The sequence below is a fragment of the Momordica charantia genome (genome assembly GCF_013281855.1).
Source record: "Momordica charantia cultivar OHB3-1 chromosome 7 unlocalized genomic scaffold, Mcharantia_2.0 BLBB01000007.1, whole genome shotgun sequence".
Taxonomy (NCBI): Eukaryota; Viridiplantae; Streptophyta; class Magnoliopsida; order Cucurbitales; family Cucurbitaceae; genus Momordica; species Momordica charantia.
The window spans coordinates 17,664,039-17,724,180 of record NW_028275165.1 but is presented as its reverse complement, the minus strand read 5'-3'; the positions used below and the strand labels follow the sequence as shown (position 1 = coordinate 17,724,180).

The 60,142-nt window shown below is 31.7% G+C and overlaps 5 protein-coding genes across 6 annotated transcripts; 4 read left to right on the top strand and 1 right to left on the bottom strand.

The window, feature by feature from the left end:
* The first annotated feature begins 25,123 nt into the window (after positions 1 to 25,123).
* LOC111009744 (cyclin-dependent kinase inhibitor 5) lies at positions 25,124 to 28,014 on the top strand. Of its 2 annotated transcripts, XM_022282937.2 has the most exons (3): positions 25,133 to 25,862; positions 27,135 to 27,341; positions 27,434 to 28,014. In XM_022282937.2, the coding sequence occupies exons 1-3, from the start codon at positions 25,363 to 25,365 to the stop codon at positions 27,501 to 27,503; spliced, it is 777 nt and encodes a 258-aa protein (XP_022138629.2). In that variant the 5' UTR covers positions 25,133 to 25,362; the 3' UTR covers positions 27,504 to 28,014. The 2 variants fall into 2 exon arrangements, with proteins under 2 accessions (XP_087982824.1, XP_022138629.2); XM_088126698.1 differs by lacking the exons at positions 27,135 to 27,341; positions 27,434 to 28,014 and adding an exon at positions 26,284 to 27,127 and having other exon boundaries at positions 25,124 to 25,862.
* A 3,749-nt stretch (positions 28,015 to 31,763) lies between these two features.
* On the bottom strand, positions 31,764 to 35,023 carry LOC111009917 (cytochrome b5). The gene is made up of 3 exons (XM_022283154.2): positions 34,728 to 35,023; positions 32,269 to 32,335; positions 31,764 to 32,177 (listed from the first exon to the last, which is right to left on the bottom strand). The coding sequence occupies exons 1-3, from the start codon at positions 34,959 to 34,961 to the stop codon at positions 31,927 to 31,929; spliced, it is 552 nt and encodes a 183-aa protein (XP_022138846.1). The 5' UTR covers positions 34,962 to 35,023; the 3' UTR covers positions 31,764 to 31,926.
* Positions 35,024 to 37,893: 2,870 nt separating this feature from the next.
* LOC111009612 (26S proteasome regulatory complex, non-ATPase subcomplex, Rpn2/Psmd1 subunit) lies at positions 37,894 to 44,858 on the top strand. Its single transcript, XM_088126552.1, has 13 exons — positions 37,894 to 38,249; positions 39,212 to 39,281; positions 39,544 to 39,649; positions 39,912 to 40,023; positions 40,100 to 40,268; positions 40,936 to 41,417; positions 41,520 to 41,655; positions 41,749 to 41,997; positions 42,312 to 42,532; positions 42,621 to 42,879; positions 42,983 to 43,215; positions 43,301 to 43,820; positions 44,060 to 44,858. Exons 1-13 carry the CDS (start codon positions 38,107 to 38,109, stop codon positions 44,381 to 44,383), a joined length of 3,024 nt encoding a protein of 1,007 aa, XP_087982678.1. The 5' UTR covers positions 37,894 to 38,106; the 3' UTR covers positions 44,384 to 44,858.
* A 793-nt stretch (positions 44,859 to 45,651) lies between these two features.
* On the top strand, positions 45,652 to 47,427 carry LOC111009887 (large ribosomal subunit protein uL13w). Its single transcript, XM_022283119.2, has 4 exons — positions 45,652 to 46,051; positions 46,149 to 46,265; positions 46,371 to 46,458; positions 47,120 to 47,427. The coding sequence occupies exons 1-4, from the start codon at positions 45,780 to 45,782 to the stop codon at positions 47,261 to 47,263; spliced, it is 621 nt and encodes a 206-aa protein (XP_022138811.1). The 5' UTR covers positions 45,652 to 45,779; the 3' UTR covers positions 47,264 to 47,427.
* A 6,940-nt stretch (positions 47,428 to 54,367) lies between these two features.
* LOC111009749 (Pectin lyase-like superfamily protein) lies at positions 54,368 to 59,093 on the top strand. Its single transcript, XM_022282941.1, has 5 exons — positions 54,368 to 54,603; positions 55,545 to 55,704; positions 56,412 to 56,621; positions 57,300 to 57,547; positions 58,934 to 59,093. The coding sequence occupies exons 1-5, from the start codon at positions 54,368 to 54,370 to the stop codon at positions 59,091 to 59,093; spliced, it is 1,014 nt and encodes a 337-aa protein (XP_022138633.1).
* Positions 59,094 to 60,142: the final 1,049 nt, after the last annotated feature.

Sequence of the window (60,142 nt, the reverse complement as noted above, 5' to 3'; positions counted from 1 at the left end):
AAGAAGAGGAAAAAAAGTCCATTTTTTTGGTGGAAAAAGTCAAGGTCTATAGGGAGAAAACTATATTAACAACCAAAAAAAGTTGATCATTATTGAAATATCATTATATTAACTGTTTATTTTCAGTCCAAATAGTCATCTATATAACTATATATATATTGAAAATTATTGTACTCTCTTAGCTTTATTTATATATAATGAAAATATAGTTTTTTTTTCCGGGTGGAGAGAGGATTCGAGAACTCCCAGCCTCTTGATTGAAAGTATATGTCAATTATTGTTGAGTTATGCTCTTTTGACGAAAATATAGTTTAGTTAAATCATATTTTGATTTTTGATACATTCATGTTTCTAAATTGTTAAGAGCTTGTTTGGTAAACAATTCGAATCCTATTTCTTGTTTTTAAAGTTGCTGAATCAAATGAATTGAGTAAATATCTATTTGTCAAGACTATTTTCGAAAACTATTCTGTCATTCAAATAGTGGAACTTCTGAAAAAAAAAATATATATATATATATATTTATTTATTAATTATGTTTAAGTGTTTTTAGATTTTAAATCTAAAACTTTAAAATTAAAAAGATAAAAATTTTGATAAATACATGTTATTAAAATTAAAATATGTAAAATATAATATATTATAAATTATATAATATTGTAAAATACTAGATTTATTTATAACATTTAGGTTAATTAATCAATTAATAATATTTTAGATTAAATTAAATATTTTACATGACTTACAAATATAATACAAAACATCTTAAATTTGTTTATTTTAAATTGAGATTCAATTTTCAAATATGCTACCAAACACATATTTGAAAACAAGGAATACAACCATATTTTCGTTGAATTCAGATTTCTGTTTTCAGATCATTAACCAAAAGCAACCTAAATGTTTTATTTTAAGTTCACAAATTTTACGTAGTTCATTTACTTTATATCTTTTATAGATTATTTAACAAAAACTTAAAATGATATCTATTTTGTTTATGTTTCTTCAAGGAAAAATAGAATTGCATGTCCCCACACCCATAAGATTATAAAATAACTTGTTTTTGTTGCTTTCAACCATAGAATGTTCCAAAAAAAAAATCAATAATCTAAATAGTTGTCAAATTCTTAGATTTCTTGATAAAATTAAAAACGAAAAACAATATAATCAAAATTCCCGTTATCAAATGGGCCCATAATGATTTATCATTTTAAGTAGGTGGCTACCGTAAGATTCAAACTTTGAAATCCAAAAATTTTATTATTAGACCCATCCATGATGGTTGAATCCTGAATGGTATGTATATTTTCACCTAATTAATTTTAAGATGTTGAATTAAATCCAATTGAATTAATTACCCACAAACAATGATGAAATTTTTAGTCAAAAGAAAAAGGGTCTTAATTCCTAAAGGTCTCTCTCTCTCTCTCTCTCTCTCTGACAGAAAATGCCATACCAAAGTAGCCAATAATTTTCCCATCTTCCCAATGCCAACAGAACACCATTAAAACAGTCTCACTATTCCTCAACAAACAGTCCCTTCTTCTTATAAACCACAACTTTTCCCTCACCAAAACTTCCCAAATTTTTTTCTTTATCTCCCTTCTTCAGCATCGGAACCGTTTCATGGATATTGATCTCTCCTGCAGATTCCGGGGGGGCGTTGCCGATATACCGATACCGTCACCGATCAATATCAACTATTTTCCGCTCCCCTTTCATGGCAACAATTTCTCCAACCAAATCTCTAGCTTCCTTTTTCCTCTTTTTCCTCCTCCTCCTTCCCTTCATCGTCGCCGTTCCTTATCGCTTCTCAAGTCCCCCGGGCTCGGCCATGGCAACTCCCGATCCTCGTCGTGCTTCGATTTCTTTGGCCATGGCAGAAAGAAGTCTCTATAATAGGAGGAGATCATTGCAGCAATTTGAAGCAGCTATGCATGAAGTTCCTAGTGGTCCAAATCCCACATCCAACAAGTAAGCTAGAGAGAAAGAGAAAGGAGAGAGAGTGTTATATTAATGGAAGAGGAATATGAAATATTTCTATATACAACTTTTTTTTCCCTTTTTTTTTTTGGTTTTGATTTGTTAAATTTTAGTTTTGTTGTTATGCATAATATTATCGTGTATGTATAGTAATTAAGCTATAGTTGTCCTTTTGAATTTCTTTTTTTTTTTTTTTCACTTGGACTTTGTTATCACATGTGCTATATCATTGACCTCACTTTCTTCTTCTTTCTTCATTTTTCTTGATATTTTTTCCCTCTTCTTGTTTAGAAGAAGAGAAAAAAAAAAACAAAACTTGCCCTATGTCTATGTTACACAGATTTAGCTGTTTTGAAAATTTCGTATATTTTTTTTGGTACAACATATATGGAATGGATGATCGAACCTCAAACTTCAAGAAAAACGAATAAAGTGCCTTAACCGCTAAACTATGTTCATATTGACATATTAATTCTTTTATATTGATTTTAGTTTGGTTAAATTTTTAAATTCATCGAAATTTTGGAGTTTGCGTTTTTTGAATTGACACATCATTGTAAGAAGTTATAAATATTTGTTGATCTTTATATATGTTTTCTTTAGAACATATTTTTATGTGTGTTCGATTTAATCTTGTCACACGCTGTATTACTTTTAGGATGTTGATTAATGAAGGATTGGAGTTGTGACATGCATCGAATTAGATTAATTATTTATTTATTTATTTAATTTCAACGATTATAAGAGTAGAAAACCAGATGAGTTTGTTTTTCCATCCAACTTTGTTTATTAATGATTTTTAATTAAAAACAAAACTTATCCTCACCGTCGAACTTTTCTTTGTTGGGGTTTTCCCTTTAAAAGATTGATCATAGTAAAATCTTAAAATCAAATAATTCATTCCTGTTTCCAAAATTTGACTAGAATTTCATAAAAAAAAAAAAAAAAGTTATGTTATTGATCGTATATTAAAAAACTAAGGTAAATCTTAATAAATAAGCAAGGATTTTAAAAATAGAAAACAAAAATGTACTATTGTGTTTGTTTTGGTTTTCTAATCTAAAGAGAATATTACCATTAAACAAAATGTATTTGTAATGGTAGATTATATAAAATAAATATATTTTTTTAATTCAACCATGGCAGGAATGAAGAATCAAACTATCGACCTTTGAAATGGTAACAAAAACTTTATGTACCGAGATATACTTGAAAAATTGACTGGTCAAGATTAATATTTATTCTCTTTGTATGTCTCAATAATGTATATATGATATATGTTTTTTCTAATATATATATATATATCCATTAAGATAGTTAAATGTTTTTTTAGTACAACATGTGATGGTGGAAATAGAACTCACGACTTTTTTGTATTGAAGATTAGTACGTGTTTTTAAGAGCTATGTTTAGGTTGACAAAATTAATTAAATGTTAATTGTTATAGTAAAATGTTGTATTATTTTATTTTTTTTAAAAAAAATACAATATTGTCATGGTAAAATATGTATATATATGTATGTACATGTGTAATCATGTTTTTTACTTATTTTAATAAAATATTAATTATGTCACACTAATATGAGAGTGAATTCAGATTTATGATGCTTCGGAGGAGAAGTAAAAATGTCTTCTAATCAAACTTAGGGCTTTTTTACACTATTTAAACTTTTATCGTCCCTATATGACTCCTATTAATTATTGAAAATTAACAATAATTTGGCCTGAATTATTTAATTACCTAATTGGAGCCATCATAATATTTGCTATTTTGTCAAGCAAAAACAAAGTTGGAAGTGATGGTAGATCCATTCCATTATTGATGTATTTGTCAAATCTTTTTGCTTCAAAAAATCGAAATAATATTTTAGTAAATCGAAATGGAAGCAACCTTTTTTGACTCTATTATTTATCATGGGAAAATGGACCATTAAACTCTTTAAATTAATGCTTGGAAAGGAACATGGGGAAAATAGTTTAAAGGAATTAAGAAAATTCTTAAATGGATCAAAATTGACAGCTCATTATTAAAAAAGAAAAAAAAAATCTCTACTTTTGTATATCTTCTTAATTGTCAAACATTTTTAATGATGGTAAGACAAGATTAGTTCTCACCGACCAGGAGCTAAGTATATTTTCCCAAAAAAGATATTATATATCATTCTTGAATAGTGTAAATAATATAATAGGTTTGTCAAATATGAGCATTGTTCAACTGGTCAAGACATCGATCTATTTTCGACCATAAAGGTCATGAGTTCAAATCATCAATCTCATATGTTGTTGTACTAAAAAAAAATTATATATATGTTTAAATAGTATTTTGATCTCTATACTTTCAAAACGTTCATTTTAATTTTCATCCCTATATTTTTTGATAAGTAACCAATTTTGTCCCTATTTTGTAAAAGTTTAACACATGTTTCGTACGCAATAGAAATCATTAAATACAAATTTATGGCTACATTTCAATAAATTTAATGAATGAAGTGTCATGTTATAAATTATAGATATAATTTTTTTTAGAAAATAAATTGTAGATATAAATTAATAAGATATTAGTAATTGATATAAGATATTGTATTCAATCAATAATTTAAATATACTCAATGTATATACAGCTTCTTACTTTTCGCAATAAACATAATTCTCTTCTTTTTCTTTTTTTCCTTTTCCCTTTCTTATATTTTTCTTTCATTCTCTTTGCCCAAAAAAAAGTTTACGGAAGCTAATTAAGGAAAATTAATAGATTAGTCCAAAAGAATAAAATTATTAGAAGCTAAATAATATATTGAAAAAGTTAACGAAATGTGAAAATAAATTAAAAGGAAATAAAACTCTTAAAATGATGTTTATTATGGAACAATTTGTTCTTTTGAAAAAAAAAATTATTAAAATTCAGCAAGAGACTGAGAGAATGAGTCAAGACTTTTGAAAAAGTTTATTAATATCTGATTGATTTTTATTAATTTTGTAATTATGGTAAATTTTGCCATGCAACAGCCTTCAATAGATTAAGCCCAAATCGGCCCAACTCGTGGCCCAATCTCAGGCCCTTTTATTGTGACATTTCCAGGTCCAGTACAGTCCAGCGCAGCGTTTATTTATGGATAATTTAAAAACAGTTTTTTTTTCGTGATTAAAAATAGTTTACTGTTATTCAAATTATCGATATCCAATGCCAATTAATTTAAAAGCATTCGTTATGTCAATCAAGTTTTGATATGACTATTTTTACAATTTTGTGATTAAGTGTGCTATTTCTGTAATTTTATACCTTTTTTTAACAAGTTGTAATTTTATACTTTAACAAGGCTATTTTTGCAATCAATTCTGAGTCGTATAAAAAAAAATATAATTTTAAAAAATTGACTAAAAATTAAAGTTATTACAAACATAGTCAATCGTATCCAGAATGAATAAATCAATTAATTAAAGTGCATCAAATATTTAATTAACTGATTATAAGACATTTCCTAACTAGTTTTTCTTTCTTTTATCAAGTTATTATTAATAGGTTAAAAATACTTTTAGTTCGTGTATTTTCAGTAAAGTAACAATTTAGTCCCTAAACTTTAGTTTATAATGATTTAGTCCTTGTATTTTCAAATTGGTAACAATTTAGTCATTGCACTTTAATATGTAACAATTTAGTCCTTGTATCTTAAAGTTAGTAACGATTTAGTCCTTATCTAAAATTTTTTTTTGGTTAAGTTTCTTGTATGTGTTGATGGATAAACTAAAGAGGGACCAAATATGTTTATGAATTAGAAAGATTAAATTGTTATATGATAAAATTTGACACTTAATTTTAATAATAGAAATTAAATTGTTACAAATTTTAAACTATTGAGGCTAAATCGTTACAAGTTAAAATTCAGGGACTAGATTTTTATTTAGAAAAAGTACAAGGACTAAATCTTTACAAACTGAAGTTTATGGACTAAATTGTTACTTTAGTGAAAGTACAGGGATGAAATGTGTTTTTTTAACCTTATTAATAATAGTAAATTAGTTTTAAATTGTATTTTAATTCTTTATTTTTAACTTTTGTCCTTAAAAAGTGATGGCTTGTCATCAAAAAAGGGATTGTTTGTCATTTGTTTTATTTTTTTTAATAAGTGAAAATACTGCACTCAATAAATATATTAAAATATACATTACTTATTGTTGAACTATGCTCGTTTGGCAAAATAAATATTTTAAAAGTATAAAACTAAAATAAATGGATGTTTGATGGACTTATAAAAGTGTCAAAATTAAATTATATTATCGCTGAAATATAATTTAAACTTAAATATTATATATCGTTTTAACACGTTGATTAATTTTCAGATCATCCTACAATCATTCTTCATAATCCATCTACGTGACTTACCGATAAGACTTGATTTAAGGCTAAAAAAGGGTAGGTTTGCATGCCTAAGTAACTTATATTTGGGATGAAAATGTATGTTCATGCATATAATTTAGGAAAAATGTGCATAATTTGTGATTATGGACTTTGGAATTCAGTTATAGGTAAATGAAGGCTAATTTGTGTAAATATGCTTATTTTGTAAGAAAAAATGAAGATTTATGATCACAATGCGTCAGGCACATTGCAAGGCCAGAATTTTTCCAGCTTGACAATGCTTCAGCCACATTCGATTCCTAGATTGTCAAAACGGAAATAACCACTTTTGACCAAGTAATTGTTCCAAGATTACAACAAGTGGGTGTCAACTTCTCTTGAATTTCTCAAATCTTTGTTACTTCCATGGACTATAAAAGGAGTTCTACACACCTCATTTCCATGCCTTTGCTTTCCCTTTCTAAATTCTTGTCAACTTTAGCTTTTAAGTTTTAATTTCAGCTTTAAGTTTTGTTCTTCCTTTATTGTTTTTACAATTTTTCCTTGCTTATTTTATTGCAACTCTAGTTATTCTAATTTAGGTTCTTCTTTCCATATTCAATGAAAATGAATTCTTTTGTTATCTTCTTTTGCTATTGCATTTATTTTAATTCCATGAGTAGCTAAATTAATTTTTCCAACCCTCTTACGAATGACTTAGTTTCCATCATTTTAATTACATCTATCAGATAGCACGGCGTTTACGCTCAAATTACTTATCTTGATTGAGTTAATTAATCTAGTTGATTTTACTTGTTGGCCACCTGTTTAAATCACAACAGTTGAGTTTAATTCTGAAAAGGTTAGAGTCAACGGAGTTCATCAAGATAAAATGAGAAGTTACTTAGACATAAGAACTTAAACAAGATTCTAGACATAGACTCTCTTACCCATTAAACGTAAGTTGGAGTTTTAATTACTTAGGATTCTTCTAGTATTTTACAGACATGTTTTAAATACTGGCCTAATCTTCTAACCAAACCAAAAAAATTTAGTGTGAGATTCTGATAGGTGTAATTCATTTCTCTTCAAATTAGTCAGTACTACGAGGGTTGGTTTCAAAATTCTATTTTATTAAATTATAAAACGTGCATTTCAACCAATCAATTATTTTTATTCCCAAACTCGATTGCTCATTCCAACAATTTGCAAAATCAATTTTAAAAGAAAACTAGTCCTTGTGGAGACGAACTTGGAATATTTCCAGATTATTATGTGTGACAGTATGCACTTGCACTCGTCCCTCTTGCTATTAAGCAGAGGCGCAACACTTACATATCAATTATCATTAAAATCTCTACCACTTTGTACAAACTTTAATTAATAAAAAACTCCCATCAAACAAAAAAAATTAATAAACCTTTAATTATACTTGCCAACTAAGTATTGGTAACCCTCTATGATAAAGTTAAACCTTTTATATTATTTTAAAAAGTATATTGAATAAATATACTTGAAACCTTTTCACCTTTTATATATATATATAAAAGATTATATTTTAAAGTTTGATTTATGAAATTTTGTTATATTTCATAGTTTCCTTTGAGAGTTTAATAGATTTCTCAAATTTTATGTTGCATCGTGATTCTTTGAACTTTAAAAAATATATTTTAATATCTAGTATGTTTAAAAAAAATTTCATATTTTTGTATGCACATTTAAAAATAACAAGAAATAGAAATTTATTAAACACATCATTGAATTTTTTCAAATAGGTGAGTAAGAAAAAGTATCAATACGTGAGATCAATACGACATAAAATTAAAAGTTATAGGACATACCACACACTTTTAAAAGTGCGAAAATTTTATAGTACCACTGAAGTAGACTTTTTCTATTCATAATTTGAGACATATTAAGTGGTATATTATTTTATTTTATAGATCTCATACTATTGTTAAACCAGCGACATGTGAAAGTCGTATGAAAATTTTTCATATACCATTAACCCATGGTTGTAAATATCCGTTGATACTTCAACATTTCCATCAATATTTCCATGTATCCATAGGTTCGACATTAACATTTCTATCATATTATAGAAAAATCAACAAATATAAAAAATATCAACAAAATGTCATTAATATATACATAATATTAATATTAATTATTTTCAACTTATTTAAAAATAATAAAATATTTATTTTTCTTAGATATTTCTATAAAATTGAGATCTCGATATTTCAATCCACGTTGTAAAACCTTGCATTAATCGCCAAATCGAGCATAGCTCAAATGGTTAAGGCACCTACCTATCTCTGACCAGAAGGTCATGAGTTCGAACCCCAACGTTATACTAAAAAAAACCTTACATTAATCATAGTAATAGAACTTTTTAATTCTAACGGAATCAAAATTAAATGATATTTGAACGTGGGTAGAGAAGGCGAGTTTGGTAAAATCATAGGGATCGGCGGAATATTAAAGAAGTGCACGTGGCTACTCACGTGCGGGTAATTGGTCTGCGCGGCGCCGATTTCACGCCACTTTTACCGACGCGGACGCCTCGGATTCCCTCTTTTTTCCTCTTTTATTCCCATACCCAAACCCCTACTTTCCTTTCTCGCGCGTGTTCCTCACGCTCTTCTACCACCATTTCAAAACAGTTATGGTTCCAAAATTTACCACGTACTTTTTTATTCAAAATATTAATGGATGTTCGTTTAAATGATATTTCTTCACTGTTTATGAAATTTTATTGTTAATGTGTAGTTATCATTTATATAACTTGGCAAAAGAAATATAAGAATTTTCATTAAAAAAGATACCAGGTGAATATATTTTCTAAACTTTTAGAGAAGATTAATATAGATTATATTTACAGGAGTCGAATTCGGTTGCTCATAGTCTTGCTAAGGAGAGTTTTCGTTTGGGGCGAGTACGTGTGTGGTTTTCTGTTTTTCTCTCTTTCCTCTGTTGAAACTGACTTAAAAAACCATGTAGCCTTAATGACAAGTTGATCTCTTTAATGCATTCTTATTTCAAAAAATAAAAATATATATTATATTTTTTAAGAAAAAATTAATTGTGGACTACTTTTAAGATTTATTAAAAGTGTATGAACTAAATTAGACATTTAAAAGTATAGAAACTAAAACCAAACGAGTCTCAAAGTAAGAGGACCAAAATGATATTTTAACTTATAATTTAAGTGGTTTGAAATGGAAGTCATGAAAAAATATCACACTGCCAAAAAAAAAAACTGTATACTGTCTCAAGTTTGAAAACATTTTCAAGAAAATAGGAACAAAAATAAAATTTTGAACGTTTACTTAAATTTAGTACATTAATTTTCACTATAACATTTTAATTTCATAAAATCTAAAATGTTTGAAAGTACTAATCTCACAATTTATTCATTTAGAATTTTTCCGGATGAAATTAAAACTTTAGCAGTACATTACTTCTCTTTAGTTTATGTGAATCAAAATTATAATGCCAACTATATGCTTTTAGTCCATAATATTTGATTGTTGTTTTATATTGAATATCTATATTATTAATTCAAATTTAGTCGTGTTTGAACATTTTTCCATAATTTTTTTTTCTTTTTTTTCTTAAGCACAACAAGTGGGTTGGAGAATTCGAACACATGATCTCTTGGTTAGAGACATGTACTAATTACCGTTGAGCTAAACCTATGTCGCATGACAAGTTTAGGTGTATGATGGTCAGTATGTCAGCCGTGAATTTGGAGGAGAAACTAAGTTATCTAAGATTAAAAAAAAATCTAGAATTTCTACCAACTTCTTAGAAATTTGAAGGAAAAATTGAAAATTTGTCTCTTTTAAGTAACCTCAATTCTCTTCTAAATTTATGTGAACTTAATGAATATCATACCACACAACTTTAGTCACATTTAACATCCATTAATCAAATGATATAATTGAAAACTTTCCCAAATTAAAGCAAGCAACTAAGTACTAAACGGAAACTTTTGAAATAATCTCAAAGAAAAAAAAACTCAAATCTTAAGAAATAAATATATGTTTAAATATTAAAAAAATGTTTAAATTACAAAACTAGTGTCTTTAAACTTGTAAAAATCGTGTCTTATAAATCTTCCAAGTTTGAAGTGTCTAATATATTCTTAAACTTTTAAATTATTCATACCTTTTATAAAATGACGAATATATTAGACATAAAATAATGTTAGAATTTTCAATTTTGTATTTAAAATATTTATGAAGGCAAAATGAAAAATGTTGAATAGATCATGAGTGTTAGATACAAATTTATGAAAACTTGTAATTTAACAAATATATATTTAGCCCACAGATAATTTTAAAGAATTCAAAGGAAAAAAAAAAAAACTTTTGGCGGTTCAACCCGAGGGCCACCGCAACGGTCAGCAATTTACGGTCAGAAGTCAAAGTTCACGGCTCGTCGTGTAATAAGTTACGTGACGTTCACGGAAATATTTGGAGCGCGTGGGTTCAGAACCGACAGCCCAGCATCTTTTCGGGGAATTGCGATATTCGATGAACCTGGCGGGAAAGCGCGTGAATAGGCCTTATGGAGACAAATGAATCGTTCAAAAAGAGCGGGAACGATTTTCATTGGTCCACGTCTGCATCAGATACCTTTGTTTTGTACGGTCTAAAATATTAGGCGAGAAAATCGAGGCGATTAAAATTGTTAAATAATCTAACCACGCCCTCGAAATTATGTGCCGAAATTACCCCCCTTTTGTTTTCTAAATAATTAAAAAGCAATGTCTTTTCTTGTCTTTTCATTTCTTTCCTTTTTTTTTTTCTCGCGATGAACTCGTAACTTTTTTACTAGAAATATACGTTAATTGTTCTCTGCTCATTTTGACTTCTCTCCCTCTCTATTTTCTTAAATGATAATTTTTTAAGGCGGGAAAATTAAACTAATGTGAAAAGTGCTATATTATTATTACTTTATTGGTTATGTTTTGAAATTAAAATATTGAATTTTACAAAATTCACGATTACTTACTCTTATAGTTAAATATAAAAAGAATTAAAAATTTTCTTTTAATATTATTTTTTTATTTTGAGTTTAACTCGAGGATGAAGATTCCAACTTCTAACCTTTTTTTTCTTTTTTATATACAATACTAAACTAAAACAAGTTAAAAGAGTTTGAAATCAATTTGGTTCCTAAAGTTTTATATTTATTTTATTTTGATCTTCAAAATTTGAAATGACCTACGTACTCCTATGAATATTTATATGAATCAATCCTGAGGTCACTGAGCTAAGAACAATTTTAGGGGCGTGTACTATTGTCGGAGATTTATGATAAGTTACTCAAAGAGGGTCGAGGGATGCTCAACTAAAAAATCTCCTAAATAAAAGAAAGTTGTACAAACTAATCATGCTATTTTACTGATTTGAAAAGTGTGCAAGAACTTTTGAGGACAACAAATAAGTAGTGATTGATGACTCCGTATTGCAGTCATTGTATTACACTACACTAAATCATTTGAAGTACACATAGATGTATCAGACTAAGTCATAGGAGAAGTGCTAGTGCAATAATGTAACCTAGTCGCATATGAGAGCCGAAAGCTCAATAAGACCAAAAGGCATAGTTGAAGATAAGAAGATGATAGCAATAATGCACCATTTGAAATCGTGATAATGTAGAACGTGTTGCGATTTATGTCAAATTCCATATTGTTTAATTTGTATTATAAATCTTAGATTATCTATTTTCAAAATTGATATCGTACCTTCCTTGAAAAGGCAAATAGAAAACGAAAGGTAAGTCATTTAATTATTTGGCCACAACTTCTAATTTTGCTTATTTTCTTAACGTGTTAGAAAATTTATAACTCATTTAGTAACGTTTTTTGTTTTTTTTTTAATTTCATATTTTTTAATAAATAGAAATAGTATTGAATGACCTCAACATATATAGATTTAAAAATTATAAAATAATATTTTTTTTATAAAAAATTAAAAATGAAACAAAAAATAAGAAATTTATTTTAATTTCTTAAATTTCTATATAATTTAAAAATGTTTCTAAAAAATAGAAACAATAAACATAAATTGTTGTCAAATACTAATTAATTTCTTAATAAGATTAAAAATAAAAAACAAGAAATAAAAACATTATCGAACCAACGATTTCCACCCAAATAAACCCAATTTAAGGCTCCGTTTCAAGGAATATTCCTTCTCTTAATCATCAATGTCCCAAACAAGCAACAATTACTCTTCCTTGAAAACGTTGCGGATCAATCATCTATTTGAAAGTCCCAATTTTCAGCCTACATGCTCTAAATTATAGACTCTTACTTTTACGAACTTCATTTAATTTCGATATTTTCAATTTTTATTCATTTTAGTCATTTTTCTTTTAAAATGTCGCTTTTAGTCCTCGTAATTTTTTTAAAACGGTCATTTTAGTCTCTATCTATTTAATTTTATATGCAATGGAAATTCTTTGATACAATTTTATGTTTATATTTCAATAAATTTAACAAGTGAAGTGTCATGTTAAAATTATGATCGAAATAAATGAGATAAAAATAAAACGAAAGGATAAATTTGTCATTTTTCAAGAACTAGAACTAAAATAGATATTTCGAGAGTACATTTACTAAAATGAACATAAATTAAAATTATGGACATCGAAATAAAACTTTAAAAGTACCCTAATAAAAATGAACAAAAATTGAAACTATAAGAAATAAAAAGTATTTAAAAGTTTTTTTTTTCTTAAAGGTAGATTTTAAATAAAAGTTGTCATACTTACAATTTTATTATAAGAATTCTAAAAAAATAAGAACAATTTTTTCTTTAAAAAATGTGATTATTATAAATAAAATTGTGTAAATAAAGGTGGGGACAAAGATGGAAAGAAAAGTATCAATAACGTCACAGTCACAATAATCAAATCAAAATAAAGAAAATTCCCACTTTTAATTGGGGCCCACCTTGACATCGAAGAATTACTTGCCTTTCACGGCGCGTGAAAACCAAACAAAACAACGCGCGTAATAATTATACAAAAAAGTAAAATTATGGAAAACTCTTTATTTGCATTTATACGTTATCTTCCAACTGATCTCGCTGACTCGCTCTTTTACCGCGCGTGACTTCTACGTTGTTTGTTTGTTTTATTTTTTTGGCGGGAATCGATTATCGCCTTTTTTTTTTCTTTTTTTTTTTAATATTATTTTTTATTATTTATTTGTTATTAGATTCATTTTCGTCCGTTTACTTTTAAAATGAACATTTTTGTTTTTAGATTTTCAATTTTTTGAGTTAATTTTAGTCTATGTACTTTCGAAATTTCAATTTTGATACTTGTACATTTAAAAATGGACCGTTTTGATGCATTCATCCCATTTTTACCTTATTTCGTTCCATCGTAATTATAGCATAAAATTTTATTCATTAAATTGCTTGCTATGAATTTTGTATCAAAGGATTTCTATTTTATAAATGTAAACTAAATTAGTCACTTTTTCTTTTTTAAGAACAATGAACAAAACGAACATTTCAATTTGAAACTACAATGACTAAAATAAATTAAAAGTTGAAAATATAGGGATCAAAGTCAACTTTTGAAAGTACAAAGACGAAAATGAACCAATTATAAATTACAGAGACCAAAATAGTTTTTAATCTTATTTTTATGTATATGTTAAATTACAAGTTGGGTTCTAGATTTTCAAGGTTGTATTTAATAGACTCTTCAATTTTAAGGAGTGATTAGTACATTATTTTTTTTTAAACATATTAATACATAATTGGAAGTTTAAATATATAGCTACTATTCATTTTTCAAGGTTCTGAGACCTATTAAACACGACAACAGAAGTTTAAAAATTTATTAGACATTTTTTAAAAGTTCAAAATCTTATTAGATACAACTCCAAAAGTTCAGAGACTAAATTTAAAATTAGATTTTTACGGATATCTAAAAAATTATAATTAAACTTTGTTTATTAAGTTAAATTACACTTTTGGCTCTAGGGTTAATAATTATGTTAGCATTGTCCATACACTTTTCAAAGTTTTATGAGGATCTCTCTCATTCTTTTTACTATAGCTTAAGAGATCTAATCATTAGTTGAGAAAACCTTTAACGTTATAAGATATTTTATAGATGTATTGATGAGCTTTATAATTAATATGATATTTCGTTTTAATGATTTTGAGGTTTGGCAAAAGTATGAAGAACAAGAATTTAAGTGAGTTTTATAGTTAAATGTTGATATAGTTAATTGGACCTTTGTTATTAGCCATAAATATAATAGTAATAATACTTAAAAAGATGCGGAATTAGCGACATATACAAGGACAAAGTTAAATGTACCGTTGAAACTTCTAGCGACCTTTATCGACCTTTTGCAATGTGTTTTTTGTGTTGCTAAAAATCTATTTTCTTGTAATGTGCCATAAAAAAATGCAACCTTCAAACTTATTGTCTTACGGGAATAGGAAAATAACCATTGTCCTCTAAATACATAGATAATTTGAACCTTTAATTTTAAGTCTGATAAATGGATCGAGTTAGTGAACTAGAATGAGGAGTCGTTAGATTTTGATTATCAATCTAGTGTCTTGCCAAAGAAAATATTCCTAATTAGTTTACTCAGGCAAGAGCATCACTTGATTGTAATAAATTTTAATTTTTTATTAAAGAAATGTCATAACCTGAGCATATTTCAATTGGTTTAGACACTTACATCGCACCAAAAAATCGTGAGTTCGAATCCCTACCCCTACATGTTGTACTAGAAAAACAAAAACTACCGTACGTAAATAGTGACTAAAGATTAAACTTGTCATTTACATCTAATCAAAATCTCTTTTGGATGTTTCTCCTCTATATAGGTTAGCGAACTAAGATTTCTCTTAAAGATAAAATCATTGTCGATATTAATATTATCGTAACGCAAACACTAATTCAACTAGCTTGAAACTAATAAAAACTAATTAAGAAGGTAACACACTAGAGTACTTGTTAGAACAATCTCTTATCTCTCTAAAACCCCTTTTTATTTCCATGTCTTCAACATTTTAGTTCATAATTAATGATTTGTTATGTGGTCTTTAATTATATGGTTTTTGGACCTATTTTTGTTCCAATACACAAACTCAAAATGACCGTTTGATGTTTGATGGGTTTAAAAAAATTGGGCCTTATCAACCTCATGGAGTGTGTCTGTTCAAATGGCCACATGAGGGGTTCATTTTTGGCCTTCCTCCAAAGTTATGTTGATTTTTAAATATAATGTCGTCCAAACGTGGTCGAATTGTGTTTAATTCGTTAATAAATTTTGGTCAATTTGAATATAGTTCAACTGGTTTATATATATAGCCAAAGCGAGCATAGTTTAACTGTAATTGACATATACGTCAAATCAAGAGGTTGTGAGTTCGAATCTCCTCCCCAAACATATTGTACTAAATAAAAAAAAAACTGGTTTATATATATATATATATATATATATTTAATCAAATTTTAGAAAAATGAAAAACATATTTTAGAAAAATGAAAAACAAGTTATAAAATGAAATGTTTTTCTGGGACAAGAAGAAAAAATATATAAACTTACATAAGCATGCTTATTAAAAGCAGATAATCAAACATCAAAACTCGTCATCAAATGAGATATCACATCCTCACAAAAAGAAAACGAAAAAAAAAAGAACATGAGAATGATTGATATTTAGATATGAACTTTAAACCAACTTAAATGGCACCCAATACACTGATAATGGTTTTCTCAAAAATAAATAAATAAATAATAATAATAATAATAATAAATAAATAAATAAATAAAGGTCAAAAGTTGCATAAAAACTTAAAAAAATAAATAATTTAACCAACTCCCCACACACCCTATACCAGGTAGTGTGTGCCGTATTTAGACGCCTATAAATATTGGAGGTAAATTCATCTTCAAGTACGCGTGAATCTCTATTAATATATATAATTGAGAGCGAAATAATTCACATTGGAACTAACTCGAGATTTGAACGTCAGAATGCTCATTTCTATTTATAGGTCTTCCGTGACAAACTTATGTTCAAACACCAAGGAAACTAAATAAAGGTGGTGTAACCGTGTAAGAATATATTATATAATAACATAAATTGTCAAAGTCTTGTTTTAATATTCTCCCAATTAATTCTTCAAAGTATATATTTTAATAGGAATGAGAATCAAACGTCTCTAATTTGCCCCTATTGGCTTCAAATTTTGAGTATACCATTCTTCCATTGATGAGTTTGTTCCAAGTGGAGAGCAACCCAAAAGCAAAGGGTAGCTTTGGGCTAATGGTATGCTTGATAGTTCTTACTTTTCCCATAAATTTTATTATATTTCACTTTTGTTGGTATATTTTTTTAAATTGTATTTCCAATCTTCTAGGCCACTTTTAGGATAAACAAAATTTTATTTTCTTAAACTAATTTGCTTTCTATATGTTTAATTTTTAAGCCATTTGTTGGTGTATTTAAAAAAAAAATTGTTGAATTTAAATCTAGTTGACTTTGTTTTGTAAATTGATGTTGAAATCATGTAAAATATGGATGAGGGAATAATATATAGAATGAGATTGATTTTATAAGCTTTTACCCGACGTATGGATAGATAGAGAATATAGATTGAATTTCAAATATCTATTAGAAAATAATTAATCATTCTTGAAAGTTCAAGTAATTTTTTTAATCGGTCACGTGAATAAATTAAAAATAAATATGGAAAAGAGTTCAAAATATATAGCACCAAAATTTGATTTACAAGCACTTAAAACATCGCCTTTAAAAATGCCAACACGAGCATAGTTCAGCAGAAATTGACATTTGTTTTTAACTTAGAGGTCATACGTTCAAATCTCTTACCCCACTTGTTGTACTAAAAGAACGTCGCCTTCAAAAATGAAAAACAATGTGAAGATTAGCATGAGTCATATTATATTTCCATCGGTTTCTTTTTAAAGAAATTAAAACTAGTAGTGTGTTTTGTATATGTGGAGGTATTATTCAACATTGACTAATCTAAAATAATTAAAGGTAAATGTGACTCAATCAAAGAATTTTGTTTAATATTAGAGATCTGATCATATTATATTTTTAGTGTTGACAATAAACTTAAATAAATATCAAGACACAACAAATATTAGAGATTAAAAATCAGGATCAATTTAAACCTAAACTACACAATCAAACATTTTATTATTGTATAGATTTTGACCTATATCATCTATATATATACAAAAGATGAGATGTCTACCATAATTTATATTTTACGTAGAAGTTGTTAATTTGATTTTTTTTTTCTTTAACTACAAACAAAAGAAATAGAAATTGCGTATCAAGTCGTTGTTGGAGGAATTTCGTACCTGAATCGTGGGGTGGAGTGTCCTTTTTATAGGCAGCAGGGGAGACAAAGTCGTTGGAGCCATTCCGGAAAACGATTATGGCTGTCGGATCCCCAGGTTGGTGGTCGGTTGATATGGAATGTTCATCTCAACTTGACCTTGGTTAGGTCGGCGGTATAGAGGATTCATTTTCTGCCTCCTGATGACTTCGAAACAAGTAGGTGTTTACACATGTCGATTCTGATTTTGACCACCAATAGTGAGTGTGGATCCTTTGGCTGCCTTCACTTCCATCTTTTCTTTATTTCATTGATTACCCGCTATTGTTTCATTTTCGAAAATCTCTTCTCTACCAATTGTATTTGATCGACACGTATAAAAACAAAAGTAAAAATATTTACTTACAAAATCAATTATTATTGTCCCCTAGAGATGATGTAGTAGCAAGTGCTCGAAGTCTTGGAGTACCACCTACTTTAAAGTCAACGTTATTCAGTCCAAGCAACAAGCTCCAATTACCAAGATGTATCGATTTCGAGAAATAAAAACAAAATTCAAACCCTAATTCCACCCCATGTCTTTTTCTTGGGGGGTAGGCCAGCAAAAGTTTCACAATTTTGGCTGCAATTTCCAATCTTCCATAATGAACTTGTTTTGGAATAAGGATAGCCAAATTAAGCTTTTACAAGAACAGAAAGTTGAATTAAATCAAATCCCAATTAAATCCAACACATTATATAGAAACTTTGCCAAAAACATAAGACAAAGTCAAGTTTGTGGGTTCGAAGAGGCTTTTAGAGATATAATGTTTCCCACCACAAATTTCAATTAATTAATGACTTCCCAATTTGAAAGACTGCCTAAAAGAACCAGTTCATGTCTCTAAATTCACAAAAATATATATAGCAAACCAATTTTGCACTTCAAAAGGAAATAATCACTTTGGTATTTAAGCTATGGGTTCATTCATTAAGGATATTGAGAATAATTTTGGTAATTTAGATGGATAACTTTAATTCAGCAATATTTTGAATAAATCTTGAAGTAGAAGAAATCAAAATTCGTGGTCAAGCCCTTCAATGGTTTAAATGGTAGTAATTCTCTTGATTCTCCTTTCTAAACTTTATAGAAAGCGGATATGAATAGAAAAGATTGTATATTTATTACTTTTATCCTTCTAATTATTTCTTGCATTAGTTGTTTATATGTGAATGCTATCATGGTGTAGCCGAGTGGTGAAGCTACTTTAATATTAGCTAGAAAATGATTAACAACTAATCTCAATTCAGTTGATTAAAAGATATCAAAACCGCTAGTTATATAAAAGTTAGGTGCGATCTATTTTATGATCTACATTTTGAGAAAAATTATAATAAGATAATCGTTTCATCACCAAAAAGACCCGTGATATATCCCATCTTTATCAATAAACTTACTTTTTCATACCTTTTAAAACTAATTAATTCGAAATAAATAACATCTACTCATTTAAAAAAAATTAATTGATTTAATGAAAATAGATAAATAAATGGGAACCGGAAATTTAGGGGACGTTGGCTTGGTAGCAGAAAATTAAATGACTTTCCCATTCGATCAACTGCCAAAAGAAGCAGTTTAAGTTTCAGAAACGATGACGTCTTGAAATAGTAGGCCGACACGTCGTACCGTAGAGGGAGGAAATCAGGCGCGTGGAGTGCAGTTTCGGGAGGTGAGAGTGGGGGATTCCGAAGCTGGAGGAAAATAATTAATTAATGGAAAATTGAAGGAGTAGAGAAATAAAATTGCACTTTCCACCTGGCCACTCCCAAAGGGAATCCAATGACTTGCCTCCATTTTTCAACTCTATCTCATCTCTTTAAAATCTCGTCTCTCACGATAACATACTCTTTTTCTCTCGCTCTTATCTTCTCGCATAGATTATTTTACTTTTTTTTTTTAGAAAATATTTTGGTTATGAAGTTGGGAAATTGGGATTTTTGACCCATTTCAATAACCACTTTGGATTTTTGACCCAGAAGTCCAAAGTGGTTATTAAAAGGGGTCAAAAATCTCAATTTCCCTATGAAGTGTGGCCAACCGTTCTGTTTAGGTTATTTCAAAATCGAAATATTCGATTTTTACCCTTTCACTGTGGGTCTTAGCATAAAACTAATGTGGTATATTTTAAGTTAAATTACAAAATCCGTATCTTTTCAAAAGTTTCAATCACCACGTTTACTTTCAAAACTATATTTTAAGCAAATATTTATTAATATTTTAAATGTAAAATTGACGTGGCATAACTTGGTATGCGTCTCGTAAAAGTCCTCTAATCTATTATCAAGACAGTTTGCTTCTTCGAATTTACCTAATTTTATCATAATCATCTTTTTAGAAAATGATTGCTTCTTCTATATTTTATCTCTTTTCGAACTTAATCTAAACAATTTTTCATGTTAATTGTCACCACAACACGTTTTTCTAGATTCCGATAAGTCAACTTTTCATTCAAAATATTAATGCTCAATGAGTAATTTTTAAACGTTTAAGAAATGTCAAAGTAGTATTTCAACTTTTGAAATGATAGGAGTATTTTTTAAATAAATGACGAAGTTCTATAGTTTTTCTTTTTGTAATTTAGCCTATATTTCGTAATATAAATGTGGTTAAAATACTAATTTTTTTAGTACAAGTAGCAAGGGTGGGAGATTCAAACTCATGATCTCTTGGTCAAAGATATGTGTCAGATGAGCTAAGTCCATATCGCGGTTAAAATACTAGTTTAGTCATACTTTGAGCTTTTTGGTTCATTTTGATCCATATACTTTTAAAATGTGACCATTTATTTTATTTTTAATTTAATTTTTTTATCACATTTCAACATGACTCAATATATTTCAATTTTTGTTAGGTGTAGAATTTGTGTTAAAATTTTGAAAATATATACCAAAATAATTAAAAGTACAGGGACTAAAATGAACAAAAATTGAAAGTACAATGACGAAAAATGAACATTTTAAAAGTACGTGAACCAAAACGAACCAAAGTTAAGGTACATTGACCAACATGATATTTTTAACATTTTCTTTTTAGTACAACAAACATAGAGACCCATCCTCCTTGATGGTCGATGCTTCAACCATATCAACAGAGCCACAATGGAGAATGAACTCTGAAGCTACAAGGAAAACACACCTTCAAATTCCGGGCCCACAAGGAAGACGAGCAGAAGAGACCTTAAAAAAGAAATGGGGATTGAACCTGAGGGTTATGCTGAGCTGTCAAACACTTGTGATTCAAGTCCTGCAGTGGTCACCATGTTGCTCAGTCCAAACAACAAAACTCGACCATAAAGATTAGGGTTCAATTTCGAAAAATAAAAAATAAAAAAGAGTTGCGCTGAACTAGATTCATGTCCGCCATATTTTAACTTACAAAAAGCTGACGTGGAGTTTAAAGAAAAAATGAAAAAAAAATGATGTGGCAGTTATTTCCTTTTAAAAAGAAAAAAATCCCTCTCCTTCGTCTCTCATTCCTCATCTTTCTGACGTCCCTCTCGATCTGAACCGTCGTATCTTTTTAAACGGTGGTGGATCGGAAAATTCGAGCTAACAAAAGAAGGTAAATCACATAAAATTATCGCACAATATCGTGTATTTATGATGATCTAATCCAAGTTTGTTTAACGGGGAAGAAATTCCTTGTAGATTTCTGCCAATAGCTAGTTCGAAATTTGAATGATTAATTTTCCTCGGTATGATATTATGAAGTGAAATGTAATAAGGAAACAAATGTGAAGAAGATTTAGTAAATCTAGTACACCCATGGCCATGGTTTTGCCCTCTTTCCCTCTTTCCTCTTCTCCCATGGCTGAGATTTCCGCCATTAAAGAACATCTTGAGTTCGTACCAGTCCGCGAAAACAACATTCAAGGATATTTCAAACGAATTCAAACGTTGAATCAAGAAATTGACCAACCCCACGAACGTGGATTCAAGTACAAATGACCTGGACAGTGAACTGAATGTGCTGAGTGGAAGACCTACAAAATCGAACAAACTCCGATGCCAAAGTCAATAATTGACGCTAAACTCGAGATAGAATTTATGTGTTTGCGTACCTTGAAATGAAGTAAATATGAGTTCTATTAATAGGCAACTTTCATGAGAAGACATCAACTGCTCTTTAAGTAATGGTGGTGTCATGTAATCTGTCGGAGATTGGGACTGAGTCGAAGTAAGTCAATCGGTACAACCAATAACTGAGAACAAGATTTCAAGTGAACTTGATTGGCTCGACCACCAAAGAGATTGACTCGATCTTGCCTCCAAAACCAAAGTAGTGAAACTTAAGGCCTGTCGTCACCTAACTCCACATATCATCCTTAATATCTAATGATAAGGTGCTACGTACTCCAACATCATATTCAGTTCAGATATGAAACGCAGATGATTTTGATGATTTTTCTTGGGGCGGTGGCGCGGGACCGGCGCAGAGGGGAGAGACTTTTTAAAGTTTTTTTTCCCTTAATGCCACATCAGCTTTTCTATTAAAAAATATATGGCCATCATTATTTTTTAATAATACTTCTACCATAAGACATATTAGTGCAAGGATATGAATGATTCGACAGAGCTTGAGACTACATAGGTATAGTTAAATTAAACTTTAAAGAATTAATAATTAATATCAATATAAAAAAGTTGCACCTGTATTTCTATGTGTGAAGTTGAATAGGGATGTTGCATGTTACCATCGAGAGGATTTAACGGGTCTCAACGTTATTTTTTGCAATCCCCTACGCAAATTGAATTTAACAAAAAAAATAAACCGTTCGCATTTCTATGGTAAATCGTTGGCAATTCTTTTTTGCAAAAAGCACCAATTACACCCATCTTGAAGTTGAATCTGTTTCTTTAATTGCAATTCAGTATCTCACCATGATACAAACAACTAAGAGGATGAGTGTAATTTGGTATTTGACATCCTTCGTCAATTTACTCACTTTTTCATTTCAATTCGCTTTATGTACGTCGGTAGAAATTCAAACAAAGTAACAAATCTTGTGACTTATCTCTATAATAGCACCTTTATTTTATGAAATGGTTCTACTCTTTATTCGCAGCAAACCATCGTAGAGGATGATAGACTTTCCATCGTAGCCCAAGTGGCAAGTTCAATTTAATGATATTCCCCTCTTTAACCTTAAAAAATTAAAAAACCAAAAAACAACTATGTTGTAAGTGAACCGTTAGAAATTTTTCCTACGAAAAGATGCAAATGGGGTGGGGACAAATCATGTTTAAAATATCAATGTTAATTTGTAGGAACAAGTATTGCGTCTAGGTTATAGGGAATGCAACCGAAATAATGATCGGGAAATATGAGGGTCATTAGATGTTGTCAAATCTTGATTTGAATTATGAACTTTACACATTGCAAATTTGAAATTTTGTTTAATCTAAAAAAATTGAAAATTTTAATAGTTAACCATCTAAGATTGCATATCCCATCTTACACAATACATTTAGAAGTTTTGATTTAAAGTATATTATATATCGTTCAATGAAAAAAAGCTTTCTGACAACTTAAAATGAGTGTTGTCTTGGCATTTCGGGACCACAGTATCGCACTAGTAAACGAGCCACAAAATTTTTGACATGTTAGCACCTTTATGTCACTTGTGACATAACATTGCCCCATATTTATGCAAATCTACTATCAAATATTTGTTTTGATTTCATATTTTATATAGAAACTTTTCGTCCATCGGAAGCGTTATATCAATATACTCGTCTATCGTTAAGCAACATATTTATACATTCTACCTATCTTAAATATGTTCATTAAATGGGGGTTTAAATGGGAAGGTCCCATTTTGGGGATAAAATCAGTGTAAGTCAACTATATCCAACCAAACTATCTTTTTTTTTTTAGTTTATAAAATTGATCTTTTTTGTATTACAATTTGAATATGGGAAGTGAGAATTTATTATTAATATATCAGTTAATTAAGATATTATTATCCATAAGTTGTGTGGGTAAAGTCCAACTATAAATTTCCATAAATTCTACTAAATAACACAAATTTAGTGACCCTAAAAAACATTATAGTTTGTGGTTTTTCTTAAATATAGCATAAATGTGTTCGAGTTTTATACTACATATGGATTTGAATTTGGTTATATCATTTTTGTAAATTTTTTATTTTTTTCCTATATTTGAAAATACATATTTGTATTATAGGAAAGAAAATTCAATTTTTATCCCTCAATCTTTCCCCTAATATTAAATTTCATGAATTGAGTTTTAGACTTAAAATAAATCATCATCTACTAATTCTAATAAAAATCAATGAAAAAATCGATCAAAATTCTTAAATTTAAATTTAGTCCGATCAACTATTCAATAACTCTCTCAAGACCAACAAATTTCAATAAAAAAAATCTAATGTTCTTTTTTAGTCCTATCAATTTCATAATAAAATATTTTTTAACTCGCATAATAAATAAAAGTTTATTTGAATACAAAATTTACAATTAAGATAAAAATTGCAACACGTATCTCAATTTTAAGGTATAATCCAACGAATTAAAAAGCTTAGATTAAAATTAATGCATCTCATCAAGGTTTTTTGGATACACCAAATTGACTTTTTGGCAGAGAAAATATACTTTAACCATTTTTTCTTAATTCAGGAGACATGTTGTAATGTGGAGTGGCAAGATAATAGATATGAAGTCGATGAATCTAAAGGCCAAAGAGTGATCTTTGAATACTGGGGATTAGGAGATTTGAACTCACGACCTTCTAATCATAAATATGTGTCTTAACCTGTGTTGGCAAGTTGCCTCTAACTTTACTACCCTATCCAACTTGTTGATAAAAGGTCGAATTCCGCAGGACAGAAGGCATGAAATGCCAATCAAATCCGTTAAAGTTCGCCTAATCAAAGCAAGCAAACAAGAAGATCTGGTTGAGTGATAATGGAAATTATTATCTAACTGGCACATCTGTCTTTTGGTCCTCTCTATATGTATGTGCTTGGTAGACCAGCCTCATCATGATAAATAGAGGACATCTTTGATCGTACACCTCTAATGTGACACGTTCCCTCTCAGTTATATGATCAACGGGATCAGTCGTGCCTCGAGCGGGACTCTTTTTCTTCTGGGGAGGTAAATTTGTCCCCTTTGCTGATCCAACCTTCTTTCTCTAATAAGTCGACTACTTTAATGAGTTAAAGCATGCTTAGGCTGACGGTATAACTCACCCTATATATATATAGTATTTTTGTTGATCAAAAGAAAATGAAAAAGCCGTAAAAATATCGCGATATTTGGAGTGAGATAAATGACAAAGGAGAAGACGATATGAGGAGAAATTGAAAGTACGGTGGACCTGGAATCCTCCAACCCTACATTTTTGCAGGCGCTATCTTTTTACATTACATATACCTATCTTCCTCCTCCTCTCAATCTCTTCTTTCTCTCTCTTCTCTCTCTTCCCACTCTCTCTCTAACCAACAATTTCTTCTTCTTTCTCTAAGCTCCCTCCTGGATTTTGATCGATTTGGGGATTTTGATTTTGATTCTGATTTGGGTTTTGATTTTGATTTTGTTTGGGGGGCATTTCCTGTTTCTTCTCTCTGTCTTCTCTTCATGAGAGCTTGCCGTTCAGAGGGAAATTAATGGGGAAGTACATGAGGAAAACCAAGACCGCCGGCGAAGTTGCTGTCATGGAGGTTTCGCAGTCCTCTCTTGGGGTTTTGACTCGGGCGAAAACCCTCGCCTTGCGTCGCCTCCAGCAATCTCCGCCGTCCTCGGCGTCTCCGCCCGGTTCCGGTTCCTACCTTCAGCTCCGGAGCCGGCGGCTCGAGAAGCCGCCGGTTGCGTTTTCCGGCCATGAGTCGAGGAGGCAGAAGCAGAATCACAAAGAGGGGTGCACGCGGAACCCTAGGACGAGCCCTAGCCCTAGCCCTAGGGTGAGTTCTAGTTTGAGGCCGGCCATGACTGAGAGGTCGGTCTCGCTTGGGCGTGTGAATGATGAGGGGGATCAGACGGCGGAGGAGAAATCGGCCGGGAAAATTGATGAAATTCATGCGAGTGGAAGCAAGAACGAGAATGTTGATTTGGTCGTCGAAGAGGCTTCGTTTGGAGAAAATGTTTTGGATTTCGAAAGTAGAGAGAGGTGGGGTTTCTTCCTTATTTTTATCAATTTTATTGTTTCGCTTAAACGCTGTCCAGGAATTATTTTTGCCCCCATCTGATTTTTCATTACGAAAAGATTTGGGGAATGGAGGAGACTGAAATTGTGCATTTCTAGTGACAATAGTGAAAACATGCATTAATGTTTTAGTCTGAAATTTTCATTTCGTTGATTTGGTTGCCTACAACTGTGTGGAAATTGGTAAAAATTTTGTTCTTTTGTTGGGTTCTCGGAATATTGCAGAAGGGGGAGAAATTATGCTTCAATTTGTTCTTCATCCTTCTGGTGTTGAATTTTCTGTTTGTAGCCCTCGTTTTTCTTTAGCCTTTTTTTTTCTTTTCATGCTGCACTTTATATTGGAACTAAACTTTTAATGAAGCATTCAAATTGTTGTGTTTTTTAGGATGTTCTACAGCAGAGAGACCCTAGACAATCTTTCCACCGTAACTTTTTTTAATTGGAAATTCCAAGGATGGTATTTGTCAAACTTTTGTGCGCACCTTGTTTATTTGTTCACGCCTTTATGCCCCTGTGAGACCACCTTTCCTATTGAGCTATTTCACTCTGCCATTGGTTTTTGGTTTTGGTTTATTTTTTAACTTTTCTTCAAAACATTGTCCTGGGATTCTCTTCCCCACTTATTTTTTTGCAGTTGAAAGGGTCATTCAAGATCATCATTTTCTTGTTTGTATATCATGTGTTTGTTTTTTTCGTTTACTCTGCTTTACCCCCCTTTTATTCCACTAGAAGAAAAAAAGCTTGTAGATGTATTGGCTCGATAAATTTTTTCTGTTTGTCTTGTTCTGGAAGAGAAGGTTTTTGAAAATACCTTTTTTCCCTGGGCTTGAACTTAATATTATTTGTCTCTTTGTACAGTCTCTTGTTTTACTTTTTAGATATTTCTGACATTTTCATGTGATGTCCTTACTGTGGATGGATTATTGATTTTGTTACTTTGATTATTGAAATCTATTGTGTGACGTGTGGTAATTTTTGTTATTGAAAGTGTTCAATGGAGGTAAAACGGCGTTTATCTGCTAAAATTTTACTTACGAAATGTTCACATGAAAGCAACTCTTGACTTGTACTAGTGTTTCTAAACATTTGTATTTCTGCTAATAGAACCATTCTATTGCTGAAGTTTTAGCACAATGCACGCTTGTTTCATTAATCAAATGTTGACGCTTTCTTTAGCATTTATCATTCTTTATCTACTTGCTAATGTTTAACGGATGATGCTTTTGATTGTACCAGGAGTACCCGGGAATCTACTCCCTCCAGTTTGATAAGGAATCCCGATATCATTAGAACACCCAGTTCTACTACCAAGCCAACGACCAGTGCCATCGAAACTAACCACAGAAATAATTACTCATCTAATCGACACATACCGACAGCTCGTGAAATGGATGAGTTTTTTGCTCTTGCTGAAGAAAAGCAACAGCGACACTTCATTGAGAAGTATGCTAACACGTTTTCATTTCTTTCATAGCTGTAAAAAAAACCCGGTATTGTTTGGACAAGTAACATTCTCAATGGTGTGATGTATGCAGGTACAACTTCGACCCCGTGAAAGATACGCCGCTTCCAGGCCGCTACGAGTGGGAGAAGTTGCAACCATAGAAGATTATAGCGCGTTGTTCCATCAGGACTCCTTTTCCTGCTTATTTTCGATTGGTTTTGGGCTTGGGTTTTCAAAAGTAGCAGCAGGAAGGAATTAGTCTAACCTTAAAGGGCGATGGTGTTATTTCCTTTTTCCATCATCCTTGTTAACTTGTAAAGGAGTAGTAAGACCTCTCAAAACCCAAAAAGAAAGAAAAAAAGAAGTGTAAACTAATGTTCTGTAACATAACAGAGGTTATGATTTACACACCAAATACCCATCAAAGTCCATTGTCTAGCCATGTTACTGAGAGGGGAAGGAAAGAGGGTCTGCAGTTTAGTGGTAGGGTTAGTAGTTAGTTCAGGCAACTAGGAAACTCTGTGGTACAGATAATTTACTTAGAATTTTTTTTCGTTTTCTCTTCCCCCCTTTGTAGTACTGTACTCCCCTCCGCTCCTCTTCTTTGTCTATACTTGTACTGATGGAACTACAAACCAACAACCTGTGGAATAAAAACTAACCCTTTGTGTCTCTCTTCATCTTCTACTCTCTTGTGTTATCTGTATATTGCTGAAAATTAACCACTGTGATGTTAATAAACCATTTTTTGGTGTCGACTGATGAGAGATGAAAGTATTATTTGGTTAAGAATAGGCGGTTGTGTGGTTTGTTGTTTTCGGTGGGTGGTAGTGGGAAAGCTTTATGATGATTATTGAAGGGAATCTTATGTCCACCATTAGTTTATTAGTAGTGTGTATGGTGGCACTTGTTAATTGTGATTTGCTGCTGTTTGTTGGTGGTGGTGACAGACAGGTTGAATTCAAAAGGATGAGGTGATGTAAAGATTAGGAGACAAGGATTAACACCTCAATCAATCAGGGCCAGCCCAGCTTGAGAAAATAAAATTATATCACCAAGAATATGCTTTCCACAAAGCAAAAGCCACAAAGACTTGACCACAAGATAATCTCTCTCTCTATCTCTCTCTGTTTCTCTCTCCTTATTTGGCTGTTTTTTATGTGGGTGGGTGGAACTGTTACTAAATTAGTATTGGGTGAAACACAGGAATCTTCAGTTTCCAATGGGGTGAGAGAGGGTCTTTCTTGGGTTTGAAGTCTTTAGCCAAAAGATTAGAGTGGCTGAATTCAAACAGAGCATTCATGGAGTTCTCATTAATTGGGAGACTAAGGAACTCTTTTCCCCCTAGCATGCGTCACACTCTTGAGTGAATTTCTGACCTTTTTTACAGTGAAGATGAGTCAAAGTAGAAAGTAATTGCCATCTTAACTAGGTTTGGAATTTACTCAACTGAACCAAAAGTTTTAAGATGCCTTAAATAGATTTCAATAGAGAGAGTATGTCTATATGTGGTCATCTTGTGCACTATCAACACCTAAACATAGCTCAAACATTTCAAGACATTAGTAATTTCTCTAAAGTCGTTTGAGAATAAGTCGTTGTGTTCATAAGAGATCAAGGACTATATAGAAACAAATGAGACTAATCTTAGTATTTCTCGTTGATAGTATGTTGTAGGGTCTTGCAGTCTGTTCGGTAACACAAAAAAGGAAAGGTTGGTGGGTTTAAAAGTGAAATGGGGAGGGAGGGTAAATTTGGAGGGGGTAAATAGAGGGGCTGACAAGTCACTGTTTGGATTGTACATAACTGTAAACTGCAAACTGCAAACTGTCCTATGTGAATGGCACAGAGTGATGTCTTTTTTGAAGCTTTGCATTCTTATAATCTTATTTCATATCTCTCACTGAAATCTCTCTCTCTTCGTGGGTTGCTTTCATGGTCATGATGCCTGCAACTGCAAATCTCAAGTTGATGCCAAAGCCAGAAGAGGCCCAGGTACAAGGATACTCACCTCATACTTTTGAACTTTCACATGAGAGAGAGAGAAGAAAGAAGGATTTAGAGAGAGAAAGTTGCATGTGTTTGGGAGCTGCATATCTCACAGGTGGCCCTTTATTTCAGTCACTACTTTGATGATTACTCCCCCTTCACTCATCTGATAACACTTTTTGGGTTACAAAATATTAGGTGGATTCTATCTCTTTATGATGATAAGATATTGTTTTTTTAGTTGAATGGATGGAGATTGAACCATCAATATTTTGGATGGTAACAAGGATACGGTATTGTTTTTTAGTTCAACGATTCAGAAGTGAGAGATTGAACCATCAATATTTGCGATGGTAATAGATATTTTATCTACTGAATTATGTTTGAATTGAGCGAAGATTTTAGTCACAAATTTTACATTTAGTTTGCCAAAAACAAGTATAGTGCAGTGGTAATTAACATACCTCTCAAACCAAGAGATTGTAAGTTTGATCATCAACCTCCACATGTTTGTTTCTTGGGTTTAGACATTTTTCGAAACCATTTTCAAGGTTTCATTGTTTTTTTTTTACACTACGAAGAATTATTAATATTTTAACTAGTTAAAGATATATTAAAACTAGTAAGAGAACCTGAATTGTTGGTAGATTGGCCACTAAAAAGATTTACTTTTAATTTTTGTTCATTTTAGTTCTTGTAATTTCAATTTTTATTTATTTCAATTCTTATACTTCTAAAATGTCTGAAGAGACATAAAATAAAATATTATATACTTCTAAAATGAAATAAAAATCAAAATGATCGTTTTAAAAAAACACAAATTAAAACAAACATTTCAATATGATCCAACAATAAAATTACACCGAGTGAAATGAACATAAAATGAATTAAAGTTGGAAGCGTATAAATTAAAATATTATTTAAAAAAAAAAGAGAGAGAAAAAAACCCTAAAAATGATGAATGAAATGTATTAAGGGTTTTGAAATTCACTTCACCCAATGATGGCATGGTCCTTTGTCTACTATTTATTTATCACTCCTAAGAGTACTTTACTATTCATTTATTACAAGTCAAGTCATTTCAACTCATCACTCTCTTGAACTTCGAGCCCATTGCTTTGTAATTTGTGACACTCCAATCTCTACACTTCTTTTTTTTTTTTTGGATTTTAAAGCGTTTGTTTTATTCATTTTATTATTAACTCTGGTTCGTCGTAGTTTTCCGTATTTAAAACATTTATTTATTGTAATTTTGAAAGGTGATTATTTTGATTTTATTTATAAAATTTTAACTCATGTTTTGTATGAATGAAATATCTTTTATACAAATTTTATTGATACATTCCAAAAAAATTAATGAGTAAAAAGTGTCATTTTGGAAGCACAATAATCAAACTAAACAGAGAATACAAGGACGAAAATTGATGTTTTGAATGTGAAGGGACCAAGATGAACCAAAGTCAAAAGTATATTGATCAAAATAGTATTTAAACATTTTTTAATTGAACTATCTTTGGATTAGCAAATATATATTTATACATAAAATACTACGAGAGTACGAGAAAATTTATAGAACTACATTTGCAAGTGCTCTTTTTATTCACAATTTGACGTATCATTAAGTGATATATTATTTTATTTTATGATCTCACGCCATTCTTAAACGTTGTTGATATGGCAAATTGCAAATGAAGTCATACGAAAAATTTTCCATACTATTATAGTACTAGAAAAATTCTTCCAAAACTATTTAATCACATTGTTCTTACCATAATTTTTTCTTTATAGTTTTTCTCTAACAAAAATAAAATATAATTGAAGTTTTTATGTAAACTTGGCTTGAATTATGTGGTTTTGTTGTTTGAGAGTGTAAAATTGAAAATTACCTAAAAAACAAAAGTGATGAACACGATTCACTCTTGTGTTTTTTTTTTTTTTTTTTTGTGAGGGTAAAACCGTCACATCACTGCGGTACGGGCATTATTTGTAGTGTCTTCTCGTGTTTGTGTTTCTCATCATTGGAGGTTAGTTTAGGCATACTTTAAACATTTTGGGGATAGAGATTTTATTAGTAGAATAAACATGATTGGAGATTCGATTTTGAAGGGTAAATTAGTCATTCAAAGAAGAAAAAATTTTAAAGTTCATCGAATATATTAAAATATTAGGACCTAAACTGAAACTTTTAAAATATCAAAGACTGCACTAAAGAAACAAAAAGATCGGAAGATCGAAGGCTAAAACATATATTTAGTGTTAAATCCCTAAGTTAAATTCATGGGATAGAGATATTTATGATAGCACATGTAACACTTCAAAATAGAGTTATATATAACAAAATTATCACTTTTTAGAGTCAATCTGATCATGGATCGTAAACAAGGCTCCTATAATATTCTCTAAAGTTGATAGTTAATCTCAACACCATCAGATATTTCCACATCCCACAACTTTCATCACTAAAATAACACTAATTTTTACCAATCATACAATCAACATTCTTGAAAACAAAAATAGAAATTTGTTTTACAAACACAATGCAGCAGTTCGTAATTGACAACAAGACTCAAACCACCTAATATCTCAAGAAGAACCTCAGGTTGATTTGGTGTAAAAGCGGATACCGACTGCCAAACCCAAGATTGCGAGAGGGACGAGGAACTGGAGGAGCTTGACGATGAACTCGGTCGTCTTATCCTGATTGTAGTGAGGCTGCTTTGTAGCTGAGTATGTCATCTTTTCCGGGATCGTTGAGATATCGATCTCCCCAACATAGTATTTGTTCATTGTTTCTCTTGCACTATCACTATGACCCACATCTTCAAAATCATCAGTTGCATCCTTACCTTTTACAACGAAAATTTCAGTGTGTATACGACGCACAAACACTGTGTGCGGAGTTCAGAACAAAAGCTATACGACATGAACATGTATTACCTGTGCCTGACAATAGGACCTCGTCGCCACCGGGATGGTCCTCCAAGAACTCGGTTACATTATAAACCTGTTGGGATAACAAGATGAACAAAATGATACACATGCTAAAAATCAATATCAAATAAATACAAATCTGTATGAATTCCTACAGTCTAATAATACCAACCCAACTTCCAAAGCAATGGAAAGCATGTTGTTGACATCTAGGGGCAACCGACCGACCATAGTACGACAAATGTGTAATCCTCTAGTGTTATTCTATGAAGATATCATTCATGTCACTGAGCTTGATGAAGTTCTCAATTTTCACTTCACGCTCTTTCAATGTGTTTATCCTCCTGTTCTCTTCTCACTCTACACTCGGAGAAACTTGAGTTGGCTAAAGGTCATAAGTCTCAAGCTTGAGTTGAGGGGCTAGTACACCTTGACTTTCTCCCCACACATGCATTCCTTTTTTGCATTGTGGGTCAAGAAAGAGATTTCAATTTAAAACTCTTGATGACTCCTATAGTTTATTCTAGGTAGGGCTAAACCTCCCCAAAGATTAGTGTATTACTTGTTAGGAATACTTTTTTTCTTTTATATCCGTGCGTCCGGACTAGCTTGCGTGCACCTCGACTAATCATGGGTCAACCGCCTGACCCTACTACATTTGGTTGACAAGATAATTCGTAGGATATTATTCTGGGGTTATTAAGGACATATTATTCATTAGCCAATGAATTTGTTATAAATGGAGGGAATGGGACCATGTGAAGGAAAACAATGGTTTAATTGATTTGGGCTGGAGAATACTCAAGAGGAACGTTCCAAGTACCTCGAATACTTGGGTTTGTAAATTATCAATACAAATCCTTGATTTCTACTCTATCCTAGTAGGAGTTGACCGTGATCATGGTTTAAGGAGTGCAAAAAAAAATAAAAAATAAAAATAAAAGTATTTTAGCCAAGACTAAATATGCAAATTCAATCGGAAAATGGAAAATGAAAATTCAACTGAGACTAAACATACTGTCATGAAGCTTCAGAACGTTGCTTTCAGATTGGTTTATGGGTGCAAAGAAAGAAGGTATCAAATGGCACCAGTAGAATGAACTAAATCTCCATAATAGATAAGTGTTTCGGTCACCGACATTAACCCACAGGATAGCGTGGGAACGACGCACATTGACCATTCTTTAGACGCCTGATTCGTGATCGGTAAAGTTTGAAGAAGGTGTTGGATGTCCAACCCCCACTAGAGTCCTAGTGCCCTCAGTAAATGAGAGCATTCACACACACAAACATAAAATGAGATCTTGCAATAAGAGTTGGAGCTCATTTTTTCCTTAAACAAACTGCTTTTAGATGTAAAACATACAACACAATTTTCTTAAGTTCATTGATAGAAAATATAGGAATTACTCTGATCAACCTGTCCCCAATACTACAATCCACTAGGACATTTTTGTCAAAAAGGATAGCCAAATCTAAAGAAGCCTCATAATCCTGGTCCTGGTCCTACAAGGAGTCAAGCACACAAAATAAGGCAATTCAATTTCAAAATGCTAAATGTGGTTAGTTTTTTTTGGATAATGTTATTCAAGAAGTATAATATTGGCCCGTTTATTTTTTTTGATTTTCTTTTTTTACTTCAACATGAGGTGTGAGGTCAATTCGAACCTCTAACATTTTGGCAGAGAATATATGTCTTAATCAGTTAAGTTGTGCTTCAGACTCCAGTTAGCCGGTCGAATTGCTAAATGTGGTCAGTTTTAAGATCCACAAATAATATATCTCCACTTCAAGTCCAGGTTTGTCATGTGAGTTTGTTTATCTTAGACTACTTGAGTTGTTAATCTTATAGGTTATATGAACTTAGGTTACACATACTCATGCTTATAAAACCTGCCTTTTGTACCATATATTAACTTTTATATATCAAAAACCCCCAAACCAAACATGAGCTACACAAATCCATGTTTGTCCACTCATTCTTTTCCAAGTGACTGAAGCATTTGAGCCAAACTTCATCTTTAACAATTTCTAAAATGAGAGCCACTCAATTAACTTAAAACTGCAACCTAGGAACCAAACAGCTAAAGCTAAGTAAAGATGAAACATCACTCCCCATTTTTCAAGCATCAAATCTCTTTGCATTCCTAAAAAAAAAGTAAAGGAATAGTACGATTCACACTACAACCCACAACTTAATTCCTTCGTTCTCCAGCCCTATACAGTTCATGAGTGGCAAAGTTCATTATGCAGCAGTTTAATACTTAGCCATGGATAAAACACATTCAACAGAGAAGAAAAATGGGTCTAAACCAAAATGCATGTCAGATTTCAAGAGCAGACGAAAACAGAGCAAGAAAAAACAACTCCATTGCAATCAAATTCCTCAACGCACAATCAGACATCAGTACAAAGAGATAGGAAGAAGAAAACAGCTTGATTCTGAAATGGGTATGAATCAAAACCTTGCCATTGATGATCAACCAACAGTCCTTGGGGGTGTTGTGCTGAGAAACTTCCGCCAAGGTGAAGATCTTTCCGTCACCACCCATTTGGGTATTTGGCCACAGACGGCAGAGAAACGATGGTGAAGAAGAAGCAAGGAGCGGAATGGGAAGCTGTGGGCTACATAATGGGAGTGAGCCAGTGAAATAAAGGGGAGGGAGTAAATTGTGCCAGTGGGCAGCAATGGTAAGCATTCAATTGAATTCGGTGGTGGGTGAGCCTTGCTAGTGGTGCTTTTTTTCCCAAACAGCCGACAGCAGAGATTGTAATAGATATATTTAATTATAGAAGTTCGAATCGGCAAGAATGATTTTAGCGGCGAATATAAACCTAGTTAATCAGTAATTGATATACTTATCTTTTTGAAGTCGTAAGTTTTCCTAAGTTGTTATACTAATAAAAGAAGGATTCTAATAGACAAGGAATTTTGAAAGTGGTAAAGAACCATTTTTGTTGAAATACTATCGTCACTATCGTTGGCATTTTTTTTTCTAGTTCATAGACTTTTAAAACTATACTTGACAATGTCAACATGAGCTTAGCTCATGAGTAATTAACACATGTTTCTGATTGAGAATTAACGAGTTCAAATCTCTCATCCTCACTTTTATACTAAAAAAAACTTGATAACTCATGAACGTAAAAAGTGTCTAATGAATTCGTGAACTTTTTTATTTTGTGTCGAATAGGTCTTTGAGTTCTAATAGATCAATGGTTTATTGGACATGAAATTTAATATCTAATAACCTACTAGACACCTTCTAAAGTTCGTTGACCCATCGGATAAAGTTAAAATTTTCTATTAATATATCTGTTTTCTTTAATAACTTTTTTGAAGTATTTAAATATATCATCCATTAAAAAATTGGAGTGAAGTGTGGAGATAAATAAATACTTTCTTTAATCTTTTAATAACCAATTATTGTGGGTTAGTTTGGGGTGTATTATTTCTCCTTGTAGGCCCATGGAGAAACTGTTTGGATTTCTACATGGGCCGCTTTAGGAGGCCCATTAAATGACCTTACAAACAAATGGCCATCATTTTGAGTTTTTGTCTCATAAATGTGTTCTTATAACTTATACACTTTAAATTTTATTATTACGATAAATGTCGGAGCGGGATAAGATACCTTAACTATATTCATGTTGGCTATGCATCAAAAGTAAAGAGACTAAATTACGGTGTTTTAGAGGTGTAACAAATTCAAGTTAGATGAACTTATTTGAATTTATTTTGATACATGATATTTACTTCGTTTGTTTTAAAATAATGTCAAAATTTAATCATGTCTTACGTTTTTTTTTAATACTGATTACATGATTTATAATCAACAGGTTATTAATAGCATATATCTCCAGAGGTTGTGAGTCTAATCCCCTATCCTCACATGTTGTACTAAAAAAAATCTTAATGGGATATTGTGTACACATTACCATATTCATCTACAAACCATAAGAAAACGGATCACTTTTTACGTACTCCTAATTAGTATTTACTCGAAAATTTAACATGATTATATTTTAATGTTTACTCAATTCAAATTCTATTATATAAAGCATAATTTTACTTGTACACATGGTTTATTCGAAATATCGATTCACCACATATCATTTAAACACAATATGCTACTTTCAAACTGATTTATATCTATTGGAATTCTTAAGGTTTATGGGTTGGTTCCTCATCCCACATTTTTTGAACTAAAAAAAATATATCAACATGTATGTTTTGGGATATTGAACCAAACTACGATGACTGAAATAAGACTTTTTAAAATCATATAGACTCAAGTTGTTTTAGTACAAAAGTAGGGGTGAGGGGATTCAAATTTACAATCTCATGGTTGGCGATGGATGTCAATACTGCTGAGTTAAGCTCGTGTTCACAAATCATATAGACTCAATTGAAATTATATGAAATGTGATAATAGTTTAAATAAGCCGACACAATATTGGGTAATATACAAATGTATGATCACTGGTAGAATAAAAAACATAATTAGTATCTTGAAATGATCTTCAATATTACCATGTCACGTACTTTGTCTACCAACACGAACATAACTTAGTAGTTAAGATATCTACTTATTTATATAGAATTTCAAATATGTCTAGGGATTTATTGAATTAAATATATAGAGTATGAAGTTCCTCGATTACTATTCGCCCAAGTAATTAATAAATATACTATTTTATTATTTGAAACATGCATTATCCAGTTATTTTAAGTTAAAATTAAAAATTTGGTTCGGACCAAATAATAGAGACCAAATTAACTCAAACCCCACACACATATATATAATACAACATGTGGTGGTGGAGCTTTTAATTCACAATCTCTTAGTCAGACATATGTGTCAATTATCGTTGAATTCGTGATTTTTATTTTAATAAAAGGAACATATACAATAATAATATTGAAAAATTATCGACGTAATAAGTCTATCATGTCAATATTTTATCAACATCCCATGACGGACACCTACCTTATAAATTAATTCCTATGTGTTTTACGGTACTAAATGTTGTAGGGTCAGGTGACTGCTTCGTGAAATTAGTCGAGGTGCACTTAATCTTACTCGGACACTCACAAATATAAATATAAATACAAATATATATATATATATATATATATATATATATATATGGATAATGATATAAACTAATTAATTTAATCACAGTTAAGTTGTTAAGATATCTTGCCCATTTTTTCGAAGATAGAGGTTTAATAGTGTGGTTGGGAGTGATGATAGAATAATTGATTTTGAAAAATCGATTTAAGAACCATTGATTTTCCAAAATCAACATTCAAATCATACCTTCAAAATCAATTTTAAGTTTCATAAAATCAAAATTTTAATCTACCAAACATATCAATCAATAAGAATGAGAGTTATTTTAGTCACCACAAAAGTGATTTTGATAGGTATAAAGGTCAAAATCACTTCCAAACACGCCATGAGTATGTCCCGACTTGAATTTGTTACACATGCTACAAAAACTAAAAAGTTAATTCAAACCTTTTAAATTTACATTTTAACCAAACATTTTTTAGTTTTAAATTAAAAAAAAAAAAGGAGAAAGAGAGGAAAAGGAACTGACTTGTTGGATAAGTCAGGTTTTGGTAGATCGACAGGTCCGATACAAAAAGCGAACCATTTCAGTAGCGAATCCCCCAATTCTCACTCCATTCTTCCTTTTTTCTCATCCCCAAACTCCCTCTCCCCACCCATAATCCTGCTTCCCAATAGGGTTTGTAAAACCCTAACTTTGATTTTTCGATTGATTCCTCCCATCCCGCAGATCCGAGCTCCTTTCCAGTGTTCGTATCACGAAGCTATGGCGACCTTGGTGAGCTCGGCGGGTGGGCTTTTGGCGATGCTTAATGAGAGCCATCCTTTGCTCAAGCTCCATGCTCTGTCGAATCTCAACAATTTGGTCGACAATTTCTGGCCCGAGATCTCCACTAGCGTCCCTGTCATGTACGAAATTGCTTTATCTCTATTTTTGGTTTGTTTTCTTTGTGTTCTTGGATGAAATTTTGCCTTTTAATTTGTGGGTTTCTTGGTTTGTGTTCTTGGGTGGTGTTATTTTTAGTTTTCAGGGTGGGCGGGGATCTTAATTAGCGAGGGAGAGAGTGGATTGTTTCTTTTTCGGTGCGGATTTATAATGGGAATTGCTTAAACTAACGAATTATAGCGGGCGTTACTTGATGTTTCGACGGGTTCTTTTATTGGGTCCGAGTATTTGTAATTTGGAGTGCCAAAGTTTTTCATTTTGGAGAAACACAACCTGACATCGGTACCATTGCTGAATGTTGGGGGTTAGACATGGATTGGAGTTAAGTGGAAGCATGCTTCAACCATGCCCTTCTAATTCAGCTTACTAGTTTAGTTTAGTTAGCTTTTCACCTTTTCCTCTATAAGGTTTTGAAGTGCCCAGTTTAGGCGAGCTTTATATTTGTTGATGGCATTGGATGGAATTGGAGTCTCTTTTTGTTGGTTATGATTCTATGACCATTGTTCTAGTTGATGAATCAGTGTCTGGAATTCGCTGTTTAGATTTTATTCACAATCAATTCAAACTATTTTTCATTATTTCTATTACTAATGTTGTTATGTGCAATTTGAGGATAACCCAAATGTCGTGCCTTTGCCCTTTGTGTCCATTGCTGTTGTATTGGTTTAGCTTTTAGACTTCAAAATGGTTATCAAATGCTACCATGCTTGTCGTTGGACTCACCAATTTCACTTTTACTTGTATGCTACTTTTTTTTTCACTAATTTCACTTACCTATATGCTACTGGCTTTTAAGATATGTTGTGGGTGATATAAGAACGCATGCTGTAGTTCTATATGCTACTGGCTTTTAAGATATGTTGTGGGTGATATAATAGCGCATACTGTAGTTCTGTTTATAAAAATATGTCTCACTCCTTTTCAGTGAAAGCTTATATGAAGATGAGGAATTCGATCAGCATCAGAGACAACTAGCAGCGCTACTTGTTTCAAAGGTAAATGAGAGCTTTCTTTTTTGGCTTTTCTTGTATACAGATTGTTTGTTTCTCTTCCTTCTCTATCGTGATTATCTGTACCCTCACCCTGTGATAAAAAGTCGTGAAGATCCATGTTAGATTGTGTTATTTTGAAATCTCTTGAAAAAGCACTACCATGATAGTTGATAACTTTCAGAAGAGGATCCATAAATTTGTTTCTTTTTTTTTTTTTGTTTTCTTTCCATACATTGGTAATGTTAACCCCATTTTTCACTCTTAGGTCTTCTATTACTTGGGTGAACTTAACGACTCCCTATCTTATGCGCTTGGAGCTGGTTCACTTTTTGATGTTTCTGAGGATTCTGATTACGTTCATACTCTTCTCGGTAAGTATAATAGCTATCTTCATCAACTATAGGTATGAGTGTGTTAAGATATTATAACTTAGATATATAGATTTGCTTTAGAAATTATGGTAGTGGCTCAAGATGAGTCATAAGAATGTCAAATAAGCTTGTTATCGGTATTTTGTTAATAAATTATGATTATACATGAAATAATTAACAATAATGAAGGGAACTTAAGATGCTTAGATAAAGCGAACAACTTGATAAGTTGATATTGATGTTTCTTTACTTGAATTCTCAGCTAAAGCTATAGATGAATATGCTAGTCTCAAGTCAAAGGCAGCAGAAGCAAACGTAGACGGGACAATGGTTGATCCTAGGTTGGAGGCAATTGTGGAGAGAATGCTTAATAAGTATGTGGGTCACTCTCTTTCTAGCATGATGCAACTCTTTACTACCCTTTGCTTAACTCACCATGTGTACATTTAGGTGTATCACGGATGGGAAATACCAACAAGCTATGGGCATTGCAATTGAGTGCCGAAGATTGGACAAATTAGAGGAGGCAATCACAAAGAGTGATAACGTTCATGGAACTCTATCCTACTGCATAAACGTTTCACACTCATTTGTTAACCTTAGAGAATATAGACATGAGGTGAGATATTTAATCTCCTTGCTCATTAGCAAGCCTAGAAGTGTTTACATTGTCTTCCCATTGTATCATTTTTTGCATCTATGCCAGAGTTGGACAGCTAAAATTGACTATTATATTGAATAACAATGGTGGATTCATTTGTTTCATAATTAAGTTTATGTGCCTGTAAGTAAAGATTTATTATTAAATTGGCTGTAAAATGAGACCAAGATGTCAAGATAGAATTTACAGATTCTCTAAATAAGCTATTTTGTTCTTTCTTATCTTAATTATTTTTGGCTGCAAAGTGATCTGCGGCTTAGTGAGTTTCATCTAGGAATGCTATAACGTTCACCTCTTCCCGCTCGTTACCTTACAATTCAACCATGTAATGATAACTGTTAATATGGAATGGTTCAAAACCTGATCACTATGATTATTTCACCTACCTCTTTCTTTATTGGAACATTTATGTGTATAACATTGATATCAGGTATAAGTTATAAATATAGAATTTAAAATAATTTGTCAAATTTGGTCTAAACACATGTTGAATTTGGAGGTTCAACTGTTTCTGTCTTCAAGAGACCTTATGATGTTAATCCATTCACTATAGAGAAAAGAAGTCACATTATGGATGAGAATGTGGACGTTGATTTTTATCTTTCTTGTTTCATTATTACTATAGGTTCTTCGTCTTCTCGTCAAAGTATACCAGAAGCTGCCCTCTCCAGATTATTTGAGTATTTGTCAGTGTCTTATGTTCTTGGATGAACCTGAAGGTGTTGCAAGCATATTGGAAAAGCTTCTTCGATCTGAAAACAAGGACGATGCTCTTCTAGCATTTCAAATAGCCTTTGATCTCATAGAGAATGAGCACCAGGCATTTTTACTGAATGTGAGGGATCGACTTTCAAACCCCAAGCCTGAACCTTCAGCGACGGCAGCACAGCCAAGTCCGAGCCTGGAGTCTGCTAGTGCTCAAAATGAGAGTTCTCCCGTTCCTGAGGATGCTCAAATGACTGAGGGAAGTACTGCCCCTAATTTGAATGTACAAGAAGTAGATCCAAAGGAGGCAGTGTATGCTGAGAGATACACGAAAATCAAGGGAATTCTATCAGGAGAAACATCAATACACTTGACCCTACAATTCTTATACAGTCACAACAAGTAATAGTTTTTCTTTCTGAAGCCTTTCTTTTTAAATTAAATTTACAGGGTTGAAGTATAAGGAGCTGGTTACTCATTCTGTTTTACCTTAATTATCAATAGATCGGATCTTCTCATTTTGAAGACAATAAAGCAATCTGTGGAGATGAGAAATAGTGTCTGTCATAGTGCTACAATTTATGCTAATGCAATCATGCATGCTGGAACAACTGTGGATACATTTCTCCGTGAGAATTTGGTGAGCCTGATCTTGATTGCATTTTGGTCCATTGTGGCATTGATGTATTATTTGTTGATATTTATGTGTCGTGCATGTCTTCTATTTCTCTAGGACTGGTTGAGCAGGGCCACAAACTGGGCTAAATTTAGTGCCACAGCCGGGCTTGGTGTTATTCACAGAGGCCATCTACAGCAGGGAAGATCTCTTATGGCACCATACTTGCCACAAGGTGGGGCTGGTGGCGGTGGCAGTCCTTACTCAGAAGGTGGTGCCCTTTATGCTCTAGGTCTTATTCATGCCAACCACGGGGAAGGCATCAAACAGTTCCTTCGAGATAGCCTACGCAGTACTAATGTAGAGGTACACATGCTTATAAATTATTCTTGGGGTGTACAAACCAAATAGAATGATGCCCTTGGGTTGCACCAAGTCTAAAACCGTGTGAACTATTTTTTTGTCCCATAATCCCTTAAAAAATTTCATGCCAACTCTTGGACTCAAACCAATATGTTCTAGCACTGCTTCCTAAGAGCAGTGTGTCTACCGATTTCACCATAGTGTCTTTCTCATAATCATTATATCCTAGTATTATTCAATTGTGGAACAATCGTCTAAATTGAAAGAATAGAATGAATTTTAAATTGGATGGTTAAATTTTGGTTATTTGGATTCAGGTTATACAACATGGTGCTTGCTTGGGTCTTGGTTTGGCAACTCTAGGAACTGCTGACGAAGAGATTTATGATGACATCAAGAGTGTGCTATACACGGACAGTGCAGTTGCTGGTGAAGCTGCTGGCATTAGTATGGGCTTACTTATGGTTGGTACAGCTAGTGAGAAAGCTAGTGAGATGCTTGCCTATGCACATGAGACACAGCACGAGAAAATCATCCGGTAATTAGGGTTCCGTTATCTGGATTAAAACTGGTGTAGCATCCTATATATCTGTTTTGTTGTTTTCTTATTTTATACTATTACTCAGGGGCCTAGCGTTGGGGATAGCCCTCACAGTTTATGGAAGAGAAGAAGAAGCAGATACCTTAATTGAGCAGATGACTCGAGATCAAGACCCTATAATACGTTATGGTGGCATGTATGCATTAGCATTGGCATACCGAGGTACAGCAAACAACAAGGCAATCCGGCAGTTGCTTCATTTTGCTGTATCCGATGTGAGTGATGATGTTCGGAGGACGGCTGTTCTTGCCCTTGGGTTTGTCCTCTATTCAGAGCCTGAGCAGGTAAGTGGTTTATCAATTCTTAATTGCGAGTTCCCTCAGCTTAACGGTCTCTTCATCTCTTATACTTTAGAAATTCTGATCTCACTTTGTTATCAATCCACAGACGCCTCGAATTGTCTCCTTGCTGTCTGAATCTTACAACCCACATGTTCGATACGGTGCCGCTCTTGCAGTGGGCATATCTTGCGCGGGTACTGGCCTGAGTGAGGCTATATCCCTGCTGGAGCCCCTGACATCGGATGTTGTAGATTTTGTTCGACAAGGCGCACTTATTGCAATGGCTATGGTCATGGTTCAGATTAGCGAAGCCAGTGATTCCCGTGTTGGAGCATTCAGGTATCACCTTTTATTTTTAATTTCCTCCATATCCATTTTCTCAACTTGTTTTTTTCCCAAAAAAATTTATAACCCCTTATTTTAGGCGACAATTGGAGAAAATAATTCTGGACAAGCATGAAGACACCATGAGCAAGATGGGAGCAATCTTGGCATCAGGAATTTTAGATGCTGGTGGGAGGAATGTTACCATAAGGTTGTTGTCTAAGACCAAACATGACAAAATCACTGCCGTTGTTGGTCTTGCTGTTTTCAGCCAGTTTTGGTATTGGTATCCCCTCATCTACTTCATCAGCTTGGCGTTCTCGCCTACGGCATTTATAGGACTGAATTATGACTTGAAAGTTCCGAAATTTGAATTCCTGTCGCATGCAAAACCGTCACTATTTGAGTATCCTAAACCAACCACCGTGCCCACTGCCACGTCTGCTGTGAAACTTCCAACTGCGGTTTTGTCGACTTCAGCCAAGGCTAAAGCCAGGGCTAAGAAAGAAGCTGAACAGAAGAGCAATGCTGAAAAATCAGCTGTGGCGGAATCTTCTTCTGCAGGTTCTAATCCGGCCAAAGGAAAATCATCCAGTGAGAAGGATGGAGAATCTATGCAGGTACATTTCACTTGATGCTGTTATCTCCTGCTGCTTTTTTATGTTTAGAACGACCCGTGATAGTAGGTATCGTATTTAGGTCTATCGTCTATGTTGCATACCACGTTCTCGATGCATGTAGCCCTGCATTTCTTAGATCTTTATTGTAAAGGGACTATGACGATATGAGTTGTGTGTTGAATTTGTTTCCTAACGGTGGATTCGATTGTAATAATGTGTTCTTCGGCATACCATGGCAGGTTGACAACCCACCCGAGAAGAAAACAGAACCTGAGCCATCTTTTGAAATTCTGACCAACCCAGCCAGAGTGGTTCCTGCTCAAGAAAAGTTCATCAAATTTTTGGAGGAAAGCAGATATGTGCCAGTGAAGTTGGCACCTTCCGGTTTTGTTCTACTGAGAGACTTGCAACCTTCCGAACCCGAGGTCCTCTCTCTAACAGACACACCATCATCCACAGCATCGCCTGCCAGTGGCTCGGCAACTGGGCAGCAAGGTTCAGGATCAGCCATGGCCGTAGATGAGGAGCCTCAGCCACCCCAGCCTTTCGAATACACCACATGATCATCCTACTTGATCCGTTTTCAACTCGGTATTGATCTCATCTTTGCCAGAAGGAATTGCAGAGCAATCTGGGGACAGGTAAAATGCAAGAATACTATTTCGAGTTAGGTTACCTCGATGTGCTACCGAGGATCTCGAGGACTCCCAATATATGAACTGGATTTCTTTCTTTTCCTTGTATTAATGTTTCAAATTCTAGGAAGATGGGAATGGGGGATTTATGTATGGAAAGCTGCAGTCCCTCGAACTATTTTGTAATCGAGACATTATTATCGCCGCCGGGCAGTGTTTCGGTCTCGGTGGCCGAAGAGCTCAGTGATACTTCTCTACCTCTAGTTTAGTTCTGTTCCCCCCATCTGCTTTCCATCTTCAGAAAAATGGTGGAACTCTACCAGTTCTGCAATTCAAACAGTAGTATAAGGTGGTGTAATGCCCTTGACATTTAAGATATTATTGATGTGATTTCTTTGTTTGATATTCTACTTTTGAACAATGGGCTTTTACTTAAGTTTTGATTAAATTATGTTTCAATTTAAAGGTTTATTTTGTCTGGGAAAAATACAAGGACTTGAAATATGTTCTAAATTTTGTAAACTTTAAATCGTTATGACATAGTAAATGATAAAAATATGGTTAAAATAGTAATTTCAGTGTGTATATTTTTTTTTTTTGGAAAAAAGGAATAATTCAATTATATCTTCCTAATTTAGCTATACAGATTCTCAATGATTTAAGTGTATTTTATTTTATTTTATTTCATCGTGAAAATAGTTACTTTTTTAGATGTAAGAATGAGAATTTGTAACTACATTACTTTTTTATTCTTAAGTAATTTTTTTTTGAAAAATAATATAATACGCATTTGAATAAGCAATCTTAATATTTTAATAAATATTAAAAATTATTAAGTAAACTACATCAAAATAATTAAAATGTTTTAATGTAGTTATCGTTTTCATTTCAAGAATTTTTTTAAATAGGAAAAACTGCATAAAACTTATATTAATATTATGTAGTTTGAATAAGTTTAAAATTTAGGTCTACCAAACATATACCCATTTTATTATTTTATTCCTTGTTTTTGAAATCTTTTTATTTTCTAAAAATATTCTCGAAACCATCTCATTATTTAAAATATATCGTATTAATTAAAAAAATCGTAAAAAAAAGCGGCCCTAAGACAGGCCCATGAAAAAGTAGGCCCAAAACGATAGCCCAATAAGATCCAACCAATTCCTCACAACCCCCATACATTAAGCTTGAAAAACCCTAATTCCTTCTGTTGCAGACTCATTTTTCTCAAAGACGAAGAAGACGACGGCAGCTCGAGGCTCTTGCTCAGAGCAGTAGCAGCAGCAGAAACAAGAAGAAGAAGAAGAAGAAGAAGAGGAAGAAAATGGTGTCCGGTTCCGGTATCTGTGCGAAGCGCGTCGTGGTGGACGCAAGGCACCACATGTTGGGAAGGCTCGCTTCGATCGTCGCCAAGGAGCTTCTCAATGGCCAAAAGGTTGTGCTCGTCAGGTGCGAGGAGATCTGCATCTCCGGCGGATTGGTCCGCCAGAAGATGAAGTACATGAGGTTCTTGAGGAAGCGGATGAACACCAAGCCCTCCCATGGCCCCATTCACTTCCGTGCCCCCGCCAAGATCATCTGGCGTACCATTCGTGGGTACTGTCTTTTCTTCCTCTGATTTCGTTGCGATTTTTCGAATCCTCTTCGTTTCTGTTGGCGTCCTTTGTTTACTTGTTTGATTTGGGTTTTATAGGATGATTCCCCATAAGACTAAGCGTGGAGCTGCTGCTCTTGCCCGTTTGAAGGCGTACGAGGGTGTTCCTCCCCCGTATGATAAGATGAAGAGGATGGTCATTCCTGATGCTCTTAAGTAAGCAAGCTGTGTTTGAGAAGTTTATGGTTATGATGTTTCTTTTTGGTTCTAATTATGAGATTCTTGTATTCACAAATTGGTTCTGTTTCTTTGGGAATTCAGGGTCTTGAGGCTTCAAGCCGGCCATAAGTACTGCTTGTTGGGCAGACTTTCTTCGGAGGTTGGATGGAACCATTATGATACCATCAAGGTGAGAATGCCATGGATGACTATCTGTTTTTATTGAAATTAGTGAACTATGGCTCAATGGATTTCATTGTCAATATTGTTACGAGTTCAAACTGCTGTTTGGAGTGGAATTAAATTGTGGTTGGCTGATTTTAACCGTAAATGGCTGAAACTTATGATACTGTCTTTGTATCAATAAATGCTTATCATGCTCGTTGGGCGTCAAATGTTAACCCTTTTCAATGCCTTTCATTGATTTTATGTTCTCTTCTTATTGGTGATCCCCGACTCTGAATTTCAATTTATAGTCTTGGTTTTTTTTATGCAAGTTATATATATATATATACATTTGTTTAATTGTGTATGTATATTGCTTCCATTTTGCCCCCTCATGTGTAATCATTTTGCACCTATGAATAAAAGCATCTATCACTTGTTTATGTACCTGTTTATGCAAATATGAAAATGGGAAATCTTTGGAACTATTATTATGAAACACCTGTTATGATTAGATATAGTATCTGGATCTGGCGTGTATGCACCTCGCCCCAATTCAATCTAGCAATTCTAAACACTGGTTATTTTTCCCTGTTTGGAATGTGTACTGCTACTTTTTTTCTTTATTTCCTTTCCTTTCACTAGTAATGTGATTTCTTACATTTTGATAACTTATTCCAATGCAGGAACTTGAGAGGAAGAGAAAGGAGAGAGCTCAGGCTTCATATGAGAAAAAGAAGCAGTTAAATAAGCTAAGGATTAAAGCCGAGAAGGTTGCTGAGGAGAAGCTCGGTTCCCAACTTGAAGTTATTGCTCCTATCAAATACTAATTTGTGATTTGATCTCAGAAACAGGGATATTGGAGAATTGAGTTGCAGTTGAATTGTTTTTTTTTTTCAATTTTGATAATATTTATCTTTATTAGTAGACATAATACATCTTTGTATGCTACTAGAATCCTTCAGCTTAGTCAAGTTTTGGATACTTTTTGTTATATCAGTCTTATTCATGATGCCTGTTTGTTCCAAGAAAAACTTCACTTTTCTGCCTTGGATGTACACTTCCATTGTGTGTGAACTCTGCAGTTGCCTTCTCAATCTGAGGCTTGAAAAAAGGTATTTTCAAGTTTCTTCAAACCTTCATTTTTTGTTCATTGGATTTGTGTCTGGGCAAGCTATAAGATAAGATGCAGATTACCATTTTCAAATGTATTTATCTTTTCTACCTTGTTTTCATGTCTCCTCAGCTGCTCTGTTTAAGTCATTCATCAGTTGATAAATTTAAGGCTTTTTTGTTTTTCTTTTTGGAGAGTTTCAGATCAACCAGGGATCGGGATTCGAATTTTACGGATCTACGGCCTAAGTTTATTCGTTATGTTGAGGTTGGCAATTTTTTTTGTGGAATTGCAATCTAATTTAGGTAATACTGTATTAGGCATTTTATTATAATACATGATTAAAAGCTTGTATGCTTTTAGTTTCTTGTTCACTTGTGCCAGTTCTGAAGTTTTGGGAGATTGATAAGTAATCTCAAGAAAAATTATGAAAAATTTGTATCTGTATTGTGGAGATTGATAAGTAATCTCAAGAAAAATTAAATTGAATGCCTGTCTTGATGAGGTTGCTCTGAATGATGTTTCTTTTTGAATTTAGTAGTTGGAGGAATCTAATTCAGAATTTTGCCCCAAATATTTTAGGTGTTTGGTAATTTTTTTTTAAAGTTCTATTTGGTTTGTTATCTGTTTTCATTTTTATGTTAAAAAATAAAATTCTGGTAAATAATAAGAAGTGTCTTGTTTCTACCTGTAAAAAAAAGTGTCTTATTTCTGAAAAGAATTTGTCAAGAAAAATATATAGTTTAAACATCTTTGTTGACATTTAATTATTTTTTAGGTTAAATTACAAAAGTTATTCAAAATTTTCAACTTTTTGAATAAACATGTTTTTATATTTTACAAAAGTTGGCATTGGAATATGAGAATATGAGAATAGCGATTGGTATCCACCATTTTGTTTGAAGTAGGAGATTCAAACTCTCCCCCAATTTGTTATACTTAAAATAAAAATAATAATAACAACAAACACATTTATTAGGGATGATACTTTTCTCATGGATATCCATCCTAAATGGGATCCCCGTTTAAGCTTCTTGAGTGTAAATGTGAGACATTTTGTTCTTGTCAACAAAATGGAGATGGGAATGGAACTTAACATATGCCATCTCATTTTGTCCTTGTTGACCGAGTTGCAAGAACGAGTTTCTTGGAAGGATTTTGAAGAACTGGCTATTTTCTTCTGGGCTGCGGGGTGCCTCTTTTCCCGACCATTCTGACCCCTGGGTGATTAATTTAGACATTTTGACCACTTTCTAAATCAATAGGGTGCCTCTTCGGAGGGCTGTTTTAGAAACTTATTTACATAAATGTCTAAATTTCTATAAATTTACACTTTTAGATTTCTGCAGTAGGATTTTCATTTAATTCCGAATTTACCCCTATTGATTGCATTTTCATTTATTAATGGATTTGGATTTTTTGAAATATAAAATTGTTATTTCCATAAATTAATATCAAAATCATTTAATAAATGTGGCCCCATAGATATTATCTCAATTTAAATTCCTTAATTCTCCCCCCAAATCCCTCAAAAATGATTTTTTTCATCTCTCCTCCATTGTTTCCGTTCTCTTCTCCAAATCCCTCGATTTTCTTTTCTTCGTTTTTTTCTTCTGTTTTTTCTTCCGTTTTTCATCTCTCCTCCATTGTTTCCGTTTTCTTCTTCGTTCACTACCCAACAAAACATCTTTGTCGTCTGCTACGGTGCTACGAACACTTTCCCTTCGATTTCTGATATGTTGCACGGTGCTACAATGTTTCAAAATGGTAATCTAAATTTTCTGCACTCCTCTCACATTCGCACTTGTTCCAAAAAAAAAAAAAAACATAGTACGCTACACGTCACTCATCATTCAAAACATGAATTCTGGTTTTTCCACCGTCATTCACGCCTCCAGCAATTACATGTTTTTATTATTTCTTATGATTACAGGTTAATATCACAGTTTTTTCCACTGTCACATTATTTCTGCACTTCCTATTACTATCTTGTTTTAAATTACATTTTAGCTATTCATATTTATGGGTATAAATTATGTTCATGTTGTTTTGTTATTATAAGATAGGGATTAGTACATACATGGGTATATAATATATTTGTACTATTGAAATATACTATCAATTACGTATAAACATCTATTAAGTAGTATATAATTTATACCCATGTAATGTACTTTTATAAATGTCATGTAGGTAGCACTTTTATTACTTCTTCTTCTTTCCTTTTGTTTTGGTAGCCCTTTGCACTTGACCATGTTAATGTAATTCAACTAATATATATCCACCTAAAACATGTAAAATAGTAAATGCTCATTACATGACAAACAATCCAAGCTGAAAGCCAATATGAAGTTCTAAAAGACATGGTATAAAGTATAACATATTGAGTATATAATATATCTGATATAACATAGACTAAACCTTATGCGATATAAAATTTATCCATATGTATTGATGTAAATCATTAACGGTATATATCCAATATATTTTTAACTTTAAATCACCATCCGTATATATCGAGATACATAAATCTTGAGATATAATATATATCCTTATCTAAATACTATATATCACCATACATACGTTACTCAGAACAAACAAGTAAAGAAAAATATACTCGTATATACCAATTTAATACTGAAAGTCCTCTGTAAACTAGAGATATATTATATATCCTATTATATTTTCCATGGAAATTGTTTCACCGGTATATATGGAGATACTTTTATGTAGATATATATTATATATCCTAATCTGTATCACTATATTATATAAACTCAAATATACACTGTTATAAATGATAATAGCAGATACATTGAGATACCAGAAGCCAGAGAGCAACAGATTCTGTCAAAAAATGAAACCTAATTTTAGAATATACAATAAGAACTATATCTCCAATGTTCTGTACAAAATTGAAACCTAAATATAATATAAAATACGGTATAAGTGGACATAACGAGCTGGATTGATCATGTGATGGAGGAAGAAGATGAAATTAGAACTTACAGTGTAATGGGTCGACGTAGCCGCTAGAGACAAAGGAAGCGTGACGATGTTGCCCTCTGAAATGCGACGGAGCCCGCCGGAGATATTTTCTGCAGAGAACGGAGAAGCACCCGCCGGAGATATCTCTTCAGAAACGCGACCGGAAGCTTAATGATGGAGAAAAGGTTTTGTCGCAGCGGTGAAGAAGGAGAAAACAACGGAGATGAAGAGGTTACGAAATCGTGGGTTTCTAAAAATCCCAATTTTTGAATTTTGAATTTGCTTAATTTTAGGGATTTCATATATCTTAATAAATATTTATCAATTTCATATTTTATTAATTATTTAATATTGAGATGGATATATTAGTAATTTCTATTATGGGTACCATCTATTTTGGGAATTATGTTAGACAAAAGTGTAAATTCTAGTACTTTAAATCCTTTTATGTAATTAGGTCTGCTAAATAGATCATCTATGTACTAATCCCTTAATTATTTATAAACATATCAGCGGACCATTTTGACCCTCGGTTGACATTGCTGAGGCAATTGCTATCAACGACTGCCTGCGTTTGGTGATTGAGATGGGCTTTCGTCTTATTCAGGTTGAGATGGAGTCCCTCTGGCGTTTTAGATCTCTCGGAGGTGGGTTTGCTACTTATGGGTGTGCGTGACCAGTCCCCTTCTTCGGGCTCTATCTCCTTTAGTTTTACACTTTGCGAGGGACATGGTGCCACGCATCAGCTGGCCCGCATTGCTCTTACCAAGCGTTTGCACCATGTGTGAATCGAAGAAGTTCCTGCATTTGTGTTTAGGATTGTTCTTTAGTTTGTTTGGTTTTGTTTCTTTTAGATAAAAAAAAAAAAGAAAAAAACAAATTTACCATGAAGAATTTGTTTTTAATTTAGAATTAAAAAAAATATTTATATACATAAATAAGCGAGGAATAATTTCCTACATTGAATTGATATTCGCAAGGAATCTGTATTCCCATAACACTTTTGGTAATAAAACGAAACAATGTCTTAATATCTAATTTGGAAGTCAGTATAGTTCAACCGGTCAATATCATCATCTATTAAATGGTCGGTAGTTTGAGTCCTCAAGCTCGTATTTTGAACCAAAAAATAATCTAATTTAGGATTTTTCTTTTTTAATTTTATAACAAACTTGGGTGGCTACATGAGAAGAATTTTGAAGGGTTTTATTGATTTATTGATTTATTTATTAAGAATGATTTTGAAGTTGAATTGAACTCTAACGGGACCGAATTTCAACAGCTTCAATCGAACTTGATTTGCTGCTTCAGTTATAAATTATTTAATTTTACAATAACATATCACAATAAATTATTTGTTAATATTAATACATAGATTAATTAGATTAATAAATGTAAATTAATGAGCCAATTGGGAGAACTGGTTCAGTTAAATTGGCAGTTCAAGTGATAGCTATAAACTCTTTAAATTTAGAATTGAATTCTTGGTTTTATTATGTTGCACTGTTTCACCTCCCACTATCAATGTTTTCTTTCTTTTAATTAGGACATAATTAGTCTTATAAAAAAAGTTTGGTAAATGTAATAAGTTTATACTTAATTATTTGAGGTATTTACCTAAAAGATTTTAAAAAATATGTATTTCCAAATATGATAGAAATGTTGAAATTTTACAAAAATAATATAATCCAATTCAAATACAAATTTAGATGTAATGTAAACAAAATAAGAAAGGCCACACTAAGGTTGTATTCGGAAAAAAAAAGAAGAAGGAAATATTGTAACATTTTAAAAAATATATACTTAAAAGATTTAGAGAAACTCACTCTTTTTATGTATTTTAAAAACTCTCACATTTTTTTTTTCCAAATATAGTCTAAGAGCGACTTTTCTTAGAGTATTTTATATTATATTATTTAAGTTGATTTTATATTACTTTCCATACCATCACCTTTTTCTTTTTAAGAAAATATTTTTCCCTTTACAACTTCTTGTGTATTAATGGTTGTAAAAACTAACAAACTAATTCAATTACTTTTTCCGTTTTTAATAATAAAAATTCTCATTTTGATTCCAACACCTAATTTTTAATTATAATTAATGTGTATATTTCAATATTTAACTAATTTCTTTTCACTGAAGAAGATTTATTGATATTTTAATTGAATATATACGCCTTAATCAGATTTATTATTATTATTATTAGTACCAATGTGTCTATATTCTGTGTGAATATTTAATTAAATTTTTTCGACAAAGGAAAGACGAATAAAAATTTATTTAGTTAATTAAGGAAATTCATATTCCTGTGTTGGGAAGAAGTTAAAACATTCGAATCTAAACTTGTTTAGGGTTTTTAAATTTAATTTTAATGATGGTCGTTTTTGGGCCCTCTGATCTTTTCTTTTTCTTTCTATTTTCTCGAGAAACAAACAACGACAAGAAAAATATTTTTCCAGAAAAAAAAAAAATTCTGTCGCATTTCTTATATAACTCCCCTTCTATTGCATTTTTTCAATTTCAGAACCCCTAATGAATAAGATTATTTTTCCATGTTTTCAAAAAAAAAAAAAAATTCCAAGTCAGAATAAGGAGATCAAATGGCATTAATTAAAATATTTTCTTCTAATTCTTCCTTTACGGAAATTTTTAATAAACAAAAAAACTAATTTCCATGTATTCTCTCATATTTGTCTAGATTTTGTTTCTGCATGGGCAGTTCTTCCTTTGCTGATTTTCTACCGAAAAATATTGCAAACACAATCTTCGGTATTTAATATATATACATATATATATATATTTTAGTAGATCGAACTCACAGCCTATTGATTGAAAATATATGCCAAATATCAAGCTATGCTTGTTTTGGCCAGTATTTAATATTTTGATCATTTTTTTAGAATATAATATTACATTTTGTAGGAGCGAGAATTCAAAATTTCGATTTTTTTTTATTAGAACAATATTTAACCCATAAAGAAGGTTATTTTCCTATCTTTAACCGTTGTACTATATTTAAGTTAAGACCAAAATACGCCAATATGGACAATAACTCAATTAGTTAAGGTATATATATACTATCGGCCACAAACTTATAGTTTCAGATCTCCACCCATTGTAGTGAAACAAAAAGGTTAAAAAGACCAAAATATGTGATCAAGACATTTAATATTTTATGATAAAAAAATATAACATATCCCATTTACCTTATAAATGGGAGAATTTAGAGATTTTAACTTGCGACTTATATGCTCATGCTCGATGTGAGTTTAACAGCTACTCATCTATTCTCAAACTAAAAATTCTCTTCTCAAAGTATTTGTAAAGTATTTGTAGTACTCGTAATTCAAACCCGCCATCTTATGGCTAAATATATATCTTAACTAGTTGAGCTAAACGCGCACCCCACCATTGTCATTTAGTTAATCATTTTCATACCTTTTAAACATTAAACATACAATAACAGTTCTAAAAACAATAATAAATTATTGGTAACCTATATTTATTTAATTTTTTCTCTTTTAAAAAAAATAAATTTGAAAAGGAAAAAAAAAACTCTCTTTTAATAAATGCAAAACATAATCGTTACCGATCCATCCTAATGAACTTAAATCACTCCCAATTAATTACTAATATTCCATTCATGAAAAAACCTTTGACCTTCCCACTTTGCCAATCCATTAAGGAAAAAAACCCATTTCCATAAAAGTAAACGTATATATACACACACACACATACAGGAGTTACACTCCATTAAACCAAAAAAAAAAAAACCCATTTCTTCTTCTTCTTTAAAGCTTCGAAATTTGCAGAGATTTGTACGCAAAAAAAAATGTGGATTTTTGTTCGAGGGATTTGTGCATTGAGCATTGGAATAGCGATAATATTTGGGAGAGGAACAGAAGCTCAGTCTTATCGATCTGTGGGGGAGAAGAAGGTGGCATGGCGGACTGTGGTGGTGGACCAGAGCGGCCATGGAAATTTCTCCACTATTCAAGCCGCCATTGATGATGTTCCTTCAAACAATAGGTTTTGGGTCTCCATTTTAGTCAAGGCTGGAGTTTACAGGTTCTTTTTTCTTCCCTTTTTTGATACCTCACTTTCGTTTTTTTTTTTACGTTCTAGCTGTTTTTGTGTGAATAGTCGTTGAGTTTTGAATATGAGGCTCGGTTTGATAATCATTTTGATGTTGGTTTTCTGCTTATGAAAATTGAAGGGGTAGACACTACTTTCTCTGATCACTGGGCGGAGTTTAAAATTTTAACGGTCTAACTGTTTTTATATGAATAGTTAAGTTTTGAATATAAGACTCCATTTGATAATATTTTGATTTTGGTGTTCTGTTTATGAAAATTTAAAATTTTACATTGTTCTTGTATGAATAGTTAAATTTTGAATATGAGACTCCGTTCGGTAATATTTTGATTTTGGTTTTGAAAATTAAGGTGGTAGGCACTAATTATTTCATCTATTTGCCTCTGCCTTTTGGAATTGGTTTCAAAATCTAACCAAAATTTTGAAAATAGTTTTCTTAAAATTTATTTTTGGGAAAGACCCAAAACATATTAAAGAAATTGTGACCAAACAGAGTAGAAAATTGATTTGGATGATTTTATTCAATTTAGGTATCAATTTTTGCCGAAAATGGAGCTAAATTGATTTATTTACTCCCTATTTTCTCCCCTTAATCATATTTAGCCTCGCCATTTCATTTATAATTACTCTCTTGAAAATTCAAAACTTTTGTACTTCAAAAGATTGAACTTAAAGTAATTAAATACCTAGTAATTTACAAATTACCCCATAAATAATAAAACATTTTTACAGTTAATATTCTACAAGTTTCATTGTCAACCAATTCTAGTAGGGTCAGGTGGTTGGTCCGTGATTAGTCGATGTACATACAAGCTAATTCAGACACACGGATAAAATAAAGGTATTATTGAAAATCAAATGGATAATATTATTGACCATGTGTTTTTTTCCTTGGCATTTGTGATATATTTTAGAGAGAAGGTGACAATCCCATATGATAAGCCATATATAATTCTGAAGGGACAAGGGAAGAGAAGAACAAGAGTTGTTTGGGATGACCATCTCAATATTGCTCAAAGCCCTACTTTCACTTCTTCTGCTGATAATATTGTTGTCAAATGTATAAGTTTTGAGGTATGTCAAAAATGCATCAAAACCATATCCCTAAACAAATCTAGGGTTTTTCTAGCTCTCGATCGGTCCCCTTTGATAACCCATTTTGATTTTTGTTGTTCTTTGCACGTTTCATTTTTCAAAAAGCAAATTGAAGCTGTTGATAAACTCGTTCGAGTTTTAACCTTTTAAGTTTTTCTTTTTCGATGAGTTTGTGTTAGACTTGTTTACTAACATTGTTGTTTCATATCTAATCTATTTTCAAATTTGCTTTTTAAAATCATAACCAAAATTTAAAACTAAAAGTTTAATAACTGAGTGGTTTTCCAAAAACCCATTTATTGATTTTGAAAATTGGACTAAAATTTCTAAGGTGTAGAAAAATATGTATTTTCTTTAAGCTAAAACTAAAAAAAAAAAAAAAAGAACCCCACTTATCATTTGTTCTTAGGAAATTAATCTTAAAAATTGTGAACAGCATTAAATTGATGTTATGAAAGTAAGATTAAAGCAATTTTTTAATAACAAAAAGTAATTTTCGAGTTGTTCTCGATCATATTATTTCGAGGGTAAATTATTTTATTTTATTTTATTCAACTTTCGTTATAGTTTGAAAATAATTTTCCAAACAAACCCTTCTTAGTTTCTCTTCTTTTTTATTTATTCTTAGGAATTAAGTTATTTTCTTCCGTTTTATTTTATTATTTTATTTTATTTTTGGGTTTCAGAATTCATATAATGATCCATGGAACAATGGAAACCCAAGGGTTCCAGCAGTAGCAGCGATGGTGACAGGCGACAAGTCGTCTTTCTATAAATGTGGTTTCTATGGCTTACAAGACACCTTATGGGATGCCCTTGGACGACACTACTTCCATCGTTGCACTATCCAAGGAGCTGTCGACTTTATTTTTGGAACTGCCCAATCCATTTATGAGGTACATATATGATCAATATATAATTTCACATTTCTATTATTGCAATTCTATCAAACTCAAATGATCCGATAGAGACTAGATTTTATCTTGTTTTCCTTTGAATTAGTTACGAATAGGGCAACAACGTCCCCAGAAAAAGAAGTTGGCTTATTAAATTAATACAATAAGAAAGAGCTCCTCGATCAAAGGAAGCACGAGTTTTTGGCATCTAGTATCATTTTTTATTAGTAGTGTCATGATCAGGGCTGTAGTACTGATTATGCATAGGACTGCTACGGTGAAAAGACAAAATGTATTCCAATAAAATGCTATTGATTTCAGGAGGACGTCTTTGTGAAAAAGATATATATCACTACCTTTTAGGTCCTTGATTCGTTTTACCGTAGAAGCTAACGATAGATAATAACTCCCCTCAAAATACAAACTTATTACAACTTCTCATTCATTTGAGTAACATTATTTCAGTAAATAGAAGAATCGTGAATAGGGAACTATACTAGGAACCCCACCTAATTTTATTGTATAATTTTTGGGCTCCATGACGATTGGATCATGCAAACGTCAGCTATTGGCCGATCTAAATAAATTTTGTTGGTTTTGGTCAACTCAGCTCGATTTTTTATGAGTTAAATTCAAACTAAACCGAACTAACTCATTTTGTGTGACGTTTGGTTGTAGGGATGTACAATATCAGTAGTCGGAGAAGCGCTCCCACCAAGAATCACAGGATTTATAACAGCACAAGGAAGAACAGACCCAAATGATGGAAATGGGTTTGTTTTCAAAGATTGTAAAGTGGTTGGGAGTGGCTCAACCTTCTTGGGGAGGCCATGGAGAGGCTACTCAAGAGTCATCTTCTACAACTCTAACTTCTCCAACATCATAAACCCTAATGGTTGGGATCCTTGGCGTTTTGCTGGCCAAGAGTAAGATATTTCATCCATCTATCTAATTTTTTTTTTGTCATTTTTCATTTGTCTATTTCTATATATATTTCTTTCATGTTTGGTTTAAATACTATTTTAGTTCGTGTATTTTAGATTTTGGTTCTTCTACTTTCAAAATGTTCCTATACTTTCAACATTTATTTATTTTAGTTCGTATTTCTAAAGTGTTCATTTTTGTTCTGTAGGCTTTTAAAAGCAATCAATTTGGTCACTTCATTTTTATTTCATTTTTCAATTATAATTTTAGTATATTGACATTTCACTCACAAAATTTTCTTGTGTGTAAAATCTGTTTGGTCACTCTTTAAAAGTACAGAGATCAAAATGAATCTTTTAAAAATATTAAAGACTAAAATGAACAAAACTTGAAACTATAGGATCAGTGGACATTTTAAAAGTAAGCAGAGACCCAAATGAACCAAAGCTAAAAGAACGATGGACTAAAATAATATTTAAATCTTATTATTTCTTTACTTCTTTTCTTCATTTCACCATTAAATTTGCTTGTTTTTTTAATATATATTTCCATTTGAAAATGGGGAAACTTGAAAAGATTGATTGGTACTTGGGGGTGGGTTTTGGAGTTGGTAAGCACTTAGGTCTAAAGAAAAAAAGAGGGTTTTGTTTCTTTTGTTGGCTTTTGGTGTTGGATTCAAAATTTCAATCATGGATTTTGGATTTATTCTATTGGTTTGATTTATGATTTCTTCTTTTTGTTTTTCTAATTTAAAAGATTATGTTTGTTTGCTCGGAATTTTTTTTTTCATATTTTTAAAAACATTTGAAATTCGTAGTCAATTTTTGAAAATTAAAACAAGTTTTTTCAAAACTACTTTTTTTTAGTTTTCAAAATTTAACTTAAAATTTGAACAGATTTAGATGAAGGAAGTGTTTATCACCCTGATATTAAAACATAAATATAAAATAAAATGGTTATGAAAAAAATAACTTTTGAAAAATAAGTTTTTGATTTTTTAAAGGCAGTGATAATTCAAACAAAATATAAAGCTATAATCATTTTATTTTCTATAAGTTTGTAAACTAGTTTCCACCAAGCTTTTTCTTTTTTCTACTTTTTAAAAACGTTTTAAAAAATCTAAGCCAAAATTTTTAAAATTATTTTTATTTTTTTTAATTTAGTTAAGAATTAAATGTCTTCTTAAGAAAAATAGGAATTATTTTATTCTGTTACTCGTTTAAGAAAAAAAATTACCAATTGTGTAGTTTTATTTATTTATTATTATTATTATTTTTTTGGTGTGGAGTAGAGAATTATTTTAAAATGTTACTACATTTGAAAAATAAATAAATTATAAAACACAAATTATTTAGCTCCTCCTGATGAATAATTTCTTGAAAATCCAGGGGCCAATTGACCTACGCAGAATATGGCTGCTACGGACCAGGTTCCGACATGTCGCACCGCGTGAAATGGGAAAAGAAGCTCAGTTCGGAGGAAATACGACAACTAACCAGCATGAGTTTTGTCGACACTGAAGGCTGGCTCCAAAACCAACCTTCCTAATTTTTTTTTTAAACAGCTTTCAAATACTCTTAATTTTAATTTTAATAGTAAAAATTATTACTAATCATGAAAATTTAAACTCTTAACAAATAATTTCCCCCATGTAGGCTTGAACTTTTTTGTTTAATTAAATTATAAAAATCATTGAGTATTAATTACATAAATCATTGTTTTTTTTCCAGTAAAATGTAACAATCATTGGTTACTAATGAATCTTATTCAATAAATGATTATATAATATTTTAGTGGTATACAAATTATGCAATTTTCTTATTAGGAGTCCTAAAGAAAAAAATTTTAGATACATATTATGTGAGTAGAGAAATTTGAAACTTTTTAATTATATAAAGTAATAATTTTGTCATTTCTTGAATCAAATTTACCATTAAAATGATTTTTTATGAAGTTTAGTCTTTTTTGTACATTATATCTGTTTTGGTCGGTGTATTTTTATAAAGTAACTATTTTAATCTCAATTTTATTTTGTTCTCATTTCTTTTTATCATAATTTTAACATGATGTACGCTCCATTTACTAAATTTTTTTGAATATAGCCGTAAATTTGTATTAAAGAGGCCCATATTATATTATATCTAAAATTTGTGTTAAAATTTTGCGAATAAAAAATAAAATGCCACTTTTTAAAAGTGACTTTTTGCAATGTAAAAAAAAAGGACTTTTTGAAATTGTAGGGACTAAAATGGATCGAAGTTAGAAATACAGGTAATAAAATAAATGTTTTAAAACTAGATTGATTAAAATAAACTACCTGCTCAAGGCTCCAAGGCTCATGACCTAAGCTTTAATGTCGAGGAATTATAGCGTTGTTGTCTTCACTTTTCTAGACTTTTTGAATACTGTTGTGAAAAGTGACTTTTCTCGACTTTTTTTCAAAAAAACGTCAAAAGTAACCTTTTTTAACACACTTTACCTAACGTTTGTCCCAACGCAAATATTTCATGGGAAAAAGTTAATCCCAACGTTTTATGGTTTTCCCGACGTTTTGAAGCATTGAAGAAAACCGAGTAACAAAATAAACTACCTACTCA

Bases quoted from the DNA above. Each gene is read 5' to 3' on its own strand.
- LOC111009749 (XM_022282941.1), top strand. From the start codon at position 54,368: ATGTGGATTTTTGTTCGAGGGATTTGTGCATTGAGCATTGGAATAGCG. The intron at 55,705-56,411 runs GTATGTCAAAAA...TTTGGGTTTCAG, and splicing joins TCAAATGTATAAGTTTTGAG to AATTCATATAATGATCCATG. The intron at 57,548-58,933 runs GTAAGATATTTC...TTGAAAATCCAG, and splicing joins TGGCGTTTTGCTGGCCAAGA to GGGCCAATTGACCTACGCAG.
- LOC111009612 (XM_088126552.1), top strand. From the start codon at position 38,107: ATGGCGACCTTGGTGAGCTCGGCGGGTGGGCTTTTGGCGATGCTTAAT. The intron at 39,282-39,543 runs GTAAATGAGAGC...TTTCACTCTTAG, and splicing joins CAGCGCTACTTGTTTCAAAG to GTCTTCTATTACTTGGGTGA. The intron at 39,650-39,911 runs GTAAGTATAATA...TTGAATTCTCAG, and splicing joins TTACGTTCATACTCTTCTCG to CTAAAGCTATAGATGAATAT.
- LOC111009917 (XM_022283154.2), bottom strand. From the start codon at position 34,961: ATGCTTACCATTGCTGCCCACTGGCACAATTTACTCCCTCCCCTTTAT. The intron at 32,336-34,727 runs GTTTTGATTCAT...TTATCCCAACAG, and splicing joins GGTTGATCATCAATGGCAAG to GTTTATAATGTAACCGAGTT. The intron at 32,178-32,268 runs GTAATACATGTT...TCGTTGTAAAAG, and splicing joins GGTCCTATTGTCAGGCACAG to GTAAGGATGCAACTGATGAT.
- LOC111009744 (XM_022282937.2), top strand. From the start codon at position 25,363: ATGGGGAAGTACATGAGGAAAACCAAGACCGCCGGCGAAGTTGCTGTC. The intron at 25,863-27,134 runs GTGGGGTTTCTT...TGATTGTACCAG, and splicing joins GATTTCGAAAGTAGAGAGAG to GAGTACCCGGGAATCTACTC. The intron at 27,342-27,433 runs GTATGCTAACAC...TGATGTATGCAG, and splicing joins CAGCGACACTTCATTGAGAA to GTACAACTTCGACCCCGTGA.
- LOC111009887 (XM_022283119.2), top strand. From the start codon at position 45,780: ATGGTGTCCGGTTCCGGTATCTGTGCGAAGCGCGTCGTGGTGGACGCA. The intron at 46,266-46,370 runs GTAAGCAAGCTG...TTGGGAATTCAG, and splicing joins GTCATTCCTGATGCTCTTAA to GGTCTTGAGGCTTCAAGCCG. The intron at 46,459-47,119 runs GTGAGAATGCCA...ATTCCAATGCAG, and splicing joins ACCATTATGATACCATCAAG to GAACTTGAGAGGAAGAGAAA.